This window comes from Camelus bactrianus, chromosome 1 (assembly GCF_048773025.1).
Source record: "Camelus bactrianus isolate YW-2024 breed Bactrian camel chromosome 1, ASM4877302v1, whole genome shotgun sequence".
NCBI classification, from domain to species: domain Eukaryota; kingdom Metazoa; phylum Chordata; class Mammalia; order Artiodactyla; family Camelidae; genus Camelus; species Camelus bactrianus.
The window spans coordinates 85,477,116-85,549,204 of record NC_133539.1 but is presented as its reverse complement, the minus strand read 5'-3'; the positions used below and the strand labels follow the sequence as shown (position 1 = coordinate 85,549,204).

General features: G+C 34.6%; 1 protein-coding gene across 1 annotated transcript; it reads right to left on the bottom strand.

Moving 5' to 3' along the window:
- Positions 1-12,263: 12,263 nt before the first annotated feature.
- BCHE (butyrylcholinesterase) lies at positions 12,264-70,348 on the bottom strand. Its single transcript, XM_010952068.3, has 4 exons — positions 70,148-70,348; positions 63,451-64,975; positions 26,124-26,290; positions 12,264-20,382 (listed from the first exon to the last, which is right to left on the bottom strand). The coding sequence occupies exons 2-4, from the start codon at positions 64,965-64,967 to the stop codon at positions 20,258-20,260; spliced, it is 1,809 nt and encodes a 602-aa protein (XP_010950370.1). The 5' UTR covers positions 64,968-64,975; positions 70,148-70,348; the 3' UTR covers positions 12,264-20,257.
- Between the last annotated feature and the right edge of the window lie 1,741 nt (positions 70,349-72,089).

The following is a 72,089-nucleotide window of genomic DNA, read 5'->3' as shown; positions in this document are numbered from 1 at the left end:
AACAGAATATTCAAGGTCATCTTGGTGAGGCCCTAATCCAAGATTCAATCAACTACTGTCTGGGCTGCACTGCAGAAATCAGACCTCTGAAGAAGATGGATGAGTTCTGTCATTGGAATTCTAAATGTTAGGTTAAATATGTCTGCTATTAGAAGAAGCGGCAGCCCAAAAGAACACATGGGGTTCTATGAAGACCATAAGAAAAGACAGAAATGTGTAGGTCTATGGGAAGAGTCTGCAAATAAAGGCCTCACATTTTCTGTAGAAGGCAAGATCAGCTCTAATGTCTTTCCTGATGGATAAGACAAGAGATATTGCCTGGGACATGTGGAAAATTATGGTTATAAGACCATTTCTCACTTTAGAGACAAAACAATGGCTGGTGAGAATGACCATGAGATCCTCACAGACCTGAGACTTGCAGGTCATGCCGAGTCTGTCCCTGAGAACACAGCAAGATCTGTGATGAGCTCTTGTCCTAATAGTCCTTTCCCTGGTGGAAAGGAGAGGGAGTCCCAGCTAGTGAGCCTGACAGGGTCATTCAGTGGCCACGTCCAAGGTTGCTCCTTCACGTGCCCACCCACCCCAGGCCAGGTCAGGTTCTCCACAGGGTTCAATCATAATGTATGGTCCTGACAGTGATACCCTCACTCAGCAGGGAAATCACTGTCTACCCACAAACATGTGATGCCCTCCACCTCCAATGCCAGAAGAATCCAGAAGAGAGAAGGCAGGACTTGTCGAGAATGGCTCAAAGGAATAGCTCCACCAATAAGATTTTATCCCCTAACTCCATATGTGCAATCAGAGTATGCATTTTTTTTTTTGGAAAACTTCCTCTCATTCTAGAAAGATACAGAACAAATGTGCCTGGATCCTCCCTCTTTGTGCCTCTTGTGATAAATGTAACAGATACTTATGTTTAAACCCCCTGCGTCAATAACAAAATGGGGATTTGTGATGAGAAAAAATGGCAGGACTTTTACAGCAATTCAACTTTGGGGCACAAGTTTAAAAATTCCTTCCTGAAATGAAGCTGCACCCTGAGTGTCAGCTTGATGGGACTTTTCAACCAAAGGGACTGTGATCTTGAGGGCAGTATTAAGCTAAATGACTGGGTGCACTCTTTGTTTTCCAATCTTGTCTCCTGTTTGTGAGATGCATACCTCAGCATGCCTGCTGACAGATGACTGGCAAAGTGAAAACTGACCCCAAGCCATTTGCACTTAGCTGTCCTAGAAGGCAAGTCAGCTCTGTATTCACTCTACCTTGAATAGCCTGGTTCGTTCTCTGTAAACATGGAGATGGGAGGAAATAGGAACCAAACCCCTGGTGGAAAATTGGTTCCAGCAGAACTTCCTTTGGATGCATCTTCTGATCCCAAGTCTGGAGAAACTAACTTATAATGTTCAGTTTCACCAAAAGAATCTTCTTATTGGAACTGGCTGCCTTCCCAAAGGCATTTTTGACCTCTACTTTCTCAAGTAAGAGCCTGGATAATTAATAGGAATAGGAGCTGCACTTTATCTCTCTGTAAACCTTTTAATAAAAGGAGTCCACCCAAGCCCTCCCCTAGCCTTTGACGCCAGGGTGCGAGCAGCTCTGGTTGGGACCCTCACTGCTCCCTTACACAATCTGCAAGTTCTCTGTAGAACTGGAAGGAAGCTGAAGGCCCAGGTCTAGAGCACAGTTGAAGAGAGCTTCCTGGGTAATGGTGCACATGTCATTTTTCAGTATTTGGACATGTTGGATCCATAACCCCTTCAAAGATAGGTGCTGGGGTCCAGCTTCAGTCCACAGTGTGGCCTCTGCTCAGGGTAACCTACCTGAATCCTGGACCTGGGGAGACCTGTGCTCTGCACCCCCTGCCTCCCAGACCCTAGCCAGTTTCTTTCATCACAGAAAAAACTGGTTCCCTCCAAACACTCTGGTCACTCAGTCTTCTCTTAGCTCAGGATTGGGTTGGGCGAAGAAGGAAGAAACACCAGCCTATGAAATCTCCCCACTCAACCACTCCGTTTACCACACATGGGATGATTGTTTTGCAGTGATTCTCAGGCAAGACCATCCTGTTGTATCTTTGTGGAATTTTATAAATGATACTGCAATGACACTTCAAAATGAAAAGTAACAAATTAAAGTGATTTTGTTGTTTCCTAAAAAACAAAATAAAATAAAAGAAGGCAGTGAAGGATGAACAATGGGACCAAGAACAGATGATGAAAAATAGAAGACAAATAACAAGAAAGTATAATTAAATGCAAAATATCAATAATTATGTGACATATAACTGGACTTAATGCTCCTACTGAGTCAGAGATTGTCAAATTGGATAAATAAGCAAAACTCGATCTATGTGCAGTTTACAAGGCATGAATTTTAAATATAAGAAAGTTGAAAGTAAAAACATCAGAAGAGATGCTATGTAAACACAGCAAAAGAGAAATGATACGACTGTACTTAAAGTAGACTTCACGACACGTGGTATTTCCAATTATAATGAATATGCATAAAGGTAGGCGATTCAATTTAACAAGAGGATCTAAAAATATTGAATTGTATGTACCTAATAACAGAGCTCAACAAAACATAAATAATAACTGTGAAAACTAAAGAAAGAACTGGAGAAATCCGTCATTACTCTTGCACATACTGTAGGGTTTTTATTTATATGCATTTCTAGAACATAAAGTACTAATCTAAACTAAGGGAAATTTCACTAATGGTTGATTTTGGTGGAGTTTTGATTGTAAAGGGAGTAAAGATATGTTCTCAGGGTGATGAGGACACTTTTTTACTTGTTCAGGCTGGTGGTTTCACAGGCGTACACATTTGTCAAACTCCTCAAGTTAAACACCGAAATCTGTCCATTTTATTGCATGTAAATTCTTTCTCAGCAAAACCTCAAACCACCGCCCACTATTCCTCATAATGCCCTTTTGTCACTTGCCACATTTAATATTGGATTTTCTACACGTTTGTATGTATTATTTCCCTCGCTGGAATTATAAAGTTCTGCCTGAATTATTTATTTACCTTTGCTATTTTTCAGCATTTTTCCCAATTTGGGTAATCAGTAAATACCAACTGAGCATATGGAAATGAACTGTAAATATTGCATTCAACATTTTAAATAGGATTAAGTTTATTTTATACTGTAGAACACAGGTTGGCAAAGGATGCCCTGTGGGCTAAATTTGGCCCATGGCTTGTTTTTGTGTGGACCACAACCTAGGAATGGTATTTACATTGCAAATGAAAAAAATCAAAAGAAGTAAATACTATGTGACAAATGAAAAAATATATGAAATTCGAACTTCAGAAAACATAAATGAAGTTATTTATTATAACACAGGAGTGTTAAAAAGATGAGAAAAGACATACCACGCAAACACTGAGCATGATAAAGCTGAGACAGTTTTACTAGCATCAGATAAAGGAGGCTTCCAGGGCACAGAGTATTGCCAGATATAACTGAGGAGAATTCACAAAGGTAAAACTTGACATGGACATTTTAACTGGGCTGACAGAGAGCCCAGGAATCTGAATTGCACCAAGCCCTCAGGCCCTTTCTAACAAAACCTGCTGTAGAGTAATTGAGATAACAAAAGAATTCTTAGGTCGTGAGCCATACAAATAATCCACTATTTCACAAGACACAAAGTAGCAGATGGGGTCACACAACAGGTTTAGTAAGAGGAATACGGGTGATTGTGCAGGCTGCAGGCTGGACGCGATCCGGAAGGCTGTGAGACAGAGAGAGAACTGGTTTCTGCCTGCACGCTTTCAGCAGCTTTGCAAAGATGAGATTTATAAATACTTTATAAATTAAAGAAATTAACTACAGCATCGCTAAACTGAAAGTACCACCTACACGACTTGCACCGTTTTCTATTAATAGTGAGTGAAGCATTAGCTGCCAAGGCCTTGGGATAAATTATTATGGAATTAGAGCTTGCCGAGATGAATTACTGCCTCTCATATGCACATTACTTGTAGCAAGAAAATACCATATTTGGAGTCAATCTCTTGTAGAGTCCAAAAGCTACACACAGTTACAATGACATAAGAGCTTTGACTGACAGCCTTATTAATGTTTTATAGAAACGAGGTGGAGAAGATAAAATGGATAATAATTTAAATGAATATGAGATGGTTCTTCAGTATTTCTTAATCTTTTTGGCCTCTCAGCTACTTCTAATAGTACAAGAAGGCATTCCTTGTTTTTAAAGAAACACACTATTCTATAGCATTACTTATTAAGGAGGGAATAAATTCAATATTAATCACTGAAAAGATTATAGTTAGAAAATTTTGAGGTCCATGTTTAATCAGTTGTGATATGTCTGTGCAATGTGGATGGAAGGGGGTTTCTGGTCAGGATCATCTACCTATAATTAATATCATAATTATAACTCTTACTGGCAAATACAGACCCATTGGGAATTGCTTAATCAATAAGATTTATTACCAGAATCGAATATAAGGGTAATTCACAGGTCACAAAGGCCTAATGTGGCCAGGCCTCAGGGGAAAAAACTGGAACCGTCAATATGATTGTTATTAGGACTTTGTCTACAATGGTCACCTTGGGCTGTTTCCTTGTTCAGTCTTGCTGCTGACCAGCCTCCTCCCATAGCTGAAAATGGCTGCCCTTCACTTTCCAGTTTAGAATCCGCACTGTAGAGGAATGCCATGAAGGAGATTAAATGCCTGGCTTCCTTGCTAAAAAGCTAGTTGGCCCAGGTGGTGTTAGTAAGTACCTCTCCTAGTCTAACCACAACAGATCCTGCAGCCCCGCGACTGGGTCCAGAGAAAGAGGTCTCACTGTTCTAATCTGACTAGTGCTCACTAGTCAGACCAGAGAATATAGTAATAGGGCCAAGTTGACAAAATATCGTTTGTTTAAAAAACTTCCTCATCCATAAAAACAATGTCTGATTTTCATGTATTGCCCTCAACCCACCAACCTGGGAAAATACTGAGAAAATAACAATAAGAAGTTGAGCTTCAGGAATCCATACCCTTTTAAAATTAACGTCTAAATGCATTTGTCAGAATTCACTGAAAGGACACTAGCGGTTTATGCATATAATTATACATAAATTTTACCTCAGCAATAGCAAAAAACACAGGAAATAAATATTGAACTCCGGTTAATAACATGCATGTTGAGGTATTTGTGGGAATATACTGATGTCTGAAACTTTGTCTGAAATGCATCAAAAATAATACACATGAGGGGGGTGGAGGGTGGGAAGAGATAGACTGGGATTTCAAAATTGTAGAATAGACTACACTGTATAGCACAGGGAAATATACACAAAATGTTATGATAACTCACAGAGAAAAAAATGTGACAATGAGTGTGTATATGTCCATGAATAACATAAAAATTGTGCTGAACACTGGAATTTGACACAACATTGTAAAATGATTATAAATCAATAAAAAATGTTAAAAAAAATAATACACATGAATCGATGGTTAAAGGTGTAGATGAACACAGATGATGAGAGATGAGATAAAGCAAATACAGTGAAATGTTAATTGCAGCGCTGATATAGTGTATATATGAGTTTTTTCAGTAAAATTCTTTCTACTTTTTTGCATGTTTGAAAATTATCCCAATGAAATGTTGGGGGGAAAAAACCAAATGAATCAGCACCTCCTCCCATGAAGAATGCATTCTCAGTTAGTATTTCTATGCACTTGAGAAGCTAGAAGAATCTCTATTCCTACCACTTTAGATAGTATTTTACATTGCTTTAAATGATTTACTGATTACAGTGGGTCATCTTAAATATTCTTTTCAAGTTTTTAGTTCCACGATGAATAGTTATACATTATAAAACATAAATTACCCGTATACTCACTACTCACAGACATTTGGTGTATGTTCTTCTAGAATTTGCGTTAATAAATGCTCTTTTAAAAGTTGGAGAGACAAAATCAAATATATGGGAAGCATGTATTATCTTTGTCATTTAATAGATCTGACCAGAAACCTTGCTTCTTAAAATCCAAATTTATCATTTCCCACCTGAACCTTATCATGACAAATATTTGTTTTTATCCTTCAGATTTCTCATTGACCTATTCCATGGGTGTTTTATGTTCTATTGATTTTCTCAGCTAGTACAGTATTATACATGTACTTCACAATACAATATTATTGGATTGTACTGTCTCAATAGCTTAGGGACTGAGATGTTTATCAAGCACTGCCTAATAGGCAGCACTATGAATTGTGACCAGAAAAATAATATGAAAGAAATAAAACTTATTTTACAAAATATTAAACAGAAGATTGCCAACATGGCGGAGTAGAAGGACGCATAGCTCATCCTTTCCCACAAATATATCCAAAATTACAGCTTCAGACCCATCAATTTGCACAGGAAAAAATATTAAACAGGTCATTTTGTTGATGTTTAAGACAGGTAACTAGTCTGAGCCTCAGTTCTAGAAACTTAACAACTTCAAGAGAAGTAACAAGATGCTTGTAGCACTTCATCCAGTACACGTCAGACGCTCAGTAAATCCAAGTCAGGATTGATATTAGTATGTTATTTTTAACTTGCACATTATTAGCATATTGACAGACTAGACTATGCTGAAAACGCCTGTACTTAAAAGAGGTTTCAATAGTTTCCCATAAATACTTTTTATATTATTGACATTTTTATTAAGTTCATTTTCATTGATAATGCAGCCCGACATGAGTTTAGACAAGTTCTGACACCACAAAGTCTAAATTTTTTGAGTCTCAGTAATTGAGATTTTGTTATTTCAGGATCTAAGATAAAAAGCCTCACTTAACGTTTTAGATGCTTTGTTAAGACATCATTCTTTCATCTCTGTCCTGGACTAGTGACTTTTCACTTGTGTGCAATATGTCATTAAAAACAGTAAAGACTTTGTTCCACAAATGATACAATATTATCTTGTTTTTTTAAGTTAATGTTTTTCCCTTTGTCACGAAACAGCCGTTACTAATCTGTTCAAATCATTTGTAAATCTCTGGCTTTCATCAATGCTTGCTACATTTTTTCCATCAAAAAGAAGAACAAATTATATATTAATTTTGCTGTCCCTCCTTCTCTAATGGAATTTCTCTTCCAACTCACCTTTTGTGAGTCAACTGACATGTGGCAAATACCCTCCTCACAGATGGATCCATAATGGCCATCACACAGTTGCTGAGTTTTGCAACACAGGTGCTTACATCGGCCCTGCTTGCCTGCCAGCAATATACAGATTTTTGGCAGACCCCCACAGTTGTAAAAAGAAGCAGAAAGACAGCACATGCTCGTTCAGCTGGCACTCATCCTTCTCTGCAGTGGGGCCCACACTTGAGCCAGGCTCACTGCTATCATCACCTCTTGGTCCCTGAATCACTGTCAGGTTCTTGACCCATATCTGCCACTTGCAAGGAAACTCTTTTGGTTTAATTACAAATGTGCAGATTTACTCTGGAAATAATGTGTTCCTTCGTGCAATATTTGCTACCAAAAAAGGAGTGGAAACTGAGAAACTTGAAGGCAGTCTTTTTTCTTTCTGATACAAAATTAAATGTTTCTACAATAAATATAACAATGCATTCAAAATGAGGTTTCCTTTGTTAAAAAGTCGTATGTTCGCTATCAGTTTTTAAATTAAACCTTTGATTTTCCAAACATACCTTTGTCATTTTTACTCGATGATCTATCTAGAGACAGTGATTGCTATTCATATATGTGGATGGGTCTGAAAATACTGTTTGCGAGCTGTTTTTCAGCATGAGTGCATATTAGTGGGAATTCATGCTCTGGGCTAGTTTCCAGGACTCCTAATGTGACTTAGAGATAGACTCACCCTTGAGGAACTCATGGTAGAGTTGATGGAAATGTCAGTGCGATACCTTCTACTAAATAGAATGAATAAAATGAAGTGATACTGGTGGGAGGAGAGGCCGTTGTGCCTGAGAAGGGTCAAGGAGAGCAATGGAAAGACAATGACATACACTTCCAGCTTACAGGATGTGAAATAGTTCATTAGGAATGTATGTGGATGTAGGTAGTTAGGACAAAGGGAAATGGAACAGCAGGTTTGTTTTGGAAAATGGAGTTCACATATGTTTGTTATGATTAACTAGAGATGTAATTGGAATGATAGTCTTGGATCAGAAATGAAGATCTAATAATTTTTCCTAAGGAAAATGGGATTTATTTAAATGTAGGCAATGTGAAATTTATGTCTACAAAGAACCCTTGAATTACACCATCAACTTACCATCATTTTCAAGTCTTCCTTTTTCTTCATACCCCATATTCGACCTATTAAAGAGCTCTTATTATTTCACCTTCAAAGTGTATTCCACCTTCTTATCCAAACCCTTACAGTTATTATGCACTTCCAAGCCATAATCTTTTCTTGTCAGCACTATTTTAATAGCCTCCTTACTGGTTTCCCTGCTTCTGTTTGAACTACCTATCTGTCCCAAGATCTTTGCCACACAGCAGTTAGAACTATCTTTCAAATTCTAAGTTGGATCATGTCATTCCCCTGCTTATTACCCTGCCAACTGATGTCCACTGAATTTATAATAAAAGTCAAAGTCCTAATGCTCTTATAAGACCCTACATGATTCAACTTCATCTCTTGTGGCTCTTGCTATTCTTTCTAGATTCCAGTCTTTCCCTAAAACACCATAAGGTTATTTTGGCCAGGGGATCTCTGCACTGGCCTGGAATGCTCTTCCTCAGATAGTTGCATGATGGTGTCATTCTTGTTATCTTCATGTCAGATTTAGATCGGTGACTTGGGGGACCATTTACTACCATTCAACCTAAAGTCATCCTCCAGGCCTACACTATTACAGTGTACCTCTCAGTAAGGCCTTTTGAGTAGTTGGGAATGTAAATAAGGAACTTGCAACAGAACGTAAATCAATGCACTGTTTTCTTCATGGAGAATGTACTGCTGTGTAACAAAAAATGTCGACTATAGTGTCTCATGTGTACAAGTCATACTTGCTTTATTCAGAAACTGCAGAAGCCAGAATGGTGAAAATTTTTTTAAAAATGTAGTTTTATCTTGATCAGAAAATAGACCTGATTATCTGACCAAGAACCTGCCTGGGCATAGTATTAGGACTTTGGGCTTTTTGTTAACCTCCTCTCATATCTTAGCAACAGAAAAAAGGGAGGAAGGGAGTGTGTATGGACAACACGAAAGTCAAAGAAATTCTGTCTGGATGTGGTACTGGTACCCAAATTTTGATGCTTCTTTTCCTTTATTTTATAAGAGGAAGAGATGGCCTGAGTTTTAGGCAAGTCCTCACATCCACTTCATCTGTTCCAAAAACCCAGGATATTGATACATTCTGCTATTGACTGAAGCAAACTGTAAGTGCTCATTTTAACATTTTATCCTGGAAATTAAAGTCTATAAATTGTTTCTTTCATTTCAGAAGTCCTATGGGCTATTTTTTTTTCCTGTAAAAGAATCTATGCCTTGGTTGAGATCCCAGAGTTCTGCACCACAGAGCATGGAAGAGCCATTTTGGCCTGGAACTGTTAAGGACAGGTGTTATCAGTTATCCACCGACATTGAAGAACTTTAGTAAGTCTCTTGCCAAATTTTGAATAGCACTGCCTTCATGGGTCCTCCACCGTTAGTCAGCAGCAAAATGCTGCTCAAAGCAGTTGAAAATATTAACATGTCGGATGGAATTATTTAGCATCATCCATTATATTGCAGAACAAAGCTTGTCAAAAGCAACAGTGTAGGTATTCCATTGTTATTTTTGTTGCTGTATTTTTTTTTTCCCCTGAGAATAATTAAATAGGTTTGGCTGCCTTTTAAAAATTATATGTGATTATTTGTTTTGAAAAGGCAACATATGCACATACTACAAAGTGTAAAAGGCACTCAAAGACAACATGAAAAATAATTCTCAGGCTGACATTTCTATCACAGCCATCTCATTCTCTCCCGGGAGGCATTTACTCTCATATTTTTAAATGTGTTTCCAGAGATAACATAGATTATGTACATTCAAGCATATGTACCAAACATTGATTTTAAATAAAAATCATGATACATCTATAATATTATGTATATTGATTCCTTAGAGATTCTTCCACATCAGCACATAAGGAGTTCCTTCATCTGACTGCTGTATGGAATTCCATCTTTTGAATGAACCAAATTAGCTGTAACACTTTCTTATTAGTGGACATTTACGTAGTTTCCCAGTCTTTCTAATAAAGAATATTTTTAAAGTTTTGTAGACGTCCTAGGGTATGTGCACCACTTGAACACCTTTCCCCCTGAGAAACAGTGCCCTTTTTCAGTTTACAGGCAAAAAACGTTGATCTAACATATTTTTTGCCAAATTACACTGTCAATTCTTTTTGTCCTCCTGCTTCAGTTTTCATACTTAGCAAGCTGATTGTACTGGATCTCCTTTTTCAGTCTTCCCAATTCATCTTTGTCTTATTTTACTCTTTTTTAATTTTTAATTTATTTTGTTTACTTTTCAGTCCTGTCATATTTCCACTGTTTTCAGCTATGATTTTCTTTTCTATGTTGCTCCTAATATGGGCTTTATATCTGAGGTATTTTTTCCTTCTGCTTCTTTCCTGTACTTTACAAACTCATGTGTTGTCTCTGTTAGCTACCACATCTTTCCTGAATTCTTCTATCTTTACTTTGAACTATTGTTTATGTAATTCCTTGTTTTATTTTTAATATTTTTAAATTTTAATGCCAATATGTTTGGTCACAATTTTTATCTGCTCCATGAAATTATTTTTTTCCTAGTGAGTATTTTTTGCCCATCTTTTATTTTCCTGATTTTTTTTTTCTTGTTATTCTTGCATTTTCCTGTAAATCCTGTGCTGGTATCTTAATTTCAAAGAATTGAGTCCTGGGACCAAAAATTTGCAGAAATTTTTTGTAAGGCAAAAATTTTTCTTAAGACTTTATTGAATTTGGCCATTATTTCCTTAGTTTATTATTGAAATAAAGTATTATTTATGTTTAAAATACATTTTGATACTTAATTATGTCACTTAAAATCTCTTAGCTTAGTGGTCTTGACTTGTTTATCTTGATCTTCATCAACCAGTGCTATTTTAAAACAATGCAAAGAAGAGGCATTGGGTGAATTTACTATGCCCAAGCAATGAGTTGATTTATTCTAACTCGGGGTTAGCGGTGTTATGCCTCTTGACGCTTAATTGAAAAAAAAAAAAAAACAACTCAGTAAAAATAAAAGGAGGCTTTAAATACTGATGAGTATATAAGCAGATTATATAAAGTAAGTCTGAGAGTTATAGAACCTATTATAATGAAAATAAATTATTGGTGGAAGTGCTTCTCAGACTGAAAACTGGAGCACTGTGATTCAGGAAAAATAATTTTCTAGTTCTTGTGACTATTTGATGGTGTTGACATGCACTTTCATTTGTCTTTTCTGTAGAAGAATTAATACCAATATTGTACCAATATTGTAATCACCAGTTGATATCACAACAGCTGAGTTACTTATTCTTGGGTGGCACATCTCTGAGTTTCCGATGAAAGATTTCTGACACCCTGATTTACCTTAAGTTTTTGAGGATGTGCTTTTTTTCTTCTATTTCCAGCACAGAAATTTCTGCACTGATGTCACATGTAATTGCAACCTAAACCCCTTTACCTTTTTAGAATAAAAAAATCTTTAAAAGTGCAGATCAGCAGCATTTGAACTCTACCATTTTAACTAATCATATTTCTGTGCTGAAAACTGAGCCAGACACAGAACAAACAGACCTCTGAGAATGAATCCTGGTGCATCCATAGCCATGCAAGGCTGAAATAACATGAAACAAAACCAACAAGAAAAGTGAAGAATAAACTGAAAGAGAACATTGCTAAGGCAGTTTTCTGTCTACTGCAGCATCTTGTAGTGGAACCCAGATAAGCATCCTTTCTGTAGCAGAGTCCTCCACTAGAATTTCCTCTTAGAACCTAACAGATATTGGATTTCCCCACTGATTAAGTCCAAGTTATATGAAATATAATCTGTCTCCTCTTCCTGTGCCGGTGCCTGAAGGATTAAATCAGGAATCCCCACTTATTTATAACTGCCAAAATTTATTTCAACATTTATATTACATAATACAGTGTTAGATTTACAGGAAAATGACTCATCTGAAAGGAATGTCTATATCTAAAGATAACTTGCTTTTTAAAACTCTGCTAGTACAGAAATAAAAGAAAATTTTAGAATATTTATGAATATATAAAAACTTATTTTTAAAAGATTAAATGAATTTTTTTACTTATGAAGTTGTAACAATGAATTATGAAGAGAAAATAAGTCAAAGTAAGTAAAACTATATGAGATGCAAAAAAATATAAAACTTAGTGAAAATAATGATGGTAATAAAATTAGATATAGAAAACAAACCTGGGAGGAGAAGCAAACACTAGAAGGAAATTTTCTCAAATTAGAGTATTTCTGAGGAAAGGAATAAAAAACAATTAAAGTGAGGCTACAGTGGGACAGATTCAGGTAATCTGACTCATGTGTAATAGGACTACAGGAGGTGAGAAAAAAGTAGACAGAGCACAAATAACAAAAATATATACATGTGAACACTTTCACCAAATAACGATATATACTAACTGGAAGATTGAAAATACCTCTGAAAACCTAGGAAAAATTATGTTAGATAAATAATATTTAGATATAACTTGGTGAAATAATACATATATATGTACATAGATGTAGTAGTTTCTTATGGCTGCTATAATACATTAACACAAACTTGATGGCTTAAACAATGGAAATTGATTCATTCACAATTCTGGACATTAGAAATTTGAAATCCATTTCAATGCATCAAAACCAAGGTGTCAGCAGGGCCATCTTCCCTCCATAGTCTCCAGGGAAGAATTTATTCTTTGTCTCTTCTACTTCAGGTGGCTGCTGGCATTCCTTGGCTTGTGGCCACATCTCTCCAAACTGTCTCCAGTCACATTGCCTTCTCTTCCTTGTCAAATCTCCCTCTGTCTCTCTCTTACAAGGATACTTGTGATTGCATCTGTTGCTCTTGTGGATAATCCAGTAATATCTGCCTCTCTCAAGATCTTCAACTTAATCACTTCTGCAACATTATTTCATGCATTATAAGACAACATTTACAAGTTCCAGAGATTAGGAAGTGGATGTCTTTGGGGGTAGCACTATTTAATCTGTGAATTATATGTATGTATGCATGTACGTGTAAATCTTGCAAGCATCCAAATAGATTGTATGCATGGAAACAAAAATCTAGTTACTCTTAGACTTTCAGTCTGTAGAGAATACTATGGAGTTGAGGAAAATATATTTAAATGGTGATATTATAGATTCAATCAAATTGTCACTTATTTGTGAAGACAATCAAAAGATTTTCTCAGCTATAAAAAGGCTTAGTTTACTTCTCCTGAAGAAAAAATTCTGTTGAATTATAGATGGATGGGAGATGAGTCACGATTAGAAACTTGAGAATAAGGGAGGTTGTTTTACAAAGATCTGGCAAAAAGCACTATAGTTGCACAGAGACTTAAACATCAAATTAAGTCTCAGTGCTAGACTGCTGGCTCTACTCAGTCCAGATTCACACTCAGTCTCTAGGTAATCTTCAGTCCTGTGGCTTCATGTACCATCTTCATGCTGGAGACAGCCTAATCCCCAACTCTGATCTAGACCTCTCCCCTCAACTCTACTTTCACTTAACAGTGTTCTCCTTGTTTCTTCCTTAGATACCTAGTGTGCATCTGAAAGCTAACATGCTCTGAACCAAAGCCTTATTTCTATTTAGACCTGCTGAACCTACAACTTTCCTTGTCTCAGGATATGATAAATCCATTCAGCCAGCTATTTAGACAGAAAATCTTGTATTCAAGGTTTGTTTTTTGGAAAATCCTTTGGCTATTGCTTAGAAATGTAATAAACATGATACCTCTTACTTCTCTACAGCTAATATCTAGCTCAAGGCATTCTTCTCTCTTGCCAGGAGTAAACAACTTCCTCTATGCCCACTCTTGCCTTCTTATAGTCTAGCCTCCAAAGGACCAGGGTGCTGCTTTTGAAATAAAATGTGAGTATGATTATGTAACTCATCTGTTCAAAGCCCTGTAATGGCTTCCGATCTGCCCCTCTCCTCACTTCCTGACCTCATCCCCTACCACTCCCCGATCTCCTCCAGCAGCTTAGGCCTCCTACCTGTTCCTAAACACAGTAAGTGAGATTTCCCCAGGGCTTCTCATATGTTCCTTTTGCCTGAACTTAATTGAGACAATGTCCCAAAACATTCCACTACTGAATTTCTTTAGATGAGATCCAAGCCAGACTCACTTTACTGAAATTGACATGCCTTTGAGTGATGATATAATGTGATAAATCAAACACTTTTCATTAAGGCATGAGCATATAACAGTTCAAATTATTGTTCTTCCAAGGGATAGTGACAGTCAAAAGGAAGTTGAAAAGATGATTGAAAGACATCTTAGAAAAAATTGGAATGTTTTTCAGGCATTGAAAAATGCACGTGAAAAGGTAGAATTCCAGACAGCAGTGCCAACAAATGACCAAGAACTTTAGGTGCTCCAGAATTTAAGGCACTCCTTTGTAGCCTTCGATCTAGTCTAAGTAAATTGCTGCCTCTCTAACTGGCTGTAACACCAGGTGAACTGAGCGTGAGAACGTTGCTCACTCTCTGTCTTTGAAAACTTCAGAAACCTTAGAAGAAAGAAGGAATAGCATTCTGTTAGCCTTCTCACTTAATATTTTGCACATGACTTCAAAGAGACAACTCCAAGGGAGATTATTAAAATTTTATCTTTCATGGTTATGTGAAAATGTTAATTCACTTACCAAAGAGAATATTATACACACATTTGGTTTAAAATTGAAATGCCACAGCAGATGTTAGCATTTGAGTTTTTCACTCACTTATTACCTTGCACAAAGATAGTAACTTCAAAATTAGCATATTACAATGTTGTAAAACAATGATAGCACATTCCAACTAAAGAAAACCAGGGGAATGTCTTACAGGCAGTGGGAAAGGAAGAATCCTCTTGGACTAAAAATGTTATTTTGTGCTTGGGACGATAGACCAAGAGACTCATTTCCATTGATGTGGTGAGAAATAACAGCTAAACCAAATTTTGTGCCTCCTGAAACTCCTCTCTTTCTGGAAATCATCTTTAAGAAAAATAAAATACAGTTGCGTACTGTGCATTCAAGGGGGTCCTTGCAAGGAGGATTCCTAAAGTTTAACTTATTAGCTTTATGATACACTTTTTATCCCCCTGGGAAAATGTTATTTTTTGTTCCCATAGGCCTAAGAGTATAATGAAAATTTGTATCAAAGATGTACATGTAATGCTTTATATCACCAGTAACTCCTAGATCACAGCACATGAATCTCTAGTTATTCCTTTGCATGAGTGAAAAAGAAAAGGAAAGAGGAAAGGATAAAAGAGGGAAAAAAGAAAAAAAAAAATCCTACATGAGAATGAGAGAATCCATTTGTTCACAGCACTTCTATCAGGAAAACATTATGCCCATGGAAAATTAAATTTAATGTAGAAGGGAAGAAAAAAATACAATAGAACATTAAGAAATGTTAAAAATGAAAAATGTCAAAAACTTGAAGTTAACACCAAAATTCAAATTATCATCTAAGGTCTAAAAAATATTAGAAAAAAATTACTAAAAAATAGGTAGTCAGCGCTTCATAAATTCTAGTTCTGCTGCCCTCTTCACTAGGTAAGAGAAATACTCTTTTGAAGGATGTTTGCTGCACGAAAATATTTGTATTTTCCTGATATAGTAGTAGAAAGTTGGTAGAAATGTGAGTATGCCCTAGACATTTTAAGTGTTGGATTTTGGTTTAGGCTGTTAAAGTGAAAATTGCACTGGACAGTGTTCAACTGTCAAGAAAGACTTTGTTCAAGGCTACTGCAATAGGGGAGAGACTGAATCCAACTTCCTGAAACAGAAGATGTGAGGTTTGTTAAGTGCTGAGGTGAGCTAGTGGAAAAGTACTGGAGGACGTTCAGGGAGGGCTGACCAATGGGATGTGTTCAGCATATAGAGTTATTCCTGAGTTCGCAGTGTTTCCTTCTGGAATTAGGCCATCTGGTAATTGGTTCCCAAAGAAGTTCAGCTCCTCCCTTCCCATAGAGACTGAAAGATGGAAGCACCATCTCTTTTAATGTTTAGTTTTAAAATGATGGTTCCCAGGTCTGTGAGAAAGACATTTTCTGGGTAGTAAAACTGGCAAGAGACTGAGGATTTATTTACATTTCAAAGGGGGCAGAGAAATAATTTACAAATCCAAGATTTTTGAAATAAATTCTCTAAGAAACAAGAGGTTAGAGGCCCGCAGCCAGGAAGAAATCTGTCTAAACTTTAGTCAAGCTGAGAGTAACATTAAGGCTAACTTGGTCAAAGCAATGACTTTGAGTTTATATTCCACATTGTATTAGCTATACTAGTAACATTACTCTGATTTTTATCCCTCTTTGACTAAAACTGGGAGTGGCTATCCTAGGTAGATGATAAATAGATGAGTGATAGATATATAGATAGGTAGATAGATAGATCATTCACTTGGAATATTCATTTCAAGGATTTTAGAATGCTTAACGTTGTTAAATATATTTTCATAGTTTATTCTCCACAGACTTCTTTGGTAAGTTGTTCTTTTTTTTTTTTTTTTTTTCCTCCCTTTTTCTTCCTGAACCATTGAAGGGAATCAGAAACAATTAAAACAGAATGGAAGGTCTCACTTCAGAAAAACAAGGTAATTCAGTAATTGCCTCAAGCAAAAGACTTCTGCTAATTCTTCTAAGGAGAAAAACAACTCTGAGTACTAACCTACCTAGTTTAATCATCATTAAGTAATTAATCCTAACAACATCTCTTTATGAGCCTGGCAAGAATGGTTACTTGTGCATATTTTTGAGAGCTCACAAGACAGTCAATTTTTACATAAAAAGTGCAATGGAAAATGCGAATTAAAATTCTGATTCCTTATCTTGAATCTGTATTACTATTATCAATTATTGTCAATTGAGCAAATTCTGGGTTAACTCAAAGCAAACAATGATCTTCTGTAATAACTGAAGTTATATAAACTACTGTAAAACATTATATATATATATTTCATGTACTCTTTCTTATTTTTCAAACATTTTCTCCCAAAGCGTATACTTATGGTAAAAATAATATCCTGAAAAGTTGACCTTCTAGTATGGAGGTCTTTGGGAAAAAGTATGCATGCCAAGTTTATTCTATACATTCAGAAATCTCTGTTTACAGTTCCTTGTTCAGAGAAAAATAATGAGGTCCTCAGATATCAGTAACAAGTACATTTTTTTCTCACATAAAATTGCAAATTTTATAGTTACCTGATTGTAAGTATTAAAACAGTATGAATATCCTCCCAGTTCTTTAACCATCTAGAATGGGTCATTAGTCTCCAAACTTTGCTGTACATTGGTATAATCAGAGATCATTAAGAAATACCCTTTCCTGGCTCACACGCTCACACTGTGATTTAGTTGGTATGGGGTGTGGCACGGATGCTGGAATTTTTAATAACTTCCCAGGTAATTCTAATACTTAATCATGTTTGGAAACTATTGATCTACAGTTTCTTCTCTAGGGATAGTATTGTCCTTAAACCTGTGAAGACAAACAGTGCTATCATAGAAAAATGGACCAGTGCATCCCAACTTGTGGAAATCAGAATCACTAGGGAAACTTAAAATTCCTGATGTCCAGGTTCTACTCAAGAGATTCTAATGTGTAGTCAAGGTTGAAAGTTGAGAATCATGGAGCTAAATACCCATATATCAATGTGAAATTTTCTACTACATATATATCTGCAGTTCCCTATCTCATCACTGTTTCTGCCCTGAAACTCTCAAGTACCTAGGATAGCCCATGTGGATAAACTCAATTCCATCTCCACAGGTGGCAGCAGTAGTGGCTCTCCTCCTCCTCCTCACCTCTACTCTTTTTCTTCCATGCTTACACTTCTTTTTTCCACGCTTCTTCCTGGCTCCCTAAAGATTCAGAATGCAATTTTCCAGCTACATAGTGGACCTGAACTCTGCTTCTCTCATCCTCCCTTTCATTCACTCAATCAACAAGCACCTACACCGTGCGATGGCAATGTGCAAGCAGTTCCCACAGGGGATCCAGCGATGAATCTCACAATATCAAGGCATTGACAGTTAATTGCCTTGGAAATTCAGGGGTTTTTTCACCCTTCAAGGTACCATAAAGAATTAAAGTAGGCTAAGAAAATGGGCAATGTCTGGAGAAGAAACCAGCTTTCTTTTGGTGAGATAAATGAGTTTCTGCACTGCATGTGTATGGTTATTTGTGTTAGCAGTCACTTCTAAAACCACTATATCCCTTCTATTTCTCAAGAGCTGATAATTCTAATGGTGAGATTTCAGACCAGGGATGAGACAGAGCAAGGAAAATCAAACTCACGAAACAGGAATAATTGAATAAGGAAATTTCTTCATTTCTCTTTTCCCCTTCCTTCCTTCCTCTGTTCCTTCCTTCCTTCTTTCTTCTTTGCTTTCCAGAAAAGTTGTGAATCTTAGATGTTGTTCACATTTGGATATAGTATTAGACTTGTGGTGTGGCTATATAAAGGTTTTACATTTTCTGTCCCCTGCAAACCTGTAATACTTTTCCCAAATTTTGACTGAAAATATTTCTCACTCAGTTATGACAATATTATGTGTCCCTTCAATTAATTTGTAAATAAAATGTTTTCCAATTACAGCAGAAGCATATCAAAATGACTATTGTGTTTTATCACAACTGATTTAATGTATTAATATATTGTATGTTAGAGGTTTATATATTAATTAAAATTATATCTCTATATTTAATAAAGACATATTCTATTTATATTTATAAAGTACATTTTATCTCTTACATTGCTTTTTAATATTTGATTAGATGACCATTTGATCATCATATGACCATCTTTGAGTGACAGTTTGAGTGAGGATGGCAGACTCATATTGGATCTAACTATAGACATTATGACCAATGAACAATGAGACTTGGTTTAACCAACATTTTACAGACCTGTAGGCTCACTTTAGCCGGTCCTGACTGCTAGTCTTCATTAGCAGAGTCAGCAAATACTGCCCTTTCCTAGAACTTGAAATTCCCTGGTTTCTCCTGTTTAGTGAATGACTTAGTGATTTATTCACTGGGTGTGTTCCCTTGCCATGCAAGGTAGTAAGTGCAACTTTCTAACTTTTTAAATTATTAAAACAATATCATTTGTCCGCAGAAAGTAAAACCTTTTTTTTTTTTACCCTCCTGTTGAACAATTTCTCTAGTAAAATCCTAACATTTCTAGGTCCAGCCTAGGGTTCCCTTATTCCAGATGGTACATGATTTCTGAAATTGTTCAATGTAGACTTCTGCTCATCCACATTTTAAAAAAATTTTTTAGTTACAAGAAGAATAATTTACATATGAACATGTTTGGAGAGAGCTAGTGAGGAAGAAAAGAGTTGAAGAATGAGGAATATAATTTGAGGACTCTAAGCATACATATTTTAAAAAATACAGAACATAACTATTTATATTCTTTTACATTTTGTCTCTTGGTAGTGGCATTTGGTTTCTATCTTAAGGTGTTTCCAAGTGACCTGGCCTCTTATTTTAAGATTCTCTCCTGCCTTTACGTAAAAAAACCAAAGGGACCAAGTATTTTCTGTTTGTGTTAATGTATCATATTGACATTAAATGCATAAATTAATTAAAGAAAATAGTATTAATTACAGCCTCTAATGTTTCAAGACCTTATCCATTTTAAAAAGATGCCTTTTATGAGTGGTTATGAAAATAAACTTGAGACTGAAAACAGAATATACTTTTTAAGGGAAAAGAATTTTTAAAGTTATTCAGGAAAGAGAGTTTGAAGCTGCAAGTTGTTTTAATATCCATATAATTAATTCCTGAACTTTATAATGTGAAATTTAATTAAACTTGTTCTAGCCACTTGAGTTGTGAAATGCTAGGTAAGGTACTAAGTGAAAGATCTGAGGAATCGATACTATCCTTCTGGCATTTTCGTTTCAGCCACATAATAGCTTTCTTACGAGGAGTGTAAGAGAGTCCCTGAAATTTTTCCCTTAATCTACAGGAAAATGAACATTCTAGAAAGGGTAAATCTATTAATTAGAGACCTGCACAGCTTTCTTTCTTGCTAGTGTAATCGTTAAATTGATTTTTCCAGTCCATCATGTAATTGTTCCACCGATGGAATCCTGCTTTCCATTCTTGTTCCACTTCATCAATATTTTCTGTAAAACATGGAATGAATTGTATTAATCTAAATTTTAATCTCTGTTTACGTTAATTGAAAAATAATTTTGATTGCAGACGTCATTTTCTCCAAGTACACTGCACAGCAATTTTTTATTCTTCATTACTTATTTATCAGCTTCTCTGACTACTTGAAAAGATTTTAGTGCAATTTTATACATTATATGACAATGCAAATAATAGATGTGTACAAAATATACATACCATAAAATGCAAGTTTGTGTATTATATTACATCAAATTGTTACATTACATATATTTGCTTTAGTTTCTAAGATGTATAAATATTATTCTCTTTGCTTGACCCAGCCATGCATAACAAAAAGTTCATTTAATGCATCTCATTTACATATATAATTATAAAGCAGAGTATTATTTCTGATGAAAATACTTATATTTGAATATTTATTAATGCATAGGAGGACTTTTAATTGGCATTCTGTATAGATTTTACACTCATCCCATATCAATATATTTTTAATTCAAAGCAATGCCTGGTTATTGAAAGCATTTTATTGAAACTACTAAATGATAGAAGTTTATTAATTGCTTCACAAATTAGAAACATGACTAAGTAAATCTCTGCTTTCCAGCAGTTTGCAAAGTGTATGTATGTGTCAGGGGAGAGGAGTGTTTATACCAGAAATAATGTGAGGCAATGAACCAAAAAGCATTTATGTGCTACAAGAACCTTGAAATTTTGATATATTTGAAAGTGTATTACATTAAAAAATAAAGTTTGTGAACAGTAGAAACTCTTAAATTACAAATGTTTAAAACCATATATTTATGTTCCTAATAGAAATAGACATGATAAAGCTAGAAGACAGTTTAAAGCTAGAAGACAGTTTAAATTATAAGTCATATGCATTTGTAGTTCTCTTACTTTTTAAGTTTTTAGGATACTGAGCTATAGTCACTGGATTAAAAACAAAATTTTAAGTCATTTCAACTGTTGTAAAAATAAGGGCTGACAATTTTTTAAAATATAATTTTCAGTTAGGAATTTTGAAATTAATTATAACTTTGCAAAATGTTAATTTGGAAAAGAAAATTCATGTGCTCTCATACTATGTTATAATGTATGTGTAAAAGTGTTTCTTTTCATTCATATTATTAACAATGGAGCACATTCAGTGATTCATTTTTAATTTATATGAAAATCAAAATATTTAAAACATTTGTACTGCCATTAAAAGATCCCCTGTAATTTAGGATATATTTAGGTTTAAAATGTTCATAATGCTTGGACATTGGACAAATATCTGAGAATTTATACAAAAATATCCTATTTTTATGTAAAATGCTTTTTAAAAGGTCAATGGCTATAATTTTTTGTGAATAAAAGAATTTTTCTAAAGAGTCGAAAAACATTCAATGTGGAAGAAGGATGTTAAATATTATACTAAATAATCCATGCTTGTGTTCTTTTTTATAATAATTAAATGCTGTTTTAAATGTTACTTACACAAAATAAGGACTCTGAAGTTCAGAAATAACAAAATTTTTGATACAGCAATTAAAAGATAGGTAATTTAGCATTTAAACCATGAATATTAATATTTAGAGAAAAGGTCCCAAATCTGATTTTCTTTTCTTCCTCATGGAATGATACCCAATCCATTGATTCATATAAATGTAAATTTATTTCCTCATGTATCATATTCAGACAACTATACAAGTTAGTTATTGAAATAGTTTGCTTTTTAGTGTACGAGTGCTTTGTAAACCTGAGTACATTTTTCCTTTAGAAGTACTGAACATTGATTGAGACAATAAAATATGAAACAGTTAATTATTTTCTAACAGAACCCAAAGGAACTGAATACACCATAATAAGAAGATAATTAAAAAATGAGTCCCATGTCGTAAATCAAAATCAAAACTAGTTGTGTTTCTCCTCTCCCTCGTCTCCTCTTCCCCTCACGCTGGAATACTATGTAAGTGGCTATAGATGCATTGTCATCATCAGTGAGATGTAGGTCTACTTGGTTTGTAGTTAACGTGGTACTGTGGTGTGATATAAAGAAAAGAACATCAGTATAGGCTTTGGAGTGACATGGGCTAAAATTCTAGCTCAGTCATTTACTATCTTAGTGACAGAGAAAAAATTCTTAACTTCTCAAATGAGTTTTCCAAATGTAGGTAGGGTTGGTAATTCCTCTTTTGCAGCATTACCATGAAGGGTAAATGAGATGGTGTGTACACTGTGAAATCAAGCTCTGTGCACCCATTGGGAGCTGTGCAAATGAACTGACTGCCCTTACAAAAATTTATTCCTAATTTTGCTCTCTATTGAATCTGTATACAGCTAGGTCAATACCAGTAGTTCATAAACATATTGACACAACTTTTTCAGGAGTTTTGTGATCTTTGTTTTGCTCATATCGTGTCTCATTTGGGGAGGAAAAAGGTCAGGCTCTCTTCCCTACCAAAAGAGTGATAATAATACAGCTTTTTTTTTTTTTTTTGGCTTGTCAATTAAAAAAGGGTGAGCGATGTTTCACCAGAGCTGAGTCTATTTAGCTAAGTCTGAGGCATTAAGACAGAACACAAGAGAGGTGAGTCAACCCCAAATTATTAATGGAGATGAAGTTAGAAGAGGATGTTACATTGACATTGAATTGCAGTGAGCACTATAATAAAGAAATGACATATTTCCTGTATTCTGAGAGTTCATTAAAAATCTCTTCTGTCCCCTTTATGTGCTTATTTCCCTGTTTGTCAACCAGTTATTCAAATTACCAAAAAATTCGTAATTCTTTACACAGCAATCAAACTTATTAGTTGTCCTGTTGTAATTTGGAGCGTGTGGTTGTGAACTACTAGAAACTCAGGATGAGTTTTGTGAAGACTTCATGGGCTTTTCCAGTGAAACAAATAGATAATTTGATCTGACTGTCAAGTTTCCCAAAGCCTTTTGTTTGTTTTGCTTTGCTTTTAACAAGGAATGGAAAATTCAAACACGAAAACAGCAAAATTAGTCTGATCTTTTTCTTCAAACCACCTTTCCACTATCTCATCTTTGTTTGCCACTCTTGCTAACTGATTTGCAAATAGCAGTAAATGAATCCAAAGTGACGGAATCCAAGAGGTATCTCAGCTCTTAAATTTATATTCGGTCTTCTTTAGTTGTGGCAAGCAACAGTGTTTCATGATTCATTCAAAGGCGAAAGGAGGAACCACTGGATCTGATGTTTTTCTTTACTGGGGAAGATATGAAGGTCAATTTTTTTCCTCTGAATAAATTTACTTTCTCAATTTTAGTGAAAAATACTGATATATGATTGACATTGAATGGGTTGTTCTTCCACTAGCCTTTCTTTTTTCGAATAATTATATTACTGAGTTACATTCCTAGCAAAAAATCTTAATTTGATAACAGTTGAAAAAAAATGTGCATTTTATTTCTTGCAAGTGCATGCAGTAATAGCATAGGCACGTGCTGAAGGACAAGCTGAAAATTAAGTGCTAGAATTTGTGTGTTTAAACAAGTCTTCAGGATTATTATTTTTTTTTTTTTTGGAAAATATGCATTGCTTAAATGTAAACTACTGCTCATGTGGTACTTCTAATGCTTAAACTCATGGGTTTCCGTGAGTAAGGTAAACATTTCTCCTTTTAAGAAATCCAATCAGTAGTTATTCTTTGAAATTTTCCTTTATTTGTAAAGCTACCTTTTAAAAAAATACTGTTTTCATAAAACCTTCACCTAGGTCATCTAAGTAACCTTAATTTTCAGAACATTAAAGATTAAAATGTTTGAAGTTTTGTGACTTGAAAAATATAAGGTACAGTAAGAACATATTAATCTTTTTAAACCCCCTACATTATTTTTTATAAAGCCTAAAAACATTGCATTTCAAACTGGTTTTGTTTAAATGTAAACATTTTTATTATTAATGAATACCTTGCTGATGTTATGACAATTACATCATACATTTACTAAAAAAATTTTTAAATATACTTAATATAACTCCTTTGGGGGAATTATCTGAAAAAAATAGTGATAAAATTTAAAATTATGTTTTCAAGATTCATTGGAACCATCCGAGAGCAAGGTATGGTATACCCACACAACTCAGCACTGCTTAGAGTAGAGAGTTGTTCAGCCCTGTGTATGCCAGATGCATACCGCAGCATGTAGTCAAAAACTTAGGAGTTTGTTTATTTAACCTGCTTTATAGTAGCAGACAATTAGAGACAGAGATTTTGAAATACATCTTCAAAAACTGCTGATACTGAAATTGTATTTTATCAACAAATACATTGCAATAGACCACATGTGCTTGAACTAGAAAGAGTCAGTTTGGCTTATAATAAATTAGTCATTTAAAACTTGCCCCCATCCCCTGCTTATTTCCCTACAAATTATGATCTTCTCATTTCAAAAGTATTTTAAGTAAAGATTGAGAATATGTAGTTTATGATATGTTAAATGGTACCTCTTCTGGTCTCTTGGCAGATTAAACGCGTTGCCTCATTGTTATTCACACCCAGAGGACACAAGGGCAGCACTGTAGCTCTGCCAAGGGATGCAGAAGCCCATCTCTCATACATACTGTGTCACAGAGCATTTGGTAACACATGGAGCGCTGGTATAGCGGTAATGTTTCCCAGACAGATGGAGTCCACAATTGTAATTTTGGTGAGCAATGTCTGATAATCAAAAGGCATATAAAACAATCGGATACAACTCTGAGATGCCCACAGTTGCCTGAAACTAACCCCTAACCTCTCTAAGCAAGAAGAAACTAAAAACATCCACTATACTGTGATATCTAATATATAACCTGCAAATTGTGGAGTGTTATGATAAACAGGATGGTAAAGTCTAAAGGACCCGGTTAGCAATATGTCTGGTGGTTGAAAGTCAATTACTTTTATTTGAAAAATACAGAAAATAGACTTGAGGAGCCACATGAGTTATAAACAGCTGGACTTTTTTTTAAAAAAGGCAGTGAATTGGAAATGTCTGTAATTTTTCTCACAGAAAATGTGATCATTTAAGTTGATCACTCAAATTTATTTAAATATTCTCTTACTAATGAATTAAGACTATGCTCATCTGAACCATTTTCCTAGTATCTCCTTATATAAATCTAAGTAATCACTTCCTAAAGAGTAGTTGACTAAATTGCTACCTGTTTATTGTAGTATGTAATGTACGTGCATGCTCTTTAAATATCACCAAGCTCAGAATATTCAGAAATATTTGGATTATGCTTATAAGTATTAAATTTTAGGAGTTTTCTCCCCCTTAGAAATCAAGGTTTCTACTCCTTATCAATAAAATTATTTTTGCTTCTTTTTGAATATAAATTAAATTTAGTTCCATAGTATATTTGTTCAGTTATTCAGGTCAATAAATTGTTTATGTTACATATTTATTTTGTTCATTTATCCATTAATTCACTTCACAGAGATGGGCTAAATGGCAAGTAGTGCCCAATTTTAGTTCCACTATTAGTTTTCATGTTCCTCTAGGGGAATTTTCTATTTTTGTTTTCTTTGTTTAACTACTAAGGTGCTGCTTATATAGTAAACCTTCAACACATATCTAAAATTGCTGGAAGAAAGTTGTTAAAATAATGGACACATTGGAATCAGATAATTGTAAAGTCACAGATGAACATTCTCACCATGTCCTGGATAGTCTATCTTTTCTCCCACTTACATAATTCACAGCCAATTATTTAACCAAATACCAAAAAACACACCTGTCATTTCCAAGACTTTGGGAAAAAAGAGTGTCCAGAATCTGCATTGTTGAGCACGTAGTTTAGTGTACACTTTTGGTGACTCTGTATTCAAGGTTAAATATTTCTGTTCAGGGCTTTTGAAGAGAGGCCATCTAGTACTATTGTTCTGGGTCCCATTTGGATTTCTGAAAAATTAAAGAGAGACATTATAGTCCTACTAAAATCACTATTAGATTAAAAAATATTGTTCTCAAAAACCAATAAGACGAGATTGGGCACGTTCAGGGTGGTATGGCCATAGATGGCAGCAGGCGCCAGCTTTATTGTTTTTGTAACTATGTAAGTTTAAAAAGCTAAAGATCCAATCTGTTCTTAGAAACAATAATTAGTACATATATGTAAACTAACTAACTAAATAAATAAAAACCAATAAAAGCTTTTAAAATATCAGAAAACTGTGGACACAGTCAGAAAAATTGTGGGTTTGTTTGATGATGTCAAGTACATATGAATAGGGTTGAATGCTTTCAGTGCCTTGAAGCACTATGTTAGTTTAAATTGTAAAAATTAAAATTTAAAGAACTTTTTATACACATTTCTATTTAACATACAGGGAGAAAAATATATAAATATATTCTATTTTAAAATACTAATATTTTCTTCTCACTTAAACCTGTGCTTAAGTTTAGGACAATTACAAATCTCCTTATTATGTAATAACCTCATTACTCGAGGACACTGCCTTCAGTCTCATTTTTTAAGTTGATCCCACCTTCTTATAGATCTGTCCACTGCTTAAAGATCTTTCAGTCATTCCCCAGTGGGCTCAGACAAAGGTCAGTGAACATGGTGCCAATGACATTTCCAAGCTTACTTTCAGGTATTTTCTTCCTGGGCCAGCCAACAGGAATCAGGGACAGTTCCTTGGTCTTCCCTCCTCTATTTCACCTCCTTGCCTTTACCTAATATTTCTTCTGCTGGGAATCCCTCCATTTCTTAACATCAGGAGTCTAAGTCAATCCAGAACCTTCAGATTATCTTTTACTGCTGATGTTTCCCATATCTTTAATTGTTATTTCAAAATCAATAACGCTTGACTTTATTTTTCAGAAATTTACAGTTTGGGACTAACTAGCACCTTTGTAGCACTCAATATATATTATTGCCTAGGTCACACATACAGAAACACAAAGAGTAAACATTCTGGAAGTGACTCTGTCTAGTCAGTCGCTGGCGAGTCTATAGATTTCCAGATTTCCTTTTAATGTATTTGTATGATGTTATTAGGAGTCAGACAATGCTCTAGGCTCTAGAAATACAAGTAAATATGGAAAACATAGTTTTCCCCAAGGAATTTACAAGCAAGAACATCCATGAAAACAAAGAACCAACAATATACGGTAGCCTAAATCAACCATAAACAAAGGGACACGAATTGTCAGAAGAGGGAACAATCGTTATGTGTTTGGAAGGAAATTACCTAAAGCAATCCAGACAGAATTATCTAAAGCAAAGGGACAGAATTATCATAGGTATGTATATAATGAGTGTTCATTTTAGTTCAAGTAACAATGAAAAAAGTAGTTTTCTTGGATTCTAGGATAGTGGAGATCCTGTTAGAGTTATAGCTTTAGGATGTAAGTGTTACAGCAGGAAGATCTAACAGCCTAAGAAAATGGTTTAGACTTTAGCTTGTGGGTTTTTACTATTCTGGAGGGATTCTTGACTAGCTGGCTTATTGTAAATATAACATTTTAGAAATATTGACCTAGAGGTGGTACCTAGGCTAATCAACAAATCTATTAAATAGTCACATATACTTCTATCATAAAAGGAAGACTCACGTGATGAGGATAAATAATTCATTTCTTTTCTTAGATTCATCTAACTTAAGCAAAATCATGTAAGAAAAACTCCAGTTGAACTACTCTAAAAGTTCAGCACACAAAATTCTTTATCATTGATTTGAATGATATATAATCTGTATATTATTAATAGATAGAAATTTGGGAGTCGTGACAGTAGGTACACTTTTTCCCCCCAAAGCTTGTGAATCCCTAGAATTTGGAGAGAGAAGCAGGCATTCAGGCAGCATGGTTATCCAGAGGCAGAGTTTGCCATCAAGAACTTGTGTTGAAAAAGTACAATAAATTCCTATTTTATCATTGATGCAGACATATTCAGCCATGAATTCAGGAGCTGTAGAGATAAATCGCTTCATGATGAACTAGTTGATTTTATATAGGAATTGGATGATTTAATAAGAATTATTAATAACCAGAGCTATTCAAGCTAAACCAATATCATAACAGGATTAAACCCTCTTGCTTTAGGGGATTATTTGAAAGAGGTCATGAAGAAAATTTTTCCAGATCACAGATGGCACACTTGTCTAGGTGAATTATGTAGTCTTTTTCTTTTCTTTTAAAGCTTTAGAAACTAACAAGTACAGCTGCTGGAGGCTGCATATTAAACCAGGAGAACTATTGGTCTGATCCGGTACAGCAATTCTTATGTTCCTAAATTGCCCACTTTCCTTCTAATTCGATTCTAATTAACTTATGGCACCATTTAAACTGCACATTCATTTCTGGCTTCTGCAAACGGTGACTTAAACAGAGCTGACTTGTACTTGAGTTCAAGAGCGAAGCACTAATGGCACTGCCAGTGTTCATTTAACAAACTTTGTCCTATGAAATAACTCATGACATTCCAAATTGTGATTCAGAGGTAATCAAATTCCTTTGCCTATGGATGCAGATACAGTTTTCAAAAAGTGATTGAAATAGCTATTGAAGTGATGAAGCATTTTACTCTATAATTTGAAGAAAGCTCCAAAGACTTGAAAACAACCAGAGATACAATTCTCTGCTTATTGGTATCAATTAAAAACTTTGTGAAATACAATATAATTCCCAGATACAGAATTCTGAAACACTGTATAATTTTAATTCCAAAATTGTAAGATAAATTTAAACATGCTGATTTTGCTATCTTTCAAAAATATTTTCTGTTCTGGTTACAAAATAAAGACCTCAAAGCAACTGTACTTCACACTTTCCATGAGATAGAGAAATCTCTTCTCTTTTTGTTACCAGGCTCTTTTTCTAATTTGTGGTATACAAAATGGTCTAAAAATTATCCTTTTTACTCTTCCTCTAATGTAGGATTGAAAAGCTTTAAGAGACAGATTATTCAACCAAAAAAAGCAGAATATCTTTCTAACAACTGTGTTACAGGAAATTACCTGCTTGCCATTGACATCTGAGCACAAGATTTGATAACTCATTTTTGAATAGATTTTTTTTAAGGCACTAATTGACTCAGGATGGCTGATATGAAGAAGCAGGATGCACTCAAATTTCATATATCATTTTTTGAAGTTATAAATTCCAATATTGCTTACCCAGTCCTAACACAGGATTTAAGCTCTTCTTTGATTAAGAATTCAGAGACAGTTATTTCTAACTAAGATATACAGTGATTTTAAAATGAATATATTTTACTGTGCTTTACAATCTAATCTAATGAAGCCATGATTATTAGTTGTAAATTGAAAGACCATCCAAAATTTTCCACTATCATAAGAGGGCTGAGGGAATACAGCATATACTGGATAATTTCTTAAATAGGCAAATATTCATGGAATTATATTCCATGTTTTGTCATGCTTAAATAAAACTGTATTTTAATTTAAAGAAGAAATGGTTATAAGAGAATCTGAATTTGGAGATCAGATCCATTATTTTATTCAATAAACATTAATTGAGTGCATACTATGTCAGGCTTATTTGAATCACAGAATATTCAACAAAGACAAAACAGAAAAGTTCCTGCCTCTTGCAGTTTCATTCTATAAGAAAGATAAACAATAAGGACAATAAAGGAAATACACAGTATATTACACAGTTATACTGCTAGAAATGTTAATAAAGTGGAGAATGGGGATGATAGGAAATGACAGGTGTGTAATATTTTCTCTGTGTGTGTGTGTGTGTGTGTGTGTGTGTGTGGAGAGGCAGTAGTGAGGGAGTGTATAATAATGAATTTGCTTGACTTTTGTTCACATATCCTGGGAGATAACCTCTAAGTGTTTGGAATTTTGCACCATACCTGATAATTTATGCTAACAGGATGACTTAAGTAATGCATCCGATGGTTTTTGCTAATGACGTGACTCAGGATGGGGCTACTCACACTGATAATCTTAGGGAAGGAACTGGGCTCACCAGGAAGACTTACCGAGTGGTCAAAGGTTTGGGACTCAGAACCAAGTGTTACGAGCCTGATCTTCAGGAAGGGGAGGGGCCAGAAGATGGCATTTAACCACATGACCACTAATTCAATCAGCCACGCCTTTATAATGAATCCCCAATAAAACCCTGAACCTCAAGCTCAGGTGAGCTTCCTGGGTTGACAGTTCCCCGTGTGCACACTGCCACCATTGATGCCATGAGGGCACTGCAGCTCTGAGGGCACAGAAGCATTCTGTTGGGATCCTTGTCAGTCCTGTTCTATGTATCTCTTCCTTTGACTGGTTCTGAAATATATTAGAATCTTTTGCTATATTAAAACTGTCATTGTAATTATAGCATTTTTTTCTGAGTTTTGTGAGTCATTCTAGTGGATTATCAAGTCTGAGGGAATACGTGGGGACTCTGAACTTACAACTGATGTCAGCAATCTTGGGCCAACTTGGAAGTCTGAAGGACTGTGCCTTAACTTAGACTTTGGCTAACTCTGGGTAGGGAAACTGCAATATTTGGTAGGAAAGAAACTTTTAAAGAAAGAGTTGACAGAGGAGTGAGCCATGCAGTTTTTTGAAGGAAGACTACTTCAACAAAAGCAATAGAAAGCAAAGACCAAGGGATAGATATGTGCCTGGAATTTTCCAAGAACAGCTTGTAGGAGAGTGTGGCTAGAGTAAAGCCAGCCAGGGAGAGGAGAGTAGGAGGTAACATTATTTAGTGACCTGTATGCTGGTCCTTATCTTTTTACATCTACTCTGAGTGAGAGAGGAAGCGTTTGGAAGATTTGCACAAAGAAAAAACAAGATCTCATATTTTTTAAAAGATCATCTGGGTAAAATTCTGGGAAGGGACTGCAGAGAATCCAAGGCCAGAAGCAGAAACAGAAACAGGAGATCAGTTAAGAGACCACAGGGATAATTTAGGTGAGAGATGATGGTTACTTGAATGCTTGAACCAGGGAAGTCATAGCAGAAACTGAGACATGCTCAGAACTTAAAAATAGTTTGAAGGTAGAGCCCTTGCAATTGACCAATGAATTAGATATGAAGAGAAAGAGCAGTCAAAGATGACTCCAAGGATTCTGGCTTGAGAAATTGGAAGGATGGATGGAGTTGTCATTATTGAGACAAGAAATGCTGCAAGAGGAGGGTACTTGGAGGAAAGTGTCATGAGTTCAGCTTTTCCCACATTTTTAGGAATAACTTCAGCTTTTTCCTTCCTATGTAGGGAGAAGCTCTGTTCTTCCCTACTGTGTATTTCTTCCTTTTCTAATCACACGGAACACTTCTGACACTTCTGGTCACCAAATGTGTGGAGGTTTTTCTCACACAGTAAGCAAGTTTTCAACACCAGCTGGGTGTCCTACAATTTAACTCAGTTCTGACACGATCTACCCAGACAGAGCATCGGCTCTCACAGGTAAGGTCTCAGTCCCACAAGACTGCCCCACCCTCTCAACACACTTCAGACACCAGTGGCGAGCTCAGATCATCCCCTGTGCTGTGTGACCAACCAGCTGTAGACTGAAAGTTCCAATGACCACCCCCCCTCAGGTTTGATAAATTGCAAGAACGGCTCACAGAACTCAGAGAAACATTTATGATTACCAGTTTACTCAAGGATATGATAAAGGATACAGATGAACAGCCAGATGAAGACATACATAGGGTGAGGTCTGGGAGGGCCCAGGGGTCCATGGAGTCGGACTGTTGCCCGCCCCCACCCCAGTGTGGATGTGTTCTCCAGCTTGGAAGCTCTCTAATCCCCACATGACTGGGATTTTATAGAGGCTTCCTCATGAACCATGATCAATTGCTAACTCTTTTTCTATCCCCTCCCCCTATCTACAGGATGAAGGATGAAGCTGAAAATTATCAGCTTCTAATCATGGTGTGGCCTTTCCGGTGACCAGTCCCCATCCAGAGTCTCCTCCTCAGAGCAAAAATTGGCCTGGTGCTCTTATCACTTAGGAATTTACAAAGATTTTAGGACCACTGTGTCAGGGACAGGGTCAAAGACAAAATAACAGACCAAGTGATGCTCCCAGTGTTCTTACCATTTAGGAATGTGTACATTATTAGGAGCTCACCAGGCACAGTGATTGATCTAGATATTTATTATTTCACAACATGTGAAATTTGAGAAAGGAAAATGGTAAGTAAGCAGTTGGAATTTAGTGGTTAATCTTTAATTTATTGAGGGTTTCTCTGCTTTCCATCCAAATGGATTCACAAACTATTTAATGTAGTGTTCTCCTAGGAGCACTAAAAATGTGACCAAATTTACAAATTTCAATACATAAATGATATTTTAAAATTTACATGTTACAGTAAATTAATTCACAGGATTTACAGCACCTGCCCCCTCCCAGATCTTTGGCCTAGGTTTGTCCCACCATCTCTTCAGGACTTCCTTTCACTACAGAAAATTTTTAAATTTAAAAACTACCATTGCAGAGAAAACTATATTTCACAGATGATAATTTAATTTCAGAAAAATCAATACTCTGAGCTAAATAAAGTGAAATTCTGTATCGAATACATTTTTACTATGGCTATAAGTTACTATGGGACGGTTTTAATATGTGCTTTACACATGTAAACTATTTTTTACCATGATAGTTTAACATTTAAATAAAAATAATTGATAACATAGCATATAGCCTGTGCCTAAAGGATCCACGTTTAAAAAGTGAGACGTGCAGATTCAGTACCTTTAGAAAAAAATCAGGAACCAATTGAGCAAAAAGAAAATACAAATGAAACATTCCGTTAGTACCATGATTAGTGGTGGTAGCAGCAAATGAAACATTTCGCAAGTTGCTTCTGTTATTTTGACATGTTTATATAAAGAGCAGACAAAGCAATTTTCATATAGTAAACATATTTACTCTTTGTATTTAAGCAGATGAAGATGAACAGGACTTCCTCACATAAGCTGTTTTAGCAAAATACGGAGATACAGGTGAATGAGTGATACTAATAAACAGCAAAGGATAAAAACTTATTTCTCTCAGGATCATATTCTCTGCTTCACTTTGCATACAGGGAACTCCTTAGGATAAATATAAGCTTTATATATATTTTGAAGTAGTTTTTGATTCCTTCTAGGGGAATTTCTGTGGCTGTAATATATTTATAAAACTGACCAAATTCCACTACTAATTTTGTTCACATTCCAAAATCTGTACAGTCTTTAAAAAGGACCCAAAGATAGCATTCTTAAATACATTAATTAATTTTAATAATTTTTTGTTATATAACCAAATAAAATTAGTTTAATACCCACTGAATTCTATTAAAAAACTGGACATTAATTCATTAATTCATAAGTGCATTACCAGTATTTCAAACATCCTGGTTCCATTTTAATCTATAAGGCTACAGCTTAGGCTGATTAGTTGTATAAAACTTATTCTGAACCTCATGGTTTTCTACAAGCTTCCAAGATAAATGTTTAAAGACAAATGGAATAATTTAAATAATTTTTCTTCACAAATACACACACATATACACACAAACACACACATTCCTATTTATCTAGTTCCTTACTCTTATGTATTATGTATATACGTGTGTGTATGTGTGTGTGTGTGTGTGTGTATTCCACAACTTAAATACTAGGGATAACAAAAACAACAGAGCAAGTATCATTTATGTAAAACTCTAATCTATATCACAGTATCATACTATTGCAATTCATTGTAACAGTGCCAAAATATATAAATAACAACTATATATTGACCGTAGGAACAAAAAACATCTTATTTAGTTTTGTATGCTTAGTACCAATCACAAATCTGAGCAGGAAATAGATACTTAATAAATGCTTGTTGAAATGGGAACTAAGTGAATAGCCTTCAGAACTTTAGATATATTTTGAATTAATTCAGAATGACATATAAAATGCTTTTCACAGTAATATAAGAAGAGAGAAATTCACTTTATTCTCATGTGTTAAGATGAATAAAAATGTCTTGTAAATATAACTCTTCTAAGATCAAAAACTTGAAAACTCACATTGATTCTTCAAGTGCCTAAAGCAGTAATACATTTGACTTCAAAGTCCTACATGAGCCTATGGAGGGTCACCATGGGCATGAGTTTCTCTTAAGCTTGTTCACATACTGAATCTCAGCTCTTTTCCAAGTTTTCTGTCCTCCATCTAGATGCACTGTATATTTTTAGGAAGAGTTTTATGACTGCACTTTTTTCCCTCTGGATGTAATAAGGGCAAAGAAAACATTAGTTGCTAAAGCAATATGGAGTGTATAATAATGTAGTTTTGCATAGAGGATTTTTTATAAGTGGATTATTTGCAGTTTAGATTATATTTAATACAAATGTCTAAATCGAGTTTACTTTTTGTTACTTGTTTCCTCTGTCTCCTGACATTTCCATTGCAAACTGTGGAAGAAAGAGAATTAATTATTGAAGAACTAGTCCCTAGATTCAGGAGTTTAAGCTTTCTCCTTATTTCAACAAGTTTGCTTTTTTAAGCAGGAATCTGGGCATGGGGTGGGGAGCAGGACTGTATTAGTACACTACAGAAGTTTGCAATAATTCAAAAATTATTCTCTAATAATGATTTCTTGGATCTAAATATACTGTGTAAGTAGAGTCCATGGTCAAGTTGGTTATTAAATTTTTATTATCTCATCATCCCTAACTAGTGGATAGGGATACATTCTCAACTTCACAGAGAAATAGGAGTACAGACTTTTATGAGAGAAAGAAGAGAAGAGAAAAGTGAAGGCAAGGGAAGGGAGGGGAAGAAAGGAAAGAATCCCAAAGGAAATACATAAATAATATAACCTTGTTACCAAATTTGATCAACAGGCAAAACACATCAGTGATCTAAACTTTCTACGGAGGGGAAAAAAAAAAAAAGAGGAAGATTTATTTTCACTCAGCACTAATAAAAAGGACCGAATTACATTTCAGTTAAATAAATGCCATTAGGAAGTTGAGATATATTTAGCTGCACATCATCCCCTAACTTTAAAAATAATTATTAACTGTAGTAACTGGAGGCATGTGGAATATGGGATGAGGTTTCAGCACTAGCAATAAGCAAAGGCCAATTATGATATAATAGAGACAGATATGTGCTATGGAAGTGGATGCCTGGGAACTAAGAAAACAACATCCGGCCTAAAGGGTGATTAAAAATTAAAGCTCAGCATTGCACATAAGATGAGACTTCTTGAGTGTTCCCTGGTGTCGGGAACCTTGTCTAATCTTCTTACTTTTTTATTTTTTACCAGCACTTAACAAAGAATCTGGCCCAGGTTTTCAGTCAGTGTTGTTCAACTCAATCACATTTAAGGAAAACAAAAGGAATTTTTTAAAAAATGTCTTAAACACACACAAACATTTTTCTCCTTTTAATCCAAATCTAAATGTTTCAACACATTTTCAGCTTTGCTGAGATGTAGTTTTTTTTTTCTCTGAATTTGTGACTAAAAACCAGGTGCCCACTTTAAAGCAGATTTTCTATACTTTGTAGGAACATTTAAATTGTAATTAGTATTTAAAAGAGGTTTTGGTACTTACCCCAGTCTCCTAAATACTTCACTAAAATAGTTGGATAGAATCATGCAAGCAAATTGATTCCAGGCACACAGTTTGCATTTAGCAATTAGGACGCACTGCACATCGTCAGTTGTTCATCAGCTGAAAGGGCAAGAGGTTGCCAGACAAAGGATCTTTAAGATCTTCACTAAATGGTTGGTATGATGGATGAACAAAGCTTTCATGGTCAGAAAGATTATCCTTTCTTCTTTCCTCTGCATTGTTTGGACAGAGGGTTGGCTTAATTAGCTGGAGAATTAAAGAGGAATACCAGGCAATGTTTAGCCTCCTCCAGCTTTCCAGAAAAATGAACTGGGTTGAATACTAGATTGATGTAAAGAGAAGCAGAAACGTTTCCTTCCTCCTTCCCTCCCTCCTTTTGTTCTTTACTTCTTTCTTTTCTTTATTAGCTTGGCAGGTGCATCCAGACATCTTGCCAATTTCTAATTGTGAAAATGCATTATATGTGTACCTATTTCTGTTTTCTAGTGATGGTAGAGCAATTGCTATCATTTGGATGCAATCATGTGAATCCCAGAGGGGTTACAGCCGAACAGGCTGTAGAAAGTTCAAATGCTTTCACGTAATGGCACTAGAGCACTTATTTTAATAAGAGTGCAGACTTAGTATTAATTATGGATAAGAAAATAATCCCAAACTTGAAACAAACTGGCTTGTTTTTGAGTCTTCCAAATTCTATCAGTTGTGTTCTTCTTCATGTCAGTTTGCTTTAGTCTGTGGCATAAAACTGATGGCAGGAAGCCCACAGTTTTAGGAATAAGTCTAGGAAATGCCAAGAAAAAGTCCTGGAAACTTAGTTTTGTAGTACCATATGCAAGTCTTAAAGTAGCTTGATTTTAAGGGAACACTGGAACATTAGAAGGGACTTCGGAAACCAAATGCTTAGAGAAAATTATACAAAACCTTAGCTATTGCACTTTTTTTTTCCTTATTGGTTAGTCTATCAAATAATTCTCCTTGAATTCAAACTTGTTTTTCTTTGTATCACTATTTGCTGGTGATCCCTATATTTGAATAATCAATTCCATTAGACTGAAAAGTTCCATGAGCGTAGATAACACATCTGTTTCACTCATTCGTGTAGCCTAGCAGGGTCAGTGCTCAATAAAAGCTACTCAGTAAAGGTTTTTCCTACCAGAGGGCTTGCTTAGGTAAGTAAACCATTAGACTGATTGTATTGAAACCAGGCGTAATTTTATGACTATATATATATCTCCAATGTGCAAAGAAAAGCTTTATGTAGTATAATAAGTATTGCAAACTGAAGTAAAAGATGTCCATATATATTTGATTTTATTGTATGTAACAGGACACTGATTCTAGGGAAAGAAAGGTGAAGGAACCAAATGTGCCATGTTAACGTGCAGACATAGCGATGACACTGTTTTTGAAGAAACAAATATTTTAAGTAAGTTTTATTGCTGTATGCACATGTACAGGATAGAGCCCCAAAGCATGCTGAATGAATTTTCCAAAGTGCGCACTCAAGCATACTGAATTTCTAATCATTAAAATGGTTAGACACACAAAATAATCTTATTTCATTTAATGATAAATTTTTGTATAATTTAACTAATTGGTGAAGTTCTTTGACCCAAGTGATATTAAATCTATATTAACATTGAGGAGGTAACAGCAAACATTTGTTTGCTATCTACTGTATAAAATACCATTGTTGTTTTTTCAACAATTCTATTGTATTTGACCAATAATTTGTAAATTAAAAGTAATCCTATTCATAGTTTCCATTGTTAAGACTTTAATGGTGTCCCATTTCAGACAATTATTTCTCATGAAAGCATTTTATTTTATCAGCATGTAGTTGGAAATATTTTATAATCAAAGATTTTCTATTATTAAATTGTTTCAGTTAATCTTTAGATACATTTCCTAGCTTTTCTATTGCTTAAATAATTATTTTTTTCTCAGAGATAAATATTATGATCTTTAAATAAAGTTTAAGTTTTCCTGAAGTGATGTTGTCTCATCTTCTATTCAGTGTTCCATTCTCTCTAGACTATCTGCTTAAAGCTCTTCTGGCTTCTGTTTGTTCAGTTTGTATAATGAGACGTGTGTCACATTTTGGACAAAGTCATTCCAATTCCTGACAACTTTATTCGTTATTAAGTCTGGTTGATAAAACAGATCTGTATTAAGGCCCTACTGGAATTCCAGGAACTGGGGCTATTTTTTATTCTTACTCAAAGAGAAATAGGTTTTATTATTTATTTATTTTAAATACTAAGCTAACATGATCTCTCTCTCTGAATTTTACCCAAAGGTTCTCTGCTTTGCACCCGCATAGAATATATCCAAACCCACTTTCTGACACAATTTTTGTTGTACTTGAAGCCAGGTATATTCATCCCCTAACACAAACACCTTTTTTGTCTTCCAGATTAAAGATAACCTCTTCATTAATGAGACAATGACATTATTCTTATCTGGAGATGTATCACATGATAGCCAGTGTTCTGCTGATCTTTTTCAATCCACAATAAAATATCAAACTGATTATTTTTCAGGAAGTTGTTTGTTGTTCACTTACTGAATTTTATCGCCTAAAGTGTGCCAGGAACTGCTCTGTGGGCAATGGATATAGCAGTGAACCGAGCTAATGGGGTCCCTGATCACAGAGATCCATCAATGTAATGAGTGGAGACAGACAACAAATAAGAAATAATATTAACACTGAGGTGGTAATATTGCCTAGGAAGAAAAGACAAGCAGTGTAACCAAATATCTTTAAAGAGTATGTCATGACTCAGAACTGGCTATTGAATCATAGAAAGGAGTTGTGAGATGAGCTGAAGGCGGGTGGTGAACGCACCTTTCTTCCCGCACGGCTTCTTGGCTACAGCTTTCTGGCTTTCACCTAGAGAGAGACATGTGAGAAGGAGTGGATTTTTCAGGTCTCCTAGATACTAAATACAGCTCAGGCAATTCCTTCTGGACTCTTCCGTAGTGACAGTGACGAATGTGACTTCCAGATGACTTGTGAATTACAGCTAAGTCAGGCACAGGATTTTGCTTCTTATGTCCAAGGCAGATGTACCATAATAAAAACTGTAATTATTTTACACTGGGAAGTATGATTTAATAACTTGTGAATTTAAAAGCAGTGCCCTTGGGCACTATTTCATGAATTTTATTCAAAAATATTAAGGTAATGTTGAAGAATTTAAAATATCTTTTCTATTAAATTGTATTCTGTTTCATTATGAGAGCTACACATATGTTTATCTTCTGATTAGATAATTTCCAAGATTTTATGTGAATGTAGAATTATAAAATTTGAAATATAAATTATGAAGTATGTATAAAATTAATACATTTTTTTTTGAAATCAGAAATCTTAAAATATCCTTAATGTGAGAGGAGGGATAAAAGTTTATTTTCTACATAAAGAATGGCAACTTTATAAAGAAGATAAGGGGAATTCCTGCCAACAACATATTCATCTTATGTTTCAAAGGTCTGGGTTTTTTTTGGTACCAGGAGATCTAAAATGTTATTGCAGGTGTCATAATTTAAAAACAATTTTAATATTATGAGATGATGTGGGAAAAAGTATTTATTAAAAATTTTATCAGTCATGTGATCTTGGGAAATTTGCCTAAACTCTCCAATCATTAGTTGATTTGTAATATAGTGATATTAATGTATTTTTCAAAATATATGAAATATCTATATAGGATGTTTAGAGCCATACCTGGATCTTAATGAAATATTTAACGAATGGAAACTATGATGATGAAGAGGAAGACAAAGGTAATAGGACAGAAACGACACTGTCCTGTAACCACCAGAGCAGAGCCACCCTGGCTGTTCTTTGCTGACTTCCACAGTAGGACACATATTACTCACTGCACAAGTTTTGCCAATAAATATATGAGACAGGTTTTATTAGGGAAATAGAGAACAGAGGAATTAGTTACCTTGGCAACTCTGTGGTAAACGTGGGCTTCAAAAAATCCACTTTGGATTTGTCTAATAGCCACGCTCTTTCTGATGCATCATAGTTTGTTAGAAATGTAATTAAAAAAAGCAAAGCTTTATTTGCGGAAGTGAAAGAAAAACCAAGAAATCCTTACTTAAGTATGTGTTTAGATTTTCAACTTCTAACATCATCTCTTTCCATATTTTCAGAATTAAAAAGTAATTAAAATAAAAAAGCACTGCATCTTTTAAACTCATTTGTAATTTTAAATATTATCATCCACACTTTTTTTTTGGAAAATGCATTCCTTTAGACATTCATTTACCAGTAATTCATATTATCCATACAGTCCAGTGATGAGAGTGTTATTCATGAGATAGCTTTTCATTAAAATATGTATTTACTTTTACTCGGTGCCTCTTTTGCTACTACCATCTTTTTGTCTCGTATTGCTAACTTTCTCTTTTGTTGGTGTAGTTTGAAAAAAATATACTCTTGGCGTTTCTGCTTCCCATACTATAAATCAGTGATTCTCAATGGGACGGGAAATAAGAGTAAAAGAAAATGGTGGTGATTCGGAGACACATCCATTAGGGATGGTACCAGACTTCATAGAAATAGATGAGCTTACAAGGAAGCATATAGGAAAAGCAAAGGGAAGAGATCTAAAAACCTAGCTCTGGAAAGCCTTAGAGGTAGAGAAGACAAAAAGAATCCATTCAACTATTCATTTACTCACTTACTGAGCAGTTATCCTTGACTATCTATTATGTGCCCAAATATGTTGTGGGAACTGGATTACACAGTTCTAAACAAACAAGCTCTTGTTCTTCTGGAGCTCATATTTTGGTGAGAGAGAGAGAGAGATGATGAATAAGATCAACCCATTAAATAAGATATGCGAAGGGGACAAAAGAAGCAGAGAAGGAAAATGTTAAGTGTGTAGAAAGTTGAAAAATGTGTGAAGGTAGCCAGCAAATTCTCCACTGGGGAGGTGATTTTTTCAATCGACCTGAAGAAAATGAACAACATCTTCACGTCCTCTTCTAGAGAAGGAGGCAAAGAGACCAGTGAAGAAGATCAGTGCCGAAGGTCCTGGTTATACGTAGCATGGGATGTGCCCAGTCACTTCAAGCAGCAGCAGGGAAACTGGTGTGGCTGGTGTGGAATGGATGCAGCAAAGGCAGAGGAGAAGAAGTCAGGCAAGAGATTGTTGAAGGGGGCCTATAAATCATTGGTAGAGATTTCGTTTTACTCCCAGTGAGATGAAAGCAAAAGAAGCATTTAAACAAAAAAATGACATGACCTGACAAACTTAATAGCTTCTTTTGGCTGGTGTGTTGAGAACAGATGGAAGTTGAACAAACACAGAAAACAGACCCCAGACTGAAGGCTAGTGCAAAAATACATGTGGGAGATGATGCTGGTTTGAACCTAAGTAATAGCAGTGGAAGTAGCCAAGACTGGTTAAATTCTGGGTGTTTTCTAACTCATTTATTTATTTGTTTGTTTTATGCTGTAGTACAGACATCACATTCTTCACCTGAGCAATTCTTCCCCCCAGGCATATTTCTACTTATCCAAAACAATGTCATACCTAGTAACTTTAACAATGATTTCTTAATACCACCTATTGCCCAGACTATATTTATAACTATTTTAGATAAGAATATCTATAATGAACATTCAAAATTATAAGCAATGTGTACTCTTGAAGAGAATTCTAATTGGTTACATTTTTAAAGGTCAAGCTGACAGAATTTACTGATGTACTGGATGTGGGGAATGATAAAACGGGAGACAGCAACATTTATCTTGAGGGTTTTGGCATAAGCAAATGGAGGAATGGAGTTGTTTTTAACTGAGATGGGAAAGCCTGTGAGGAAAATATTAAAAGCAAATGATGGCTATAAAAAGCTTGTGATACTAGATATCGAAGTGGATAGGTACACAGGGTCCAGGGTTTCAGGGAGAGGTCTGGGCTGCAAATATAACTTTGGAAGTCATCAGCATCTAGATGGTAGTTAAAGGTATGAAACTGGGTGGGATCATCCATAGAATAAATATGTTCAGAAAAGAGAACATGTCCAAGAACTGAGTTTTAGAACACCGTGACATTTAGAGATGAGGAAATACCAAGGAGTTTAAAATAGCAGGTTTGGAAAGGTTAGACAAAACCTGGTGGTTGCTGGGTTCCCAAGATCTAACTGAAGAAGACATTTCAAGGAAGAGAGAATGCAAAAGACACTGAACACTGATGATAGGGTAAATAAGAATATTGAGAAATGACTATGATTTGACAATATGCAAGTAAGTGCCAACCATTATGACAGTAATCAACATGAGGTGACTGGGATAGTGACATAGTGTAAATATAGAAAGAGAGGAGAAAAGTAAGCAATTGGTAGCAATAACTCATTTAGAGAGATCTGTTAGATTTAGAGAGCTTTGAAGAGATTGAAGGTATAAATGTTACCTAGAAAAGTTAAGGAAATGAATTGGTGAGGGACATTTAATGCTAAACAACATTAAAGACCTTGAGTGTAAGGTCTTGATTTTAATAGCAAGGTGTGTGTGTGTGTTTGTGTGTGCCTGTGTATATTTCCGGGCACATTAACTATTTGGTTACAATTATATATTTAGACATAAATAAGGTTTTGATTCTTGATGATGAGAAAGTTTGAAAAATAGAAGAAGTCAAAGTATTGGATAGATTATTTGGGGAGGGGTAATTAGATTTTTTAAAATTTATTTTAAGGAGGTACTGGGAATTTAACCCAGGACATTGTGCATGCTAACTAAGTATGCACTCTACCACTGATCTTTACCTTCCCCTCCAGATAGATTGTTAGTATCAGCCCTGAAATAGTTAAAAATGCTTACATGATTTATGATAAAGAGAAGGAAAGAAAGCTAGATGCTAAAAATCTTCAATGAATGAACAGGGTTCACTAGGATTTAGGTAGATGACTACAGCAAAAATAGGCAAATGGGTAGCATAGTCTGACAGAATCTGCATCAAGTGAATTGAAATATTCTGAGGGAGGAGGGAAGAATTATTTTTTGAAAATGATAACCAGCACTCAAGTAGATACATATAAAAATCTGAGGTAAATGAATAGTAGAATAAAAATAGCCATCAGCTGAATGGGCTGAAGGTGAAATACAGTCTTCAGGATCAGCCAGACATGACTTAAAGCCAGAGTTAAGGAAATATTCAAAAGTTGAAACTGCAGTGAATTTTGTTGCCAGCTTTGGAATCCCAGAAGGAACAGTTGATGGGGTTTGTTGGTTTGGAAAAGGTAGAAGTTTGACTAGTGCATATTTCAGCATTGATTATTAAAGGAACACAAATATATTTCCAAAGGGATTTTTAAACTTAAAATTATATTCCTTAGTATCATAGATTTTTATTACATATTTTAAATATTTAACTTAATGCTTGCAAAATTATGTGTATATAGGCAGATGGAGAGATATTTCTCTACCATCATATGATTCTGGAAGATCTAAGATACAGCACAGATGGATGACACCAATGACCTAAATCATCAGCTATAAACGTCATGTTGTTAGTCCTTACTTCACCAAACTTTTACCTTTCTTTCTGACAAACATTCTTCCATTACCTTTACAAACAGCACACATTTCTTGTTCTTTTCATTTTTTTCTTCTAATTTTCTAGTCACTCCTTCTTACCCTAAATTATAGGCACCTTTTCCTTATCTTCATCCAACATTAGGTATTGTCAGGTAGCCTGTGCCTATTTGGCTTATCATCCTATATAAAATACCCTAGAGATCTCAAACAATTTGATTGATTACCATTTATATCCAAGTGCCTACTCAGCCTATCCCCATAGGTGTCTCATATGTACTAACTCAATGTATGAAGGACTGAACTCATCAATTTAACACTAGCCTCCACATGTACCTAGTCAGTAAAAGACCCTGGCTAGTCAAGTCAGAAAATCAGGTAACATTCCTTGATTTCCTTTTCTTCTTACATATTCTCCGCATCTAACTAAGTAATCACCAAACATGATGGCTTATAACCACTGAACCTCTCAAATCCGTCTTCTGCCTGGTCTTTTAATTCCCAACATAACCCTGCTAATCTAGGCCATTATTATTGCTGCCCTGAACCACTGCAACACGTTTCCAAATCGTTCTCCCTTGTCACTTTCCTACTGACTCCACAGCATTTAGCACAGTGTCTGGTTCATAATTGGTCTCAATGAATATTTATTCAGTGAATGAAATTATAAAGTATTATAAGAAATGTGAGATTAAAATTTAATGCAACACATTTGATTTTTTATAATCATCACCTATGTTTATAACATTGGATAAAACAAAAAGGGACTAAAACCAGATGCCCGAATAGTAGTATAATCACATCTTTATAATAATAATTATATAGTTTATTTTAATCTGCCTAAATAGTAGCCAAAATGGATAAAATATTGTCCTTATTATTTTAATGACCAAATTGGGTGCTTTCCATGATGGTGTTGGTTGATTATGCAAAACTCAGTTAGAAAAAATAGCTTGATTAGAATACTGCAGTCTTACAGAAACAATTATAATGATGCTATATCTATGAATAGAAACTATCAATATTATCAAAACTTTAAACAACTATGATGTATCATATTTTCCTAAAGAAGTCATTAATTTTTTGTTGTTGGTTGGTGGAATGGAAATAGAAACTCAAATAGTATATAATTTTCATTTCTTTCTTATTTTTTGGAGTAAATATTACAGAAAACCAAAAAAAATTTTTTCATCAGGTTTCTCACATTAATTTATTAAAATTTTCTATTCTTTTAAAGTAAGTTCAGAGTAAAAATCCTGTAGATTAAGGTAAACTATAGTTGAATTATAATGTTTGTCTACCTTTCTGATATCATTCAAGATTCTTTAAAAAAATTGTTTTTGTTCCAATCTCTCATGGTAAAGGACAGTTTTAAAATAAAGTAATATTTTTAGAAGCTTATTTGTCCAATGCCAAATTTTCCTTAGGAAATAGCATTGAAATTCTCCCTATCTGGAACATAATAATATTTTATTACACTTGTAATAGTTACAGTTGTTTTTAATGACCAGTTATCACTGTAGGAGTACATTAAGATATTCATTTTAAAAATTGAGATCAAAATGGAGAAATTTTAGTAGAATTTTTAAAATAAAATGTATTTTACTCATAGTTAAATTTTTATGATTCAAATAGGTTTTGTTGAGTTGGCTTTCATTAAGAAAAATTGACTGCCTCGTATAGTCTTGCTTATTTTAAATAATGTTAAGTATTCTGACACCAGCTATTGAAAAAGGAGTGATAGAAATGTCAGATGCCATTTATGAATTCATAAATACTGATGAAAAATAGATTTCAAGGAATTTTTCTGGACACATCAAATACATAGCTAGTCTTTGTATACTAGTTGCATACATTGTGAGGAAACCATGAAAAAAGTTTGCATTTTTTAAAGTAGCTTTTGGTATGTTTAATTTCTAATATCCAGTGATATTTTATAAACAAATACTACATAATCAATCCACTGTGAAAAGATTGTATTTAGGAAAAATCTATTTAAATTAAATACCAAGTTTAGTTTTCTTTTGTAAACTTAATAAATAAATATTTAATTTTAAAGGCTATGACTGTATTGTGGTTACCTTATTCCTACTAGAACTCAAGAAGGCCAATTTTGAAAGCATTCAGACTGCTGTGAATATTCCAGAATTCCATTTATATCTACAAAATAGAGGTATATACTACAGAAGAAAGTTGAATATAATGCTACCTGTGGGTAAGTTAAGAAAGTGAAATATAGGAAAAGAGAAAACTGTCATCAATTATGGAGTGATACACTTAACAGTTACTTATTCCTTTTGAATTTATATATATAGTTTCATCACTAAGAAAGCCAAAGTCTATGTTTACCTTTTATATTTAAAAAGCAGATGATCCATATGTATTTCTCAAGATATTATGAAATTATTTCCTTTGGTGATTAGTGGGTGTCCATACATTATTTAGTATTTAGCTTGTGGAAGACAAAACTGTCATGAACTTTCATTTTTCTATATTGTCAAAATATTTATCCTTTATTTTCTGTAGACTATTTGGGAGGTTGGATGGATAACATTAAGCCAATCTAAATGAAAATATTGAAGTCCAGGTACAAAAAAATAGCTAAACCCAATTTCCATGTGGTTTCAATTTAAACATTTTATGAGAGTTTTTTAACTTTAATGTCAAGACATCAAACCATTGCCAAATCACAATATTTGTAGGTGTCTTGTGTGGCATAACAACTTAAATATAGGACACTTTCATTTCATTGCTATATAATAAGAATTTGGGATGAATGAGTAGATTTTAAAGATTCTTTTTGACATTCAAGATGCATAGAAATATGTTACTTGGCATTATGTATGTGTCTATATAATTGCATATGCATAACTATTTAGATTCATTGCTCATATTTAGCATAAGTTTATCGGTAACTTAAAACAAATGTGCTAGGTAACTACTAATTAGATTAATTAGTAACTAACTAATCTCACGCCTATTACTATGCATTTTTATTATCTAAGAGTAGCATATTTTCATATTATAGTACCTTCTAAGGTAAAGTACATAATAGGATAATGTACACAAGTTATCTAAGAGAAGAGGCATTGTTTTTATGATTAAATTTATAATAGTAAAAGTTGACTTTAGGATATTTAGTAGAGCATGGCCATTAGTTAAATTTCCTTCACTATCAAACTTCAAAAAAAGGTATTATCAAGGTAAGAATTATGTTATTATCATAATTTATTGGGAAATGCCCTTATTTCTTTAGTATTTTACAGTAGTCACTAGAGTTCTACACATTCTTAGGATTTTTAATGTTAAGATTATTAAAAATATCATTAAAAATTGCCATTCTTAATCATGCTTACTATATGACAGACATTGTGTTAGATGATTTAAATTCATTCTCTACTTTCACAGTAATTATAGAAGCTGAAATTTATTTTGGAGACAAAAATGTAAGTTTTAGGTAGGCTATATTCTTGCTTACTGAGTTTTTAAAAATATATATCCATTAATGGATAAATGGATAAAGAAGTTGTGGTATGTGTATATATAGATAGATAGATAGATAGATATAGATATAGATATAGATAGATAGATATAGATATTCAGTCGTAAAATAAGAGAAAATTCTACCATCTGCAACAACGTGGACAGAATTTGAAGGCATTATGCTAAATGAAATAATTTAGGCAGAAAGAAAAATACTACTGCATGATCTCACTTATACATAGAATTTAAAAACAAAAACAAAAACACACCAATCTCATAGAAAAAGAGATCAGATTTGTGATTACCAGAGGTTGAGGGTGGGAAAGAGGGATTGGAGGAAACGGTCAAAAGGTACAAACTTTTGTTTATACGATAGATAAGTAGAAGGGATGTAATGTACAACATGACGATGCTGTACAATATACAGTAAAGTTGCTGGTGTAGATCCTAAGAGTTCTCATTACCAGGAGAACTTTTTCTTTTCTTTTTATTGTATCTATATGAGATGATGGATGTTAACAAAATCTTCTGTAATAATTTCACAATACATGTGAATCAGACTCTCATGCTGTACATCTTAAACTTATACAGGGATGTATGTCAATTATTTCTCAATTAAACTGGGGAATAAAAAGAGAATTAGGTTTGTTATTGATGGTTATACTCCATATGAGCTCTGGGAAATATTTTTCTGTTCAATTTGTGATTTTCTAGCAGGAAGTTTAAAATCATAGGCAAAATCTTTATGAAAGTTTTCCATATTTTCTCTACCAGGAAGATTATGCCAATATAAAATATCTTGATATGCACTATATATAGCGCCCTGGAAGGGTGCAGATTCCTGGGACACACACTTCCTTCACTTGTGTGCTCATGTTTTTTAAGGAATTAACTGAATACTCTGTATAGCTTTTATCACTTTAAAACATTTGTTTCCATTTTGTCCTTTGGTGTATTATTTTGTTTCCAGCTTTCCACTCGGAGGCAAAATTGTGAAATCAGGACAAACACCACTAGACCCCGATGCCATTGAGGGTAAGGATGCAAAGTGTTCATCAGCTCTGCCCTGGTGGCCATGTGGACAACCAAGTTCCTCCATTTGAAATTAATAACATGTTATTTGACACTGGTTTCCTTAGCAGTTTTTGAGGCAACATGCTATTTCCTTTTATTTCTTAAAAATTGTTCTTTAGTATACCATTAAATGAAGAGCTGGTGTGGTGCTTTCATCTCAAGGGACGAAGTGTGACAAGATCAGAAGATAAGACTGAGGGGAAACTTCTGAACAAACAGAAACATACGATTCAGGATTAATACATTAAGACTCTGACAAAAACATGAAGTAGAGTAAATTATCCTTTTTTTTTTACATTTTACTTGAGTTATAAAGTTAAATTGACTGAAATTTATTTCACAACGATGATAAAAATGAAGCTGCAGTGCACAACTGATAGCTGAAATAGATACAGTAAATCTTTAACTTTTAAAATCAGCCATGAAAACAATACCAATGTTAAATTTTAATTAGCAGAACGTAACAACCTGAGAAATGAAACAATCTGGCTCAAAAATGGAAGGCTCAAAATGCAAATGATTCTAAAGTGGAGGGATTTAAATCTCTCCATTGAAGAGTCAATTACATACCTCACACAGGAGGTGAAATTAGAAAAATTCTATCCATGCAGGTGGAGGTCTAAATAAATTTCCATTTAATACTGAGACAGGAAGTGGGCAGGTCACAGCCATTCAAGGAATGCTACAGCAATTAACATCAAAATGGTGAAAGATTCAACCCCCAGTACGACGTGAGGCTCAAGATGGTGGGAGATTTGACTTCTAGCAGATCTTGAGCTTCACTATACGCCCAATGTAATATATTAACATGGTGAATAACATGCCCACAGGCACCAGGCTAGCCACAAAAGGTCAAAGAGTGGGAAATGGCCAACTTCCTAGGAATCCCAGCCCCTACCCTAGACTAGCTAGACTGGTCCTTCCACCTATTAGCATATGAAGCCACTGAGCTCATAGAAACTGACAACATGGTGCCTTGCAGTGGCCCTCTCTCTCTCTCCCATTCAGAGATGGCCCATACTCTGTCTATGGAGTGTGTACCTACTTTTACTCTAATCTGAGCACCCAACCCCCACACCTCGTGGCCTTTGTCTTGCTTTTTGATGTAACTCTCTAAATAAATCTACCTTCTCTTAACTGTAGCTCGCTCTTAAATTATTTCCTGTGCGAAGCCAAGGATCCACACTTTGCAGGGTACATCCCAGGGGCTCAACCAAAGCCTGGGACATGGCCCTTCTCATGCCCCATATCCTTTTTTCCTGGATCAATACCAAAGGACAAGAATCTGAAATAGAAGTGAAGACACAGTTACCTATGTATTCATGAACAGATGCCCCACCTGCATGCGGACATGCTTGACAAAAGGGTGTAAAAGTGGAGGGGAATTTAAGAATAAAGAATAAGTGGAAAAGTAAGAAAATTATTTTAAACATAAGAGAGGTTTTGTATGAATAAACAATGGTGATGTTCCAGGGATAAATGAATTATCTACATCTACCAACAAACACAAAATTCAACTGAACAAAAGAAATTAATTTGATTTGCTCTTCAAAAACTCTACTTTTGGATTTCTGTTTTCAGCATTAAAATTTTAATTTGTAAATGCAAAATGAAGGCATTCATCTGATAATTTAGACTTCTTATTTCCTCAGCAAGGTGGTAGGGCACATGGATAACCATTGTTACCTTCCTAGTGCATGGAGTTTCAGCCTAAGCACAGAATTATGAGTAAGCACTGGACACAGTGGGGATTAAGAAATAATAGTAAACATAGCAAACTCTAGATTGGAAAGGTGACAACATGATCTAGTGGGGAAAAAAAGGGCTTTGGTATCAGAAAGACTTGGGTCAGAAGCCCACTTTAAACCATGCCAGCCGCTTGACTTTGCCCAATTTATTTCAATCTATCTCTTCATCTAACTAGTAGAGATAATACCTTCTAAGCCAATTTGTTACGAAAATGAGATGAAATTAAATTAAAATAAGCTGCACAGGTCCACTTACATGCATTTTTTTTTCTGTAATAAATGCTATAGTACATGATCCTCCACTGTTTGAACCTGAGGCTGTCAAACTGCCTCTACAGAGGGCCAACAGTAAATCATACTGGATTTTCAACTTTGCAGGAGGGTGGGCACCCCCAACTCCAGTGTTTGTTCAAGGGTCAACTGTACATTCAGTCAGCCAATCGCCAAATATCAACTCAGGGCTCTACTCTTATTTCCTTGTTATTTAATCTTTCTTAATAAGGTCATAGATGCAACCACAGAACTCATTGCTTCTAAAGTTCAATAACTCACTCTTGCCCAAATATCAAAGAAAGCCCCACTGCCTGTGAGGCACGGTATCCAACCCCCCCACCCCCCACCCTGCCACAGAGCTGCTTTCCCTTGAATAAAGAACACAAAACCCATTACCTGTTTTATTTTTGTCATTTGACAGCAATGAATATAAATTTATGTTTTAAGCAAATTTTCTGTAAAAGTTTCCACATAAGAAAGGGCAATTGCAAAGATGAAGTTTAATTTCTATTTCAAAGTTAATAAATTTTCTCACTTTAATATTACTTTTTCATTACATATAAATGATCTCCATTGTACTAATGGTAGAAAAAAGAATGTAATTAATTAGAGAAAGATATAAACCTTCTAATGTCGCTCTCTACTATAATTTAGGTGGAGATCAAAAAATCTATCTTAATTTACACATAGTCTATTATAAGCCTGGGTACTAATAAAATATCTTCTCCATCAAGTTGATGGAGAAGACAAGATTAGGACTTGTACATCCTTGAATTTTAATTATTTTTTATCATCATTAGGTTTCTTTAACTCCCACAAAGGTTACTTTGTATAAAAAAAAAACTTTTATTACAAAGTCTGAGTAATTCATTTTCTATTAACTCAGATTGGCAAGTAAAACATGGTAAATAGGGGTTTTTTTTGTAATAACTTGAAAATGAAATCTGAGATTGCAAAGTCTAGTGTTATAAATAGAATTAGCTTGAAGAATCTACAAATAATATTTTCTGATTTATGTTATTTTCCCCTCATTCTTTAGTTCGGAGTTCATTAGTACGATTCAAAAGTCTTTATAAATACATTTTATGAAACTTGCATTTCCCAGAGTTTATCTCTTCTAAAGTAGAAAAGATAAGAAAACAAAAATCCAAAAATGAACAACAAAATAAGCTCAAATGCATATTCAGAGCTTTAGAGATTTAGGCTAAGAAAGAAGGAAACCTTATTTCTACTAAAGTGTTAATATTTAGATCAGCTTTTGCCCTTATGATGTTAATCTTTATTTTCCTTGGGTCACTTAACTTTCAATGGAAACACTAAATATGCAAACTGAGAGCTGCCGACAGCCAGTCCTGGAAACACAGCCGGGATCTTAGAAATGCAGCCAAGTCCCTTGAGAGCCCCGTCCATCCCTGCTGGCCTGGTCCTGTTGTGAGAGGAGCTCTCACTTCAGTGTCCTGCTTTCCTTCCATTCTTCCTACCAATCTGCGCGCCCTGCACTGAACTTCCCTCTAACACCTTTCTCAGCTTTTGCTAAACCTTACTGCTAGGGGCTTCTTCCCATTCTCTGCAGGCCATCTGACCTCCAATTAGGGTTACTAGATTTAGCAAAAACAAGACAAAACACCAAATGTGAATTTTAGCTAGACAACAAGTAAATTTTTTTTTAGTATAAGTATGCCTCATGTAGATTTATGAGACATGCTTACACTAAAAAAAAAAAAAAAAGAAAGAAAGAAAAGTGTTTGCTGTTCAGCTGACCTTCTAATATAACTGGCTACCCTGTACTTTATCTGTCAACCTGACTCGTAGAGTGTATCTGGAAATATGTTAGGCATTTTACATGTAGTTTCTCCAATTTCCATGACAACCCAGGAAATTAATATTAGTACTCCCTTATTACAGATAAGGAAAATAAGGGCAAAAAAAAAAAAAATTCAATTATTTGTTCTTTCCCTCTCCCACTGGTACGCAAAAATTCTAATTGAGAAGGAGCAAACCCAGGAAAGATGTACCTGAATTCCTCCATGAGACCACAGGGTTCAAATTGGAGCTCTGGTTTTTACTAATAGCTGTGGAATTTTGAGCATCTTAAGCTCTTTAAGCCTCAGTATCCTCTTCACCACCTGCTGATGGTGATCATACTTCCTTAGAGAGTTGGCACAAGGAGAGTGAAGCCCTAAGCAGAGAGCCAGCACATGTCAGCAGCCAATAAATTGTTACTGGTGTTATTATTACTACAAACAATACTGTCGGCTTAACATTGCTCGGCCAAAGGCTTCTCGGTCAGTACCTTCTTAAGACTATTCAGACCACATAATATGCTAATGATTCTTATTTATAGGTCATGTGTGAGGCATATTCCTTAAGGGCTCAGTTATTTTGATTATAACCATGATCATTTTATTTTAACAAATTAATTTTCCTAACAGGTATTGCATAATACTTCCCTGAATGTTAAAGGACCCATGGAAGGCACGATGTAACATGTTTTGTGGTCTCAGGGTCAACATTTTGTCACTACTCACAGGACCTTGCATATCAGAGGTTATTATCCCCCCCCCCCCCGCCTCACCCCTGCCCCATCCCCACAGCTGCTGTCTAGCTGCTAGTCTGTGACCTCTCCGCTCTGTTGCTTCCGGTCTTATGCTCTCAGAAAACTGCTGCTTCTGATTTGTCTCTTGTCTTAAAAAATAAAGGAATAATTCTTTTAGAATTGAGGACACATCATAAGTCCATAGGTTCCAAGGATGAAATACAACCTTTTCTGTGGAATAAAATCAAAGAAGTATTTCATGATAGCTTTTTGCTAATGTTCAGAATATTCAGGTGGTGATTTTGTTTATTTTCCCTTTGCTTCCCATCTCTTGAAGCACCTTAGTTTGTGCTTGGCAAAATCCAAGTTACTGACAGCCTAATTTCTAACCAAAGTGTTTGCATTGTATTTAGATGCATTGTTTTCTGAAAATAAAATAAATAAATAAATGAATAAAATTAGGGAGATGAGTATGATGCTGACTCAAAACCAAATTAGCCACATTAATCATTGTACCATTCCCATCAGCACACAAACATGTTGCAATATCTCCCATTAAAAAAAAAGTAAAAACAAAAAAACCTCCTGCTCTCTCTTGACCCCACTTTCCCTGATTCGATTTTCCTGTTCCATTTAAAAGTAAAGCTCTTTGCAAAAGGTGATTCAAATGGTAATTTCTGATTCTTCTCCTCCCATTCTCTTTTGAATCTCCATTAAGGTTTTCATTCCCACCATTCCATCGAAATATCAGATAATTTTGTCACCAATAACCTCCACAGTTCCAAACCCACAAACCCTTTATGTATAGTTTCATAGAGGTTTCATTATACTTATCCTGTATTTGATACAGATACTCACTCTCTCCTTGAAATGCTTTCTTCCCTTGATCTTGGGGAGATATCTTGTTCTCCTAGTTGCCCTTTCAAATCATTGGCTACTTATTCTCTCTGCTGTTTACTCTTCCGCCTCCAAATCTAACCTTGGAGAGCTCAGGCATCTGCTCTGTCTACAGCCTCTGTAAGTGATCTAATCCTGTCTCGTGGCTCTAAATGCCATCTTCATGTTGTTAGATACCATATTTATATCTCTAGCTTCTACCTCACTCTTGAATTTCAGACTTCAGTGTCAGAATAGCTCTTTTATTGCCCCAAGTGTCCACAAAACAGTCACTTTAACTTAAAATGTTTTAAACTGCACTTTTGACCACACACTCCCAACCACATCCTCCCACAGTCATCCCTATCTCAGAAAATGCCACCTCTGTTCTCCTGATGGCTCAGGTCAAAAACCTTGGGGCATCCTTGTCTCCACTTGTCCTCTCATATCCCACAGACACTCTATCAGCAAACCCTGTCAGAGCTTCTTTCAAAGTATATCCTGAATCTGACTATTCCTTTCCATTTATACCTAATCCAACATGACATCATTTCTCACCTGGATTGCTGTCTGAGCCTCCTAGCTCTTCTCTCTGCTTCGCCCTTATTTACCTCCCAGTCAGAGAGATGCTTATAAAGTTTGGGTCAATTGCCCCAAATATTTCATGGCTTACAGTTCCACTCAGAGTAGATTCTAAAAAACATATCTAAGCTCCAAATTCTATACATCTCGACCCTCTGTACTTCTCTAACTTTCCTTTCTACCACTCAACCCTTAAATAGACTAGCTTTCCTGGGGTTCCTGCAACATCCTAAAGCTTTCAGTCTTAGGGCACGTCCTTGCTGCTTTCTCTTCTGAGAACACTTTTTCCCCAAGATATCCACACAGTATTTCTCTCCTGGATAGCCACATGATTCACTCTGTCACTTGGCTCTAATATAACTTTGTGAGAGGCTTTTCATCACAACCCTACAAATAATCTCACATTCCACTCACTTCATGCTCTAAGCCTCTAACTCTGCTTAATATTTCCTCAGAGCTCTGATCACTATGGGACATACTATGTATCTGTTTATTGTCTCTCTCATTCTACTAGATTAGGCCCCTGAAGGTAGAAACTTTCTCTGTGATTTTTCCCCCCCAACATTTTCCTCTTTGTTCTTTTCTTTCTTTCCCTGGATATTTTTTTATTACTGTTGTATTGACATCACCCAGGTAATATTTGGTGCATATAGACTTCAAATATATCTGTTGAATGACTAGATGGAAGAATGAATAAACAAATCACCATAATCTATGACCCATCTATACAAAAAATTTTAACGTGTGGTTAGGAAGGACTCTGTAAGAGATGTAGATTTCTATTACAAAGAATTTGATAAAACATGTAATTTTTTTCTACTTCCAGAAACATTATCAAACTAATGAAAGCATGATGGGAACTATGGTTTTTAAGAAAAACATGAAATTCTAACACTTGTGGTATCATTGGCTTATAGTGGTTTATCGGATAAGATATATTTTTTGTAATCAATATTTAACTCTAGTCATAAAATAAATATTATTTTGATATCAAGTTTAGAGAATGATACACCTAAAGTGATTCAATTTAATTTGTATGAGACATAGACTTACTTGCTTTTATATAACTGAGGTCTGGAGACAAGTTAATATTCACATTTCAGGTATAATAAACCTATAGATTATCCTGTCAGGTTAATAGTACCTATCATGCTAATGTGAAGGTGTCCAGGCAGGCTATTAACACACAGAAAACTTAAAAGACTAGAATCATGCTTTTTACTACTCTAATCTTGAGTGTTATTGACTGGGAAGGAAAATTGGCGCAAGAATAATTTCTGGGAACTCATCAATCTAACGAAATACATTTAAATCACATTTGATTGTGGAAATCAGAAAAATACAGTATTTTCTACAGCCAAATATTTAAAGTCATATTTTGCTTACTGCATTTTGTTACTGAATGAAATATGAAGTTATTATTTTGTATCTGACATGTATTTGAAGTATTGCATTTATATACGTAGTCCTGAAAATGACTCTGATTTTTCAAAAATAATTGATGGATTAATTCTAATTTGAGATTGAACTTAAAATTTACAAGTGGACTGAATGTTATAATTTTGTTTCCAAATACAAGGAAAACTTTGGGAAAACACAGAGAACAAACCCCACTAAATTATTTCCAAGTAAATGGATCCTACAAGTATGATTTCCCATGTTTTAACGAGACCCTTATACTACAGAAACATTTGTTTTCTCCTTCTTTGCTGTGATAGAGTATTTCAAAACACTTAGCCAACGATATTTTAGTTTTGTAGTTATTTCATAGATGTAGTAGCCCTTTGGGGATTCTGGGTGTTTCTCTTTGTTCCACTGTCACTGAGAGTAAAATATTGCTGCACTGGGAAATGGTTTTGCAAGTGATCATATTCACATTTTAACTTCTCCCATAACATAATTCTACCTTTTCAAATAAGTTACACTAATGCTTGTATTTTTTTCACCTACATTTATATTCTATTTGTTAAACTTAAGGTCATTTATAGGAACACTGCAGCTAACATTTACTGTTTTAGTCCTTACAAATTTCTCACCTAATTTCTAAGGGGGAGGAAAGGATCTGAAGCAATTGAACATTGATGCTGTCACGATAATAATAAAATAAATCCTAGGGGATTTGAACCCTGACCCTTTTGTAAAGTCATCAAAATGTTTCAGTTAGGTTAATTATGATAATGTACCACAAATAATTACAGAATCAGAGGGTAAGGACTTTTTTCTTCAATCTGGAAACCACATGAACTATTATCTGTCAGGAAATCTAATTATAAGCCTGATGATAATTGGACTAGATGGCCAGATGACAGTGTTTCACAAACTTAAACTTGTCTCTGCATGTCAGGATGTCTAATTTTAGTCTGTTCTCTGCCCTGACCTCTGTACCATTAACCAGGCAGGTATCAGTATGCTAACACGTTAAAATTGTAAGTTTGCAACCAAATGCATTTCCTAAGCATATTTAATGACTGCTTTCAATAATTCATGGTGAAGGCAGCCTGGTGAATGGATGATAGGAGGAAATGGAAGCTAATAGTCTGGAGTCTTGGTTAATCTTTGTTCTGTCACCTATTAGCTCCAATTCACTTTTCTTCCATGGCCCACACTCTTCTCATCAGAAAATGTTAGATAGTGTCATCATTTCAGCAAACTTTCATTCTAATATTAGCATCCATATACTTCACGCTTTGTCAGTGTTCACTTTAAACCTATCTTTAACTGCTACCCTTTTGGTTTATTTAAGACATCACTTATGAAGAGGTGTGTTGTAATTAAGTTTTAGAATACTTATTCTAAGTTGAAAAATATGATTAAAAATAAATTCAAGTGTAATTTGAAAATGAATTTCTTGGTGAAAGGATTTGCACAAACTCTATAAAATGAGAACAGACGCATGCTAGGTTCCTACACAGAGCTGCAGTGTGAAGGAGCAGTGGCCCTCCACTTACCATTTCTTCCACTTTTCTTCAGTTTTTCTATTACCTTTTGAAAACGTAAAATGATCCCAGAAGAAGGAAAAAAAGAGCACACAAAGAAAATACACTTGTCTGAAAAATAAGTGGGGTTGAAATGTTATTTCAATCACTTTATTTCTTGTGTCATTTATAAATAAACACGATCGAAATATACCTATTTAACACCAAATATTATTAAATCAACTTGGCATTATAAATATTAGAAAATGAATTATTATTAAGTCATTCCTACCAGTATAGTGAAGTTAGAGCAATGCATATGAAACACCCTTCCTCTATATTACTGGAATACAGCAATAAAGTTCATTGCTTTAGAAACCTGGCAAATCTGTACTTTCTGATGATTGCATTTACAATTTAGCACTCAGAGGCATGTCTATTTTACATTCTCCCAATTATTCCAAAAAATCTTGTGCACTAAGAAATTATGGCTTAGCATTTCATTTAAGCTCACCTACTTTCAGTACAAATATCAAGAACTGTTCTTATTTCCTTTTTACAGATCAGTGAGCCAAGGGACTGAAAGTTTAGTAATGTATATTTGTTACTATTTAATAAAGCGTTACTTCTGTGATAAAATCCCTTACACTGTAAGGGAATAAATAATAAAGTACATGAGAATGGCAGCAGGTGCACTGCTGTAAAGTTACTTAAAAATACTTTGTTAAGTAACTTATTGGTGTCATGATATCAAAACAGGAAATAATCAAAGGGACTTGTGTCATATAATTTATTTCTGGCAAAAAAAAAATGAGTTAGGAAACATTAACCAGTTCAGATGGGTCTCTGAATAAATGAATTCTCACCAAAAAGACAGAAGCACATTAATTGCCTCAATTTTGCAGTTTACCTTTATTTATTTGAAAGTGTGCTTGATTAATGTTGAGCCAGGAAATTAAACAATTGTGCATTTTTGGGAGGAAGCCAAGTTTAATCTTAGATAAGAATAGAGTGAAGTAGTTTATGCCTGGTAGGGAAAAAAATTGAAAATTTTAAAAGAAAATGAGAAATGCAATTTTCTGTTGATATTAAACTTTATTTCAATGTGTCAGTAAGGGAGATATATTTATAGCCCCACTTTACAGATAAGGAAAAACAGTAAGGAATTTTAAATAACTTGCTTAAGGTTATATACAAAGGATCTATAGAAGATGAACACTGGACGCCTCAAGGCTATCACTTAGGATGGGGGAGACTGCGTGACTGCACTGTGAATGGCTCCCCTTGAAGTTGTGCACTCAGGGAGCTCTGAGTGTAGCACCCAGAGAGGATACAGTAAATAAAAGGTGCTCTGCAACAGCAGAGGCAACTGGAGAGGTCCTGGAACCATGATCCTCCTCTCTCTGACATTATGCTACTAAATGCATTTTGGATTATTTTCCTTCTTTAGCTGTTCTCATCTCTCTGACAAATCAAGTTTGATTTCACCAACTTCCTGTATTACTGGGGTAGTGCTGAAAATATGTCATTCAGGGCTGGCTAATTTAATCTACTGGTCATCAAGTTACTGACTGGATAAATAATTGATGGATATATGTTATATTGGTATTTCAACACATAGTCTCCTAGAATACTGGACGTGATGCACATATGGACCTGTCTGCTTTTTGCGTAAGGCTTTAAATTCGTTTTTAGAGATGGGATTGAGGGAAAAGCAGGAGCAAGTAAAGTACATAGAGGTGGTAACTCCAATTAGCAAAGGCATAAATTATACTGTGGCTTCAATTTTGGAAGAAATCTCAAACACTGCAACTAAAGATACCAAATTTGAATACCATTTAGAGCTTTCATATGATAATGTTTTCTTTATTTTTGCCAAGAAGTCAAATTAAAAAGGTTTTTTATATAATCTTAGAAATTGGCAAGATCTTTTAAGATTCTCTTAAAGCACAAATGCAGGGAGGGGTTGGGTTTTCATCTTCATCCATGATGGAGTAATTGAAACTGGATTGACTTCCCCCCCATAAACAATTATTTTCTGGACCAAAACAAACAAAACAAAACAAGAAAAACCAAGGCAATATGTTTCAAGAACTGGATACCACATAGTACAAGTCTATGATGTTTGAGAGAAGGGGAACTTTAAGGTGAGTCCATGTTTACTGTGGTTATTCACGTGAGGACACTTTGTTGTCCAGGATGCAGGGAGCTTGAGCCTAACACTAAGGTTAAAAGACAGAAATAAGAGTTGAGGGATATAGAAGAAACCAGAATCTATGGGACAGGTCTCCCTGTGATTTTAAAAAAGAAAAAAAAATAGTTCAATCGAAGTCAAATAAAGGAAGGTATTTTCAGATAAAAGAAAGGTGAGAGAATTTGAAAGTAGCCAACCTGCACAATGAGAAATCCTACAGGATGTTCTCCAGCACCAAGGGAAATGTTGCCAGATGAAAACTAGAATCCACAGGAAAGAGCAAAGAACATTGGAAATGGTATACACACGGGTAAACATAAAAGATTATTTTTCTTTTCTTTTATGAATGTGCATTAATATAATTGATTGTATAAAGCAAATAACATGTAGGAAGGATTTTATACTATACATTGTATAAACATATGACAACAATATAAAAAAGTTGGAGAATACATGAAACTATATTGTTTGTTACATCTGTGAGTTGTACCAGTGAAATGGAAAATGGGAAACATGAATTGTTCTGAAAGTGGGAAATGTCAGTTGCAAAGCACAAAGTGCTTCAATATTAACTCTAAGTAGACAGTTACAAGTTACAGAAACAATTGTTAGCATTAAAGCAAACCCTGGGGGAAAAAATTAAAGGCAAAACTATATATATATATATAAAACTGAATCACTTTGCTGTACACCTGAGACTAACACAACATTGCAAATAACCCATACTTCAATAAAAATTTTAAAAATTCCGAGATGGTAGATTTAAACAAAACATATTGATAATTACATTAAATGTCAAATAGATTAATCACATCAACTGTAAGATTTTTTTTAAAAATATAGGTGGATTGTAATAAAAGGATGGAACAAAATATATTACTCAAACTTAAGCATGGGAAACTTGATGTATCTATCTTAATATTAGGCAAAGCCAACTTCAGGACAAAGAGAGAGATTTCATAATGATAAAGCAGTCAATCAGAATAAATAATCCTAAATGTGCACAAAATTAATAGTATAGATTTAAAATACTAAAAGGCAAATTAGCAGAACTAAATGGGGAAATAAGTAAAACCACAACTATAGTTGAAGATGTGGAATACCCTTCTCAGTATTTAAAACAAGTAGACAAAAATACTAGGAAGAATAGTAAAAGACCTGAGCCACCATGAACTAATTAATTTACAGAATACACTGCACCAAATAATCAAAGAACACACATCCTTTTCAAGAGCACATAAAATAATCACCTATATGGATCATATGCTGGGTCATAAAATAATTCTCAATATATTTCAAAGTGGAAAATCTTACAGAGTAGAGTCTCCTCTGAGAACCAAATTAAATCATAAATCTACAACAAGATATCTAGTAATTATCCAAATATTTGGAAGTTAAATAAGAGACAACTAAACAATCAATTAACCAAAAAAAAAAAAAACCACAAAGAAAACTTCAAAATTATTTTGAAGTTAATCCTAATGAGAAATACAATATACACTAAACTTATTATTTAAGAAGAAAAATTTATTAAAACAATTTATGACCCATGAACTTGAAAACTCATTTTACTGAATGATAATTGCAACTCTTAGTTCTACTTTTTTATTTTCTCAATGTGTCATTATGGGGTTATGTGGCAGTAAAAACCTGCAGTTTCTCAATCTTGGCGTTACTGACATTTGGAATGAAGAATTCGCTGCTGCTGGGGGCTGTCCTGTGCATTGTAAGATGTTTAGCAGCATCCCTGGCCTCGGTGGCTCCCCAACTCCCAGCAGTGACACACAAATAACTCCAGACATTGTTAAACGTCCCTGGTAAGAGCAGTGGAGGGGAACCAAGAGGAAGAATCGCGCTGGGTTGAGAACCACAGTTAGAACATCATGTTTGTGGTCAAATGTGGGTAGATTTCCAAACCTAACACTTAAACTCCCTGCTTCCATGAAGTTTACTTAATCATTCTAAGTGTCTATATTTATTCTTAGGTCTATTCTGAAAAAAGACAATGCACACCAGGAGATTAACATTATGTTTGCCATCAAGTCAACTCTCAACATACATGACATGCTCTTATTACCTCTGTTCAACTGTGCAAATATGGAGTATAAAGAAACTCACCAACTAAAATGACATCTTGCTATGGCTAAACTACTTTGAAAAGTTTACTTTAATCTTTATGGTTTATAACTTTGTTTATATGCATTTATCATTATAATTAAAATGTGTCAACCTTCATTTATTTCCCATTAAAATATGCTAATCATAGAAGCAGATTAGGATTAAACAATCCATTATCCTATCAAGTGTCAAATATTATCTTCTTTGATCTGTTGCTCTCTGTGTGCCATAAAAATTGCATTTACCACATCTGGTTGTCAGGTTCTCCACCGTGACATGAGAAAATAGAAATTCCTTGATGATTTAAACATGCAAAATATGAAGTCCTTTAAAAATTACAAACATCAATAATTTTAAGAAATACTTCCCCTTAAATTACTGACAATCTCTAGAATTGCAAGAAAGAATTAAAAACATATTCAAATGATTGGCTATGCCTTTAGGGAGAGAACAGAGTAAAATATAAGTAATTCTAACACAGCTCTAGAAATTAGATGATCCTTCTTAAGCAGAAATTTAGGCTGATGTTGAGAAGGGATAAGAATAAGAAATTGCACAGCTGCAAATAATATAATAGCCCTCATATCTTGAAAAAATATTTTTTACTCATACTGGCTTTTACTCATTCAATCATTAACCAAATATTTGTTAAGTGTGACATATACCAATGTCAATACTTTAATGAGTATCCAATAAAACCATAACTTCTTTCTCAAGAAGCCAGTTTCAGAATATAATGAAAGACAGCCTATAGACAAGTGACAGTCAGTGACTTCTGTGAGAGTGAAAAAGAGGTCTGGGGCAATTACAGCTCTAGGAATCAAAGATATGCCATATGAAACATGTAGTTGGTCAAAATCTTAACGAAGTAGTAAAGAGAAGTAAACCTTCTAAGCAGAGCACAGAGCAAGAACAAGGCTCTGAAGTGTAAGCTTGGAATCTTTGGTCTTAATGAGATAGCTGATCTACCAAACAGCTGGGTATGGGGGATTTGAGTTGCAGTAAGATCACAGAGGATCAATGTCAAGATTAATGTCAGGTGGAAGAATTTTAGCTTTACACCCAGCGAATAAGTGTGAAAATTTTTCAGAAGAATTATACCACACAAGTACTTTGTAGAAACATACATACAGTAACATGGAGGACCATGAATTCCAAATGGAAGACAGAAAAGAAAACCAGAAAGCAATATCGTTTTCAACATTCTTTTCAATTATGAAAGACAAGATGATGGATTGGATTAGCACATCAACCAGTTTGTGAGTTTGTGTAACCACTTTTAAAGAAAGAGATGCCCACATTTCTATTTTTTAGTTATTCTCACTGATACAAATTATTCCAATGCATAAAATTCAATTTGGGGTTAGAAGCATAGTGAAAAAAACTTTGTTTTATATACACATAAAATATAAAAAAATAGAAAATATATTCAGAGATTATTTTCTTCTGCCTATTGACAACAGAACATCACAATACTTACAACATATAAGGGAGAATATGTTCTTTTGTAACGTCTCTGATTATATGTCCCCTTAGGACCACTCAAGTAGAAAATAGCTTAGCTAAACAAGAGGAACCTTGTAGCTCTTTTCCAACCCAGGTTACACGAAAGCTCTAAACAAATGTGTTAGGGAATAAAAAAATGATAAAATGGCAACTCTGTATTTTGGGTAATCTGAGGATCAACCTTATCACCATTTGTCGTTTGATTTTCCTGAGCAGGCATGTGCTTCTTTGTGTATCGGGTACCAATGTCCCACTGCGTCAGTGCATGAGAACAAGAGATATATTCCTACTCTTTCCTAAACATGTGAACATTCTCAACTTTCAGGTTAAACAGCATGGTTGCAATTTTAGTTCTCGAGGTAAACATCTATTTTCATATAAATGTTGACTAACATTGTTAAAGTACTTTGCAGTATTTTGGAAATGAAATCAGAAAATATTTTTCATAAGAGTTCTTTGATTATTTCTTTTAAGCACTCTGATGCAAGGAATTGAAATGCACTACATAATAAAAAACAAAACCAGCTTAAGCTATGAAGAGAAGAAATAATCAAAATGTGTGTGTCCCTTTAATGAAGTCTATACTGGAGACCAGGCAAAGCTCAGCAAAACAAAACAAGCAAAACTCAATGAGAACAATTACAAAAATTGGCACTTACCCATATTTTGCAAAATTTGCCCAACGTTTCATAATGGATCTACTCAAAATTTCCTCAGCTTTTGTGTAATTAACTCTTCTTTCCAGAGGTAAACCAAAGACAAATTCAATCTCATAACCATGCATCACTCCCATCCATTCTGGCCAAGGGAGTTTGGAGGATCGGTGTTCAAAATAGTAGAAGAAGGCATTATTCCCCATTTCTGAGAACTTTTTGGTGAACTCCAAGGCAGGGCATATAATGTTATAATCCCCAACAACATCATCCAAGGCTTCACGGTAGTTTTCAGCTCTCTGATCATCTAACCAGTCCATGTAGTGGAAAAGGATTGATTCCTTTCCAAATGCACTCACTCCTGGGAAAAATATTTTTAAACCTTCTTGAAATTCTTTTCTACTTATAATACTGTTGTTATCTTTGCTGAAACCAGGAGCACCATATACTAAAAATGCTGTCCCTTCGTCTTTATTAACACCCACCAAGATCTGGGTTTTTTTGAACTGTCCAAGTTGGAGTAGTGTGCCTGGCATGTCAGTGAGAAAATCACCATCGACAGTTGGACCAAAGTTTACTGACAAGAGCATATCATAGGGAACAACAAATACTTCATTCAGAAGAATATCCTGGGGATCTTTATTTCGAAGACATTTGATAATCTCAGTCTCATTTTCTCTAGAGCAACCAATAAACTTAGCTAAGGTCAATGTTCTGTTCCTAGCTTCATAAGGAGATGTCACTGCCCAAGGGGCGTTAGACGATCCACTTTGCAGGATGGCTCTGCTGAACAGAGGGTGGCTTCTAGGAGAAAGTAAATGAAAGCTAACTGAAGCTGCTCCTGCACTTTCTCCAAAGAGAGTGACACTTTTAGGATTTCCACCAAAGGCTGCTATGTTTTTTTGGACCCACTGAAGTGCCAACTGTTGATCAAATAAGCCCATGTTCCCTGGTGCTTCAGGATTTCCTGGTAAGGCCAAGAAGCCCAGGGCCCCCACCCTGTAGTTCATTGAAACCACGATAACTCTTTCAACCCGCGCCAAAAACTTGCCATCATAAACATGTAAAGATGATGTTCCAGTCTGAAAACTCCCACCGTAGATCCATACCATTACAGTCGCATTTTTTGGTTTAGGTGCTGGAACCCACACATTCAGATATAAACAGTCTTCACTGAGGTCAGTGTTTGGGTTCCACATCTCGGATCCAAGGAAGCCTGGGAAACTTTGATCTGTTTTCTGACAGCAAGAATTTGCGTACTTTGTGGCATTCCAAATATCAGACCATTTGGTCAAGGACTGTGGCTTTCTGAATCGAAGTCTGCCAAGAGGTGGCTGTGCATAGGGGATTCCAAGAAAGGCTGTTACTGTGCCACCAAGAACTGGCAGGTTCATCCCTCTGACTCTTCCATTCTTGGTGGTAATTATGGTGTCTTCTTCAGTATGTGACTTCCCAACAAGGGCCCAGAGCAGAAGAAACCGCAAGAGAAACTGGATGTATCTGATTGTACCCTCGCTCTGCATATTGGTTTCTGAAAAAGAGGTAAGCAGGCAGTTTTAACAGTGTCTGATATTATATTTTATTGATGATAATTAACTAAAATATAGTAGTTCTTATTAATCCTACAAATTACGAAAAATAATAAATCTGCTATTGCTATGAAGGTTTACATAAAGTAGAATATGGTTGGAGATATTTCAGTTTTCAATTTAGAAAAGAAATAAGTGAAAGGGAAAATTAGAAACTATTTTACTTTGGAATGATTTATTTTCAAATTTGTGTAAGATTTAGTATTTCAAGGAGGAAGTTTGTCCCAGGCATAAGTATGTGTGTATACCACACACAGCACCACCGAAGATGGCATTAAGTGGTAGTCTACTTATGATAGATATTAATAGATAAAATTTCTACCATGGTTAGAGCAGGAAATACAGGCTCATGTGTTGTCTGAAATATATACAGTTCTAATCATGGCTGGCTGGCTCTTGACAGAACTGGGAAGTAGGTTAAGAACCTTGGAGGATCCTCTATTATTGTCTTTTTCTGTTTCCACAATCCTTTCTGTGCTCCTTTTTGCTTAGTGGTTTCTTCCTCTAAACAATCGCAGTCTATGGTCAGAAGAGAATTTGGACAAGCTATTCACAGAATATTAAGGAAAAAAAATACACTAGCTGTTATTTATTCTACAAATTGTGAAAACTAACAAATTTGCGATCGCTATAAAGGCCTATGGGTAAAATTGGAAAGGGAAAGCCATGGATGTATACCAGACAATTTCTCTGAAACTAAATAACCATGAAGGGCTTTCCTACCTGAATTATATTGTCAGTGGAGAAACTGGCTGAGAAAGTAATGTGTGGGAGAAGAAGCTGACTTAGAAGAAATTTTACACTCAAGGGGTTACTCTATGCATGTCTGTTAATTTGTTAATTGGAGAAAATCTGTGCAACTAGGGAGGTTAAACATGTTAGCATGGTCAGATTTACCTGTATTTTGATAGTGGACAAAATGAGTGAAATAAAAGGACTAAAACTGAGAATTATTGAGAAAAATGGGGGGAAGCAAAAGTAGTATTTGAGACTTACCCAATCATTACTATTTGACATTTCATCAAATAAATATTATTTGATAATATATAATAATATTTATTTGATGAAATAAAGAGACTATTTGGGGAGATCAGAGTTTATTAAAAAGTCATAATGCACACTTGAGATTCTTTTAAATAAAAAAATTAAATCAGATTCTGAAACTCTAAGTGACAAAGAGGAACAGAAAAATGTAATGAAGGTATAATTTGAAAGAACTAACATCTTCATACAGCTGAAAGAAGAAAGAAAACCTGCTTAAAACTGTCAAATACAAATACTAATTCTCATCCACATAGCAAAGGTCCATAAATGTATAAAATATTTTATTATGTTTTGATACTGTAATTATAAATACAAACTATTTGTCCAAGAAGCTAATACTGTCACCACTGAGAATTTGTATCAGTTTTTTTTTTTCTTTTTTAAATTTAGATTGCCTTCAGAGCACTATCTTGATAATTGTCCCAGATTTAGGGTCTTCATATTCACTGCTCAGGATAGCTGGCAATCAAAAAGTATTTTCTGATTGCCTCCAAATATCTAAATAAATGAATTCATTGTGTACACTATTTTGTTCAGTGTCCAGTACTTATGGATATATCTCTACCTCTACCTCTGTTTCTGTCTCTGTCTCTGTCTATGTCTATGGCTGTGCCTGTATCTATACCCAATTCTATAACTATCCATAGGTTTATGCATATATATACACATATATATCTATACATAATTAGTGTTCCCAATTTTGATACAACTGAATTTGTGCTAATACCAATAAAACGTATTATTGATGTATATAATATTTAACACTATTTATATACTATCATTATAATCACAATAAATGTAATTTGTTATCTTCTAAAAATATTAAATAAATCATCATAATAATATAAAGGTTACTATAAACTTGACACTTACTAATGAAATTTATATTTTGCACAGCAAATATAAAATTAATACCAAAATATTTTGATTTTGTATGTAATTAATATACATAACAGTTTTCACTGTGTATGTTAAAAAGTGGTCCTATAATATCTAAAAGGTTGTGATATCATTCCCATGTCACTTAGTTTGATTTACATAACTACTTGTATGTTTTTATTTATATTTTGTGCTGAGTAGAACTTAATGTTATATAATATGATTTATACGAATAATATTACTTTTTCAGCAATAGTATCTATGAGTCATCACCTTGTTATTAGTAATACAAGTAATTACACCTTGTAATTGTGAAAAATGTAATTAGTAACATTCAAAAAAGCCGTTGTTAGCTTCTGTTCATTTCAAGAATTATGATATAATTCCAACTCACCTTTGTGCTACCTTTTGGAGACTGTTATATAGCATGTTATTAAATCTAGGTTTTAATATGAAAATATGCTTAGGTTCACATACTCATTGCTAGTGTAGGCTAATCTTTTTATATTTAGGTGCAGTACTTTGTTTAAGTAAGCATTGCATTGGTCTTTTCATAATCTGGTATTCTCTAGTCTAATACGTTGCTCTGTAGTTTTAGCTTTTATGTTTTTAATATATATTATCACATGATTAAGTAATTGAATGAAAGATAAATAAAGAACACTAAGAAATGTTATTAGTCTATATCTTTAATCTTTATTAATAATTAAAATATTAGATAAAACTTCATTATTTCCTGCTATAAATTCTGGTGTGAATTGACCACTGGCAGTTAAATAAACAGTTTAAACTCTGAGAATACTAAACATGCTTGTCACAAAAAATGGAGTAAATTTTCACACCAAATACAACTGAGTATCTGAACTTAGATTAATTAACTTATTGTCATGATCTTTAATATTTGATCAAAGGGAGGAGTTTTTGTTTGGAATTACAAAAGAAAATGAATGATGGGGCTAGGAAGATGGAAGAACCTGAAAGCTAATGAATACGGCAGGGTCCAAGTTTATCAAATGCTCTAGGATATCAAAATCTACGGACAATTTTGGGAAAATATTCTAAACATAAAACAAAAACTTAAAAATTAAAAAAGGCAAAAAAATCATTTCCTATCTTTTGCTATCTTTTCCTATTTTTAATTCAGTTTTGAAATTAGTATCGAAATTCCTCAATTGATTTAAAAAATATGTAATGTTATGCTATAAGATATGGGTGTAATACTATTATTGATATAGAGAGTTCTTTATTTGCCATGTACTTCTCATAATTGGATCTCAATCAAATGTTCAAAATAATTGGCTAGCCAAGGACTTCTTAAAGGTTGGTCAAGTCAATATTGACAATATTATTCTCTGAGTGTAATTTTCCTGTCTTTTAAAAAGTTAGAATATATATTTCTATGTTAAATTAAGGACACAACATGGTGGGGAAAGAGCCATCTAGACAATATGATCCAGAACAAGCACAACTAAAATGTATCAAATTAAAACAACTAAGCCTTTATACCAACCTAAAAAGCTTGTTTTGTTGTAGGCTAAGTGAAGTGGGGAAGTGAGGAAGTCTCTTTATAAATAGACTATACCACTGTCTTTCAGGGATCCTCCAGATACCCAATCAGCACTAAAAGGATGTGTACAGACAGAAGACACTATGTTAGGTATGAGAATCAGGTCTGTGTCTGTCCTCATTCAGGAAGAACATTCACAAACTTTTCACTGTGCGATTAATTTGAACATTTAGTATTAGACAGATATCTTGGGTCTTCTTTGAAAGTTCAGTCTGTTCTCTGCTTGACATCTATTCGATTATCATTCTCTAACATTTGAGACAGTCCAGTTTTGATAAAAATGAGCAGATTATGGCATGAAAGGATTAAAGGGAAGCCAACACGCAATTTAAATATATATTATTAATTGTTGCCAAGAAATTTGTAAATAAGATGCCATTTGCTAAGATGTTAGCTTCTATTTTAAAGACTGAAATGTGGAGTAGATCCCAAATATTTTCATCCAATTAAAGAAGCAGGACATTAAAAACAAGCAACAACAGCAACAAATCTAGGAGAATAAAACAGAACTGTGTAAATCCAGTTAGAAATTTAATTTGCATCCAAAAGACCACATTATTTCAAGTTCACAGAGAATTCTAAAGATTGTCATTAAAATGAAAGCCACCCTTTAAAAGCTTATGCTTAACCTTAAAGTAACTACGTATTTATATAAGGGAAATATATTTATCATAGCTATAAGATAGTTTATATTATGGAAAGGATTATACAGACTAGTGAAAATAACTCCCAATTAAGTTTATTATCATGCAATATATTCATTAAAAATTTAAAAATTATAAATAGAAATCAGAAATAATGATATAATTTTGTTCATATTTCAGGTTACTTTTTCATATATTTTATACTCAATGCTTAATCTTCTGGTTAAACAAGAACTAATATCATCAAAACAGAAGTAGATTTACAAAATTAAAGGATAACCAGAAAGTCGATATTTGTTTATTGTTTCTATAATAATACAAATAAGAGCAAATGTAAAATACTTTGCTAATAACACACATATTAAAAGAAAGAGGACAAACAGGGCAAAAGGGACAAAAGTTTATAAATCAAATCAGGAAATAGATTTTCCTTTTAAATAAAAGAAGCAGACCTTTCCTTTGCCAATTGATACTGTTTGTTTCAGATGGCAAAATGCTGATTAAGAAAGTACTGTATAAAGCCAGACAATAAGAGAACTATTCATTTTAAGCCACTTTTAAAAAAGAGAAGAAGAAAAAACACAGAATCAAAAACCACTTTTTTACTCTTTTAGGGAGAAATTCACTAAACAGTGCATTTAAGGGTAAAAAACAGCATATAAAATGTTTTTCCTCAGGGGTTGCATTAGGAACATACATCACAGTGATTCCACAAGTGCTAAGTTCCTTTATACAAAGTTGAATAAATCCATTATTTCCTTAGCAGTTATATGGACCCAGTCTGCGTTCCCCGAATAACAGAAAGATTTGATGCAAGTAGCTGCTCCCTTGCTCCCTCTGTCCCATTTACAATGACTGTCGCCCCCAACAGAGCAGCAAAGGGGCACAGCAAACACGTGAAGTGTTCACATTCCTCCTACAGAATGAGCTTCACAGTAACTTGCATCTCTACACGAGGATGTAAATTAAGAGCAACTTACCCGACTCACTGATGATAAAGTTTGCAGGGAGTGGAAACCATGCAATACTTCAGGGAAATGCAGTAGGCAGCTGCTGCTCCAGGCTGTAAATTGGACCGCACTGACATTACAATCAACTGTTACTGACAAAGCTCGCGAGAGTTGGCAACAGCAACTTGATCTAGAGGCAGCCAATCTTCCGTTTCTGACATCTGTTCAGAGGCTAATAGTATGAATGCAGTGGTAGTTCATTTACAAAAGTATTACCGAGGCAGGCTTATGATTGCCGGCGCTTATCTAAAAGTGGAGGGGAAAAAATACAGAACCTTCTGTAACAGACGTTGAAACTGAACAGAAAATAGTTTTTTTTTTTTTAACATAACCAGAACTTTTACGATTTTTTCCTCTTTTATGGAACATACATCTTTGTTATGCTCTTTTTGATTTAAAGATATACATGTTGTTTTAAAGAAGTGCTGTTGTTGAAATCTTTGTTCCTTCGATCTGTGCCGATTATGTAGTTATAAAGGAGTGTAAAAGATTAAACAGGAAACAAAATAATTACTCTGTAGGTAAAGCTAAGAAAATCAAAGGACTAGTTGTATTAATGAATGAACGTCTTTAATATGTATGTCCTGCCAACCTCCACGCCCCAGCACTCATTTAAATTACACGGAACTCAATGTTGGTGATTCCCCAATCAGCGACCCTGCAGGCAGTCAAGTGTAACGAGAAGCCACGATTTTCTGGTCTAGACAAGGAAAATACACTGAAGAGTCGTCACTAAACTTTACAGAAAAGACATATTTGTCAGCTGAACGTGGTGGAACTCTCCAGGAGGTATTTATGTCTCTCAGGCTTATCTTCCTTGAATTAGGTATTTGGGAAAATGAAAGAACAACAACAACAACAACAACAACAACAACAAACAAAAACAAACCCTTTTTTGTTAACTGTTTAATACTTGACTTTTCAACGCCGTTACATTCTTTCTCTCGCAAATGCAAATGATCACTTTCACTTTAAAGTCTCATTTTTGGGCTCACTGTGGACTAACAGGTAGGCATGCAATTGTAGGTAGGGCCATTTTTTGTTTTTAAAGCATACTGTTTTTGTTTTTTTAAACATAGTGTTTAAAATTTCAAACATGCAAATGTAAGATTGCCATTTGTTATTAGTACTATTTTGTGCATGTCATTATAATTGACAGTATATATAAATTATTTTGTTTTATTCTGGCAATATATGAGTTAAATATTACTAACCACATTTTCAGATGAGGACACTAAAGCTTCCTAAAGATCAGAAACTTGGCTGTATATATCTGATTCCTCCTGGAATCAGAATTTTAACCTAGATTTGTCTGGTGTCATTTCATGTCAACTCTTTCCAAGATAGTGAAGGAGTATAAAGCAAACTAACCAACTGACTTCCCTGATGCGAAACTGTTTGCTGAGAATAACTTTAACCCAGAGGTTATGCTCCAGGAAGGAGATAACAGGCTGATAATCTCAGAAGAATGGACAGACCTCCAGAGTTCCTCCTGATGATTCATTAAGGTGAAGAGGAATGTAGTGCTGATTGTTATCACCTTTTCTGTTCCTTCCAGTTTTTCTACAAAAGGGGTTAAGACCCCAACCCCTAGATAATGCCTTTAAGGCATTATCCTGCTGTGACTCCCTTTGCCGGGCAAGGCAATGAAGCTGCTCTTTTCTTTGCTCCCAAAACTCTGCCTCCGAGCTCTAATTCACTTTCCATGGTGCAGAGGCCAATTTTTTGGTAACAATAGTAGCCACTTTGGTCTTTTAAAGTTCTCTTTCCTGGGAAAATTGCTGCTTAGCAGGCATTTATTAAGCAATGACTTTCACAATCACAATGATTCATATTGTGTTTTGAATATAGTTCATTGTAATGACAACCTAGTTACACAAAGTTATAGAATGTATGGTCTATCTAAAAGGAA

Excerpts from the sequence above, each read along its gene's own strand:
- BCHE (XM_010952068.3), bottom strand. The coding sequence starts at position 64,967 with ATGCAGAGCGAGGGTACAATCAGATACATCCAGTTTCTCTTGCGGTTT. Across the intron at positions 26,291-63,450 it reads GCAAATTTTGCAAAATATGG|AAATCCAAATGGGACCCAGA; the intron begins GTAAGTGCCAAT and ends TTAATTTTTCAG. Across the intron at positions 20,383-26,123 it reads CAAAGTCTTGGAAATGACAG|AAAATATTGATGAAGTGGAA; the intron begins GTGTGTTTTTTG and ends CATGTTTTACAG.